The following is a 72,089-nucleotide window of genomic DNA, read 5'->3' on the forward strand; positions in this document are numbered from 1 at the left end:
TTGGTTTCTACATACTGGGTAATATGAGAGGCATTGATCGGATTTATCAACCCCTCCCATGCGATGATTGTAGTCGATAACTACAGTGGGCTTGCACAGTAGTTTTCCTCTTTTGTTCCAGGTCGCTGTCATGTCACAACTGTGCACTGTGCTTAGCATGCATACGGACTTTTTATCCTGCCATTTTATGACGCACATTTTGCCCTTTTGAAATGCGACTAGTTCTCCAGTTTTGACTTTCTCCAACTTCATTTCTTTCGGAAGAAACTTTCTCGTCTGTCTCACTGTTCCTATCATGTCAGTTTTCCTTGTGATAAGAATATCTCCTAGTTGTGGCGAGCAATAAAAATTGTCAACCGCAATGCAGTATCCTTTATCCAAGAGATTTTCAGCAAGTTGTAGAACACTTTCTGTTGCCAATCCAAGTTTTTGGTTGGACGAAAATGTCTCTTTTCCGGTGTAAATTCTATAATTCCATATATAGCCACTTTGCGATTCACATAGTTGGAAACTTTTTATTCCGAACCTTGCTCTCTTGGTTGGAATAAATTGCTTCCAAGAGAGCCTGCCCTTGTATGCAAGAAGGGACTCGTCAATACTCAAGTCTCTGTCGGGAGTGTAAACTGTCATGAACTTCTTTCTCATTGCTTCTGAGATGTCCCAAATTTTTCTCAGCTTCAGGTTGCTCCCACTATCATTTTCGTTCTCAAAGTGTATAAATTTCATTAGCAAACCATATCTCTTCTGAGTCATGACTTTACTGACAAACGGAGTACTTAAAATTGGCCTTTCAGACCACATCTGCTTTTCAACTGGCTTCTGAACGATACCCTGCAGAAGCATAAGAGCAAAAAACAGCCTTATTTCGCACATGTTAGTGTCATGCCATTGAATAGATCTCGAGTTCGGGGTAATATTATTATCCTTCATATATACTTCAGCAAAGGTATTAGTTTTTTGGACAATATCCAAAACAAGAGTATCATCAAAAAACAGATTGAAAATATCTAAAGGATTGTTTGGATCGTCTATGGGAACGTTGATTCCAGGCTTTCCTTCGAACCGAAATCTTGGAGGAGCACGTGGAGGATTTCTCGCATCAAGTCTGCACCAGTCTCTTACATCATTTATATCTTCTTCTTCCGACTCAGAAACGGATGATTCAGATGATTCGCTTTCTGAGCTTGATAAAAGCTCTTCGCTGTCACTCATATTTTACTATGTTTTAATATTGTCACAAGAGAAAATGAAGGTCATGAGGAGAGAGAGCAGTCGATTGGTAATAGGCAACTGAGTAACCGTTTTCGAGATAGTTCCTTATCAGGAAAGCAACGATTTTAGCTAACAATAAAAGAAAGAAAAAAAAAGAATTCCAACTTTTACTGTGGAAGAGGATTAGAGGGGAAAGGAAAAACTTTATCTCTCACTTACTCTTGTTGTGACGTTACGTTTCTTTCAAACTTGCTAGTACAATGAATAGGAATGTATTTTGTACGATACGATACTGATACGATAATTAAATCTGTATTTGAAGAATGGTCTTTTACTTATCTCAACGCAAAGCTAATACATAATAAAAGCTAATAAAGCTGAATATATCCTTAAAAATTATGTTGCCCCCCCCCCCCCCCCGTGAACTTCGTATCTCTGCTTCTGACTATGTGCAAGATTACGAGAAATCTGAGATTAAAGGATGCCGGACCCTTTGTCACCGATGTTCAAATGATGAATTTTTTCAAAGAGTTATTTCTCAATGACAAACGAAAAACTCCTTTACGGTCACTCTTCTTTCACGGACAAATTGTTTTGTTCCCCAGGGTGTCTGCAAGAAAGCGGATTCACATTGTATATCATTTATACGAATGCAGGCACTTCGAACGAGCCAGGGGGGCAGATTTTTCACATTCACTCTCTCTTCCCTATGATAATAACGATTTAATTTTTGGGGGGAACGGAGGGGCGGTATGGACAAAGGTGTAGTTAGGGGGGGGGGGGTCTGAGGAGTTCGTGAACCCCCAAGCCGATTAAAAATTAGAAGAAAAAATTAATGCAGTGAAACTCCTCTAAGACGGCCAGTCGGCGTTCCGCAAAAAAGTGGCCGTGTGTGAGGGACTGAGGGTGACGGGATAAGAAAGTGATCGCAGACAAGTTAGCCGCTGATCGCATATAGAGGCTGACCGTGGAATAGGTGGTAATTTTTGTATTATGTCTATGGAGCATATTGTCCGTTCCGAGGAAAACTGGCCGCAAAGCTAAGTTGGCCGCCTATGAAAATTTCACTGGATCAGAGAAAAAAAAATACACTCTCTTTATGTGTTATATTTAAGATTTCTGTCAACATAGATGCTTTTTGAAGGGTAGTAACTCAACATTTCTCAGGAACAAAATTTTTGTGTTCTCCAAGCCTTTTAAACTGATCCTGCGTAAGCCACTGGGTAGGGGTGACCAGCCCCTCTGTTTCCACCCATGATTTTATTGCTCTGCTATAGGTATTTAATTTTCAATTGCAACATGTAATTATTGAAAGGTTGCATAAAATTTCTAGGATAAGCACAACGTTTAATAAAAATTGGCGATAATTAAAATAAATAGGCAGAATGAATATTAGGGGGGATGGAAAGATCGAAGTGTGGATAAAAGAATCGGCTTTTGGAGTACAAAAGTTGTCTTTTAAGCCTGCTAGCATATGCTAATTTTTTTCAACTTCAATTAATTTCTTCCGGTGCCCCAAGACGCTTAATATTTACCAAAAATCAATTTTTTATGCAAATTTTGAATGAAAAATAAAAAATGAGTTAAATAATCGATTTCACAGGGAAAATAATATAGGCAGAGAATGAAAAATCATTTATTGTTTATTATTAAATGTATAAAATTATTTAGTAGAGTAAAAGTTGGATGGAATGGTGAACATATTCATGCCATACCCAAACAGTTGAAAGATGCATTCGCCTAGTGTCTGAGGCGTCGGAAAGTGCGTGTGGAGACACGACTTCATATCGAATTAGATAAAATCAAGAAGCCATATCAAACATTTTAATACCAAAAAGAATCACTACAACATTTAGAAATGTGTAAATTTTCAAATTAATACAATTAAAAAAGCCATTATATAAGTTCAATTTTTATAAGTCTTATGATTTATTGCTTTGATTTTTTAATTTATACTTCATGGTATTATTCTAAAATTATTATTATTTATAAGTTTATACTTTAATACCTGAATTCTCTGCAATATTTATAAAAAAAATTCAAAATTGATTTGCAATTTTTAATACATTTTCATAAAAGTATGAATTCTTAACTATTTTTGGGGCGTTTTGGCCACCAGAAGATACGAATGGATTTCAATAAAACAAATTATGCAAATTAATATGCCCAAGACAGAACTTTCCCACCCCAGGTCAAAAGGGAATTTCAAAACCATTTTTTTATAAATTTTCATCAAAATGTTAATATTTATCTCTTTTTATGGCGATATGAGTTGATTTCAATAAAAAAAATTAAATGGAAACTAAAAAAAATTTGGGCAAATTAATATGCCCAAGACACAACTTCCCCACCCCAAACCAAAAGTAATTTCGTAAAAAGAAATTTTCCTATACTTTTCGATTCACCCTAATGAATATGCTAAAATCTATCAAGGCCTTTTATGAGAAAATCTGTTTCCCTTTGTTGACGGGAATTATCTGATTTCTGTTTCAATGCTGAGTTCCTGACCTCCCCAACCCAAAGCAGTAGTCGTGATAATCCTCGAAGAAAGCCATTGACAAACAACTCAATTGTTCATTGGTGTTCTTCTATGTATGAGTATTTGTGTTATCAATGTGTAGGAAGGTACAAGTGCCCCCTCCCCCAACTCTTCTTTTCTCGTCTTTTTATTATCAAGATCTTCAAGTGAGGGCAGTCTGAAAGATTAAGAATAGAGAAAGAAAAGGGGCGTATTACATGGCAGTATTAGTGCGTATTAGTGTCCGGTGCAATACAAAAGATATGGGGGAAGGAACTGGTTTTCTCAGACGCAGATGTGCGTTCCTGGCACTTTTGAAACCATTTTCGCTCAACGCATATGTGAGTTGCTGCCTCTTTTGGTACACTAGAGTTTTGACTCACATATGCGTCGCGGCCCCCCGGCTGGTTAAGGATAATGCCAGCTCCGACAAATAAAGGTTCAGAAACAAAACAAACATTACTTATTCATAAAGCCCATTTATTAAACAAAAGATAAAGAACAAAAACGATATCGTATGTATGATAACATTCATAAAAACTACGATTTTTGCTCCCTAGAGCAATTGTAAAAAATATCTCCTTTACGAAAACTTACTATTACATGGTTGGTATGATGGTTAATACATTGTATGTCTCCCATGCGATGTAATGCAGTCCGTACAACGCCTAGGCATGCTGAGTATCAAATTATCGATCTGATCTTGGGGAAGGTCACTCCACTCAGCAAGCAATGCTCTCCGAAGTTACGGTACACATGTAGGAGGTGGTTGGCGGGCTGCAACTCGTCGGCCAAGCATGTCCCACACATGCTCTATCGGATTCAAGTCAGGTGAGAATGCTGGCCATTCCATACGGGTTATATCCTCAGATTCAAGGCATTGGTTTACGATGTTTGCTCGGTGAGGACGGGCGTTGTCATCCATAAACACAAATTCTGCGCCCATGGCACCCCTAAACAAACGTACATGTTGTTCCAGAATGATGTCCCGATAAATTTGGGCTTTCATGGTTCCGGTTTGAACATGCAGATCTGTTCTGGAATCCAGTATAATTCCACCCCAAACGAGCAATGCTGCACCACCGTAACGGTGTCGTTCAATGATGTTGTCTTGGTGGTAACGGGTACCTGGCGTTCTTCATATGAAAGTCCGACGTTAATCAGACTGCAAGATAAACATGGACTCGTCGGAAAACATCACACAAGCCCAATGTGACGATGTCCACATTGCATGTTCTCTACTCCAGGCTAATCGTTGCCGACAGTGAGTTCCCGTGAGTGGAACACATCTGCAGGCCTGCGAGCATATAGACCAATATCTCCCAAACGTCTGTACACGGTTTGCCTTGAAACTGTGGTACCCGTGGCTGTAGATAGCTGACGAGAAAGGTCGGATGCTGTACTCCGTCTGCTTCTTTTGGCAGTTACTGCCAAATACCGGTCTTCATTCGGCGTTGTAACTCGGGGGCGAACTGTACTGTAACGTCTACTGACATTTCCGTTATCTTGCAATAGTTGCCAAAGCCTAGAGATGACACTTTGGGCAATTCCAAGTTCCTCGGATACTTCCATCTGAGTACGCCCACATTCCAGGCGGCCAATAATTCTACCACGTAAAAAATGATCCACATGCGTCCTCTGTATCATAACTATTCGCTTATGGCACTGAGCGCCTTACAGAACTCTTGTGAACAATTTCACTTCTTTGCCACCATTCCTTATATACCCCCCCCCCTCTTACACTCTCGTCATTGTGACGTACTATCGGCGTCATCTGGTGGCTTCCTGCAATTTGCATATCATTCTTGCAGATGTGTGTGTTAATTCTACAGGTGAAATTTTTACTGTAGATTTTGATTTCCGTGTGATTCTGAATTATCCTTAATTTATGGACATGAGTGTATTTCCGGAAGAGAAAAAATTCAACTGCCCCTGTGGGAAATCGAACCCACGTCCTTTCACTTTCCGTATGAACGCTCTAGACCACTAGACTACAGAGGCAACGAATATCTCAATCTTTTGGGTTCGATTCCTTTCGGGCAGTTCAATTTTCTTTCCAAAATGTACATTCGCACAGACAGCTGTTGAAAACCTTTGCTATTGACCAACACTGATTGTGATAGACCATTGTAGACCATTGTGTGAATAGGACAAAAATAGTGAAACTTATTGTACCGGGGTCGTTATAATGTAATAATTGCATAACGTCGTTATGAAGAGCGTCGACTGTAGCAACGAAATACATCACCAGAGGACATTTTCCCATACAGAAAAATTACACACATACAGTTTTTTGCAATTACTTGACCCTGACTTCCTCAGCTCAAGCCTAATGGCACTGCATTTGCATCATAAGCTTTCTGAATACAAGCAGCTTCCCCCAAAAGACTTATTTATTATAATTCAGGGTTTGCAGAGTGATCATCATATAACATACTGCGCAAATTGCAAGGTGTTAAAGCGTGTTTTTTTTTCTTAGGAGTGATGCGTTCAATTTAGTAAAATTCCTCGCAAATGAATTGAATTTGTACTGGGCAGAGAAGCTTAGAACCGAAAGTGATTTGTCTTCGTTTAGACGAGGCTCCCATTTGTGCATCCGTTCATTAGTCCTGAAGCCTGATGTACAGAAGCAGATGTTGATCATGCGCCTTTGCTGTATCTCTATTTCGCCGTGAATAATATCTCTAGTTTACGGACCGAAAGTGCTTCCCTTTTCCCTCCCGATCACCACTCATTAATCCTGCTTTCCTAATTAACTGCGAGATGCTATCTGTTCCGTGATATACGCTCGCAACCAAAGAAAACTTTGTCCGAGAAGTGAAGAGAGGGGCGGGGGCAACCCCCCCCCCTTTACACGATATTTCCTAGAAAAGCTGCGGGTGAACGGTGGAAATCCCCCTCCGATATATTCCATACCGATATACGTTTACGATCCTATCTTCTACTAAGAGAATTAGCTGCTCATTAAGGTGGTGCAAAAGTGCATTAATCCTGGCATCTATTTTGAACGTATTAGTCCGGTTTTTTTAGATAAAAGAATAAGGAATTCTCTTCTATTCTGGCTCCCTGTTCTCTTAGAACCAATTCATGGATTCTTTGGAAATCCGTGAATTGGTTTTCCTAGAAATCGAATTATGATTTATATTGTTTTTGATGAGAACCATGGGTGCTTAACGTTTTTAGCTATATACAGTAATTCTACCACTTGCGGGCCAGAGATTTCTATGTATGGGGAGTGACGATATATGATCTGTTATTTTTACGAGGCATTGCAATAATTTTCGTCGACCCAACTTTTCCATAAAATGTTCCGTTTTTTTCCTTATTTTAAACGAGGAATTGCTTTTTTAAGCAAGAATTAATGTTATTTTTCATGGCTTTGACATTTTTCGCTTCAATTCAAAATTTTACTTGCCTTTGAAATTTACTTTTTTGGCTGTGATTGGCCAGTTTACTTCCCTCTGACAAATTTCTCGGCTTAAATTGGTGAGCTTACTCGATTGGTGAGTTACTTTTTCACTCTTTTTGGCAACTTTTTTGACTGCAATTGGTGACGTTAGTTGCATTTAACTCTTTTTTGTGATAATTGACAATTTTTCTTGCATTTGACAATTTTTTAATAATAACTGGCGATATAGCCGAGGATGATGTCACTCTCCGCTATCCATAGGAAGGTTACCAGATGGTGGCAGTGTCAGCATTTCTGACCTTTGTCCTGTGCCAAGTCCGACCGTCCATGTACGGTCCCATTCAGTGCACAAGGAAAGGTTGAGATACCCGTTGCCTTTGTAGTCTAGTGGTGTTGGGCGCCCACCCGACAAGTGAGAGAACGTGGGTTCGATTCCCCGCAAGGGTAGTTGAATTTTCTCTAATTTTAATTTTCTAAACACCTTCGCATCAGCCAGCTGTTAAAAACCTTCGTAACTGGTGATATCCCGATTTTTACCGTTCTTTTTATGAAGAAAATATGGTCAGCGAAGGTGTTATGTGTGTGTGTGTTCATGTCTTTTTACTGGGACACTTTTCGCTGGCCGTATGGAACCTATTCGGGACCCACATGTTGTGCAATGTTGCTTTTTTTTACGACATTTCCTAAAAAAGCTGCTGGTGAAAAGTGAAAATCCCTCCTTATATTTCATACCGATATAGGTTTACAGTATATCCTGAAATCTATTTTTAACATGTTTTTCTAAATAGAAAAATAAGGAGCTCTCTTCCAATCTGGTGATTTCTGTTCTTGGAAAAAATTCAAGGATTCCTTGGGATATCCGTGAATTTGTTGTATGATTTACTTTGGTTTTGATAGGAATCGGGAGGTGCATAACTCCTGCTTGTCCGCGGGACAGAAATCTGTGTACAGTAGAACCTCTGGATCACTGGAACCTCGTTTATAAGACGCTTCGGTCACAACTGGTTCCTATATGTTACTGTGTGTAAAAGTAATACAACAGTGGTTATGCATAATCACCAACCGTGTCGATAAAGAAAGTTTGATTAAATTTCACTACATTCATCACTTTTACCGGTGATTTTGCATAATTCTTTGAAATAAAGTTGGAAAGTCTGATAAAAAATATAGAAAAATGTATAACTTTTATTCTCTTCATTAAGCCAATTAATCATTTTTACCCTTACATGATACGTGTATTACACATATTTTGCAACAAGAATTGAATTAAATTGAATAAATGAATGTTCACACACATAACCACAACAATATTAGTTATGTTGGTTTTCTTCACACGTGTAAACATGTGCAAACAAAACCAACATCACCATTCGGAATAAGCATTCTGGACCATAATTACGTTCAGTTAATCAAGTAAACTTTAATTGATGGATTATTATATTTACCAATACGAGCTTGGGATTATACATAATCAACGTTGAATATGATAAATTCTCGATTTATGAACAAAAATTCATAAATTAGAGTTTGTAAAAAAGATTAGATTTGACTGAATTTATTGTCCGCTATATTGATTGAGCTATATATGTATTGAGAGTGTCAACTAACGGGGAGTGAAATACATTGAAGCCCTATTCCATGGGACCGGGGATCAGAAAAGTGTCCGTTAACGGGGGTGCCCGTTAAGGGAGGTTCCACTGTATATGGGTTGACTGACCGTGTGATCTGTAATTTTACGTGTGATTCTCCAGTGATTTTCGCCGTCCCACCTTTTCAATATATTTTCCCCCCGTATCTTCAACGAGGCTTACTTGAACTTTTGAAAACAAGAATTAAGATAATTTTCACGGCATAAATTAATGGTGTTGGAAATTTTTTAAATTACAATTGGCGACATTACTTTCCTTTAACAATTTCTAGCTGAAATTGACAATTTGCCTCTGAAATTATTTTCCCGGCTGATATTGGGAAATTTATATGCAAGTCCGGTTTTTCTAGATAAGAGAATAAGGAGCACTCTTCCAATCTGGCGATTACTGTTCTTGGAACCAAATATCACGGATATTTTGGATATTCGTGAATTGATTGCATGATTTACATGGTATTAGTCTATATATGTAATATATGTATATATAACTAAAAAACTAGCTTTGGAAGTCGAAAAAGGATGTAAATAAATTCTTTCAGGTTACAAAAAAACCGTTTTCGACTTCCAAAGTTTGTTTTCGCAAAAATGTCGGGGGAACTGATGGTAAATTTACGCCTATTAGGCCTACCATCATTAGAAACATTTTTGCAGTTTGGAGCAATGTGGGGGTTCCCCCTTGAGAACGACCTCCTCACTGATCCCTATTTTTCCAAAAAAAAATTTCAATTTCTTCTAATTTTTGACGTCTTCCCATTTCCTTTAATTTTATATATAGAATACATATATATTTCAACGGCTATATTTATACTTCACGGGCGAAACTAACTTCGTTAACTGTGAAACTTTTCGACTGTGTAAAATGTCATTCCTCACCTCATTATGATAGAAGTAATCTTTTTTTCCCCCTTCAAATTCATTATTTATCTAATTTTAACCTCAAATATAAGTATTGTATATATCTAAATTTTATTCGGGATGACAAAAATATCAAAACTTATATTCATTACTAAAAATTTGAAGAAAAAAAAATGCTGACGCACTGCTTTTCATCAGCGCTACAAATATAAATCATGAGATATTGTGATATCATTCATTTGATTTTTACAAGGTGGAACCCGACATTAAGAGCAAGTTACTTACCAATCACAACGCTACTGCACATTTGTCTCTGTCACATCGTAATCACATCAGACGCATCTTACTCTTTTTTTTTTCTACCCTCCTTTTTTCATCTATTTCTTATGTGTTTTTTCTTACCAGAATGCATGTATGTATCACTATGCGTATTAAAGGTCAGAATCTGGAGCATCAGCTAACAACCCATTTGAAGCAATTACAAGAAAATCCCATTAAGCAAGGATAGGACTCCTTGATATATATATGTGTGTAAGTATGTATGTTATATTTCTTTTTTTTTTATTATTCTTTTATGTGGAGCAACGAAAATGGACAGATTCCATTAATTTTCTCGTGGAACGTTCGCGGCGGATTCTTTAGTAGACTGACGAATTTATCAACTTAAAGAGTTTTCATCATTTCATGATTTTTCTTTAATAAATAGGACGTTGAGGAGAAATAAATGAAAAAAATAGGGATATATTTAGTGAGTTAATCCTCTACCAGATACGCTCGGCCTTTTATGAACGCCACAATATATCATAAGCGGCTTTGATCAATAATTTACTATACTTGTTTCTTTAAGCTACTAATAGTCCGAGCACCAAACCCACATAAAAGGAGCGGGGGATGCCGATACGAAATGAAAATCCCGAGCTGATGGCTTTTCTAAGTAAAGACCTATCCATTCATCAATGATCGGATTGGTATTGTTGTTTAAAATTTTCCTAGCGCCTTTTGCATTATGTTCTTTCGGATGAATTACTCATGTTCATTGTGAGATAAGCGTGGTGAAATATTAGCGTTCGTGTGAAGCTCAGTTTCGCATTATGTGTTTTTACCAATGGTAATCAAGATATATTTCTCTGGGTTTTAAGGGCTATTCGCAAAAGCGATTTGACAGTATTACTCATAAGAATGTATGTGCATTCATAAACATAGGGTGTACAACTGTACAAATAGAGGAACTGAAGTTCATCTATACTGAGCTGTCTAAAATTATACAAATGCAGTCGAATCCTGTTATATAAACTCGAAGAAACTGAAGAAAGCACTTCTTTATAACAAAATTTCGTTATAAAGAATTTTCCGTTTTATGAATTTATCTGAGGAAAAAAGATATTTATATTTGCCTCTCCTAGATATTAAAGGAGAATCATAAATAGCTTAGAGTAACTGAAATCAATTAGGCTTTAATTTTGTTTTTGCGTAAATTTACATTTTCAGGCAAATAATCCATAATTTTTTGCACAAGTATTGTGAAACAGAGAAAACAACAAAGTCCTACTCTTTCTTTTACAACTTAAATGCGCATCAACTCCGGACATATCGCTATGCAACAATTTACTACCGATAGAGTAGAGTCGAAAATGAAGACTCCCTCTATCGGTTGCTGCATTTGGTTCGGAAAGGAAAAACACGTAATCCATATTCTTCATCGGAATCAAACCCGCGAACCTGATGGTAGCCTTCATAGTCGTAGACGATGGAGGAAGTAGGTCTCACGCCAGCATGTGTCATATCTTATTTGTAGCCGTTTCGATGTTTAAAAAAAACTTTTATTGGAGGAAATAAAGACATTAAAACTTGTTCATACAACTGCAGAAAATAAAAAATATATATTCCTCGAATGCTGAAGAACCATTGATAAGGAAGAGCTATCATCACTTGGGAATTGGAGTGCATTATACTATATTCGAAAGTTATTTTCACGAAGACATTCACGTGCGGATGAAACTTCTTCAGGACTCTTCATGAATATAGGACTGTTTTGAGCGTCCTGTAGTGTCTCAAACATGCACGACAGTTCGAGCTTCCTTTCGAAAATGTCTCCCCACGGAGAGCAGGCAGCAACACGACATTTACATAACACCAAAATGTCGCCTTTTGCCATCTTAACTTCAAGATGTTGAAATCAGTTGCAGCACCAGTATCACACGAGAGAAGCATAACTCTCGCATAACGAGTAAAGCACGACTTACCCCTATTACTGCTTTTTATCCGTGCATGCACCTCGTGCACATTGCTGTACGGAATTTCTGAAGAATCAGTCACCTTACTACTGCACCACTCGTAGGTAAGCGCCCGAGTGGTGCAGTGGTGATAAACTAAGTATTGGGTCCCAGAACATCAAATGGGTATGAAAGAAAACGAGAAGTTTCCGTATATAAAAAGTAAACTATAATTAACCTAAAGTTCCCTAATTCATTTCTTAGCAGAAGTTAAATGAGCTAGTGTTACTATATACTACCTTACCGTAACATTCACCGCGCAAGTGTATCATCTAAGGAATTTTTAAACCAATTTGTATACGCTGGCGTGACTACAACGTATTTATGTTGTAAGAGTTATGCTTCTCTCGTGTGATACTGGTGCTGCATCTGATTTCAACATCTTGGAGTTAAGATGGACGACATTTTGGTGTTATGTAAATGTCGTGTTGAAGATCTGCCTGCTCCCAGTGGGGAGACTTTTTCGAAATTAAGCTGGAACTGTCGTGGATGTTTGAGAGATTGTAGGACGCTCAAAACAGTCCTATATTCATGAAGGGTCCTGAAGAAGTTTCATCCGCACGTGAATCTCTTCGTGAAAATAACTTTCGAATACAGAATTATGCACTCCAGTTTCCAAGTGAAGTGCATAAATGGTAACCACTTCCTTATCAATGGTAACCACTTCTTTATCAATGGTAACCACTTCCTTATCAATGGTAACCACTTCCTTATCAATGGTAACCACTTCCTTATCAATGGTAACCACTTCCTTATCAATGGTAACCACTTCCTTATCAATGGTAACCACTTCCTTATCAATGGTTCTTAAGTATTCGAGGAATATTTTTATTTTTATTTTCTGCAGACAGTGTATGAACAAGTTTTAATGTCTTTATCTCCTCCAATAAACGTGTTTTACACATGCTCACCGAGAGACTCACTTCCTCCATCATTTGAAAACAAGTTTAATTGATTTTCACCTCAATTAAATACAGAACTATATTTCACGTACTATCTTTGGATAAATTCACTGAAAAAAATTATAAACAACATATTTCAGTGAAATCGAAAAATGAGAAACAAAACCCCCTCATTTTAAATGTAAATTCATTCAAGAGTCCAAGACAACAACACCTTTGTTTGGTAAGTTGAAATTTAGAGCAAGTAAAAAAAAAAAAGAATTTAAATCTCCTTTTATCTTGTATGCATTCTCACAAGCTATATTCATTAATTCTTTACGACATACGCAAATAATGTGTATGAAAAATTCAGCTCTCTCGAATATTATCTCGTTTGTTTTTATTTCTCTCTATGTACTGCCGAACATAAAATAAAAGTTGAAAAGCTACTGAATAAAATAGCATAAATACACACCGTAAATTTTCATTTCAAACGAATAAGAACATTTTTTTTTTCATACGTGTAAAAAACATTTTACTTCAAAAAAAAAAAATTCTTTTTTTGGCAATATATATTTTTTCTCATAACATTTTAATACTCAATATGCGTACAATAACATCCAGAAACATTTTTTTCACGTTTTTCGAAGTATTTTTTTTTTTCTGTTATGATGCATTCTGTTAATGACTTTTTTTCCTGCGAGAAAATCTAAAGAATTTCTGCTTTTTTTTTTTTTTTCAATGAAGAAGTAAATTAAAATATGGAAAAAGTCATGGAATATGTTAAAAAAAATTATTTACATGAATTTTTTTTCCCTCATTCCGACGTTATCTGTGTTAATCCTGTGGAATTCCCAGCTGTTAATCAGAGTAATGAGAATTCAACTTTATAATCAGGGATATTTTTTCTTGAGATTTATACCTACGATTATTTTCTCGTTTGGGAAGAAGAAATTTAAATATTATTAGTGAAACTTTGATGTTATAAGTTTTAAAATTACAGCGAGTTCGTCATGAAAACACTAGTTATTATTGCCTGATTTACTGCAAAGTGACGATAATGTGCCTACGGCTGTGTTTCTAATGATAAGGTGAGTCGTGATAAGTGACATTATTAATGATAAGACAGTCATTGAAGTAAAAGTTGTTGTTTTTTTGTTTGTTTAGGTTGCGCCAACTTTACTTGAATTACACTAATGTCATCTTCACTATAGGTGAGAATAAACACGCGATTTTTTTTCAAGGATTATCATTTTTGATTCATTGTTATTTTTGGATGTAGATCTCTATTTTTCCATTTTTTTTTCACGGGGTGCTGCAATCTGTCTTCGGTATTCAGAATAAAAGTGGTAGATACTTGAAATTTCATGGTTTTTATGTCAGAATTGTGTTGAAAATCTCTTCTCTCTCTGTGGAGAGGCTTGATTAACCTTTTATTTGACAGTCATGCTCACAAAAGCAATATGAGTTTCTTATGTTTTTCAAGTGAAGGCATTTAATATTTTCAGCTCGTTTCGGCTTAGATGCTTCTAAGAAAGAAACAAAAATTTGGTTTTTACTTGTGAGATGTTCATGAAGTTTCTATAATTACCAGTAGAATGACTCAATGATACGCGTGTCTCCTATTTCTTGAGAAGCCAGGAAACAACGATTTTTGGGCATTTCATTTTGGAGGAAAGTGTGGAGATATATTTCTATGCATTCTTCAACAATGATAGAAAAGTGAGTTGGCACACAAGAAATGTCATTTTTATACAATTCAAATCTATGTAAATGATATAAATACAGTATGTTCCCTATATAAAATGCAACATCCTATACCTTTTTTTAAATATTGCCAATAGTTTTTTGTCAAATAATATCACATTTAGGGCATTTGCTTAACAAAACCCCTCAAAAAATTTTCTCTCCTGGATATTTCAATACTTGCCTATTAACCCTTTAAGCGACATTGACGAAATAGAAACCTCTTATTTTAGAATCGACAAACCCAGATATTTTGTATAGTTGAGTTATGAATGAAAAATTTTTCCCTATTCCGTTTGCACTTACTGAGAATCGGAAGCCTATTTCATTAAAAATGATGTGACATTTTCAAGAAGGATTTAGGGATTTCTAATTGGTGGTTATAAAGGGTTGAAGGATTAAATGACGCGCGAGAGTAGCTCATAACCGTTCGGAGCAAAAAACCAAGTACCGCCTGCGGGGATCGAGAATGATGTTTTCTATTACTATTTGAATGCAAACAATTAAATAAACAATATACTCGCGTACATTGCAAGCACTTATTTCAAATATATTATGACTAGCAAAATCACTTATGAACTACAATGTTTAATTGTAGTTCAATGCAAAATTTGAAACCAATTTTATGAAAATCAATTTTTCTATTATTAGATTCAATTCATTCCCAGAGACGATTGCACTGGAATAAATATTGAAACGGATGCAAATATACAACAAAGTCATGAGAATGCAATCGAAAACATTTCACCCTCTTCCGAAGGAAAGTTTCGAATATCTGTTTACTCATTTCGAAATGCGAAATTAATTCACTACGTTTGCTTTACGACCTCGGAAAAGACATTATGCGAAATTATTCCTATTCCGGAGAGAAGTCTTAACTTTCAAGACGTTCCAAAACTCAAAATTACCAATTTCGTCTGTTCGGCTGGTATTTTATGGGGTGATAAACGACACGCTTACATCGCATATTCGTTGTGATTTTTAAAGAAATGCGGTTATTGCGAATGGGTCGCATGTATGTCTGTCTGTATGTTCGTGCTCTGTGGCAACGAGGGATCATTTATCGGTATATGGAATGTGACCTTTGTTTAAACATAAATCAACGAGACGTACTTTCAATGATACGTGAATAGCAACACATATTTAATTATTTACTACATGAAATTCCGATCGTTACGAGTAGTAAAGCGATTTTTGTACACATGTTAAATGGCGTTTTCAGAAAAGAGCTTGGTGCTTGTAATTCGAGCTCGTCATTCGAGCCAACGGTTCGTACGACCAAAAATTGCACACACACAAGTTAAGATCTCAGTGACATACAGGATGTTTCAGAATGGATTCCTTAGCTGATGAATGATATAACTTTTAAAAGATGATAGATAGGACGATGTAAAAAAAGTATTTTGTTCAATGGACAGACCTGGAATTTTAGATACGTCAGTTTGTAAAATTAGTTACAACTTTAGATAACAGATGACATGATGTCCGCCAAACCAGTGCTTCCAAGCTCTTTTCAACGTGACCCTGTTTTGACAAGAATTTTTTTGGTGACTTCTCCCTCGCTTTTTTTGTGACTTCCCCCAACTTATTCACCTTCCGGCCAGTGGGGTCGTGACATACAGTTTGGGAACCACTGCTTCAAACCATGAGTTATATTGTCTTTGGCAAGCATAGATCAAATCCCATTGCAACGGATTCTAAATGGTCGCCTTGCCTAGCAATGAGAAAAGTGGAGAGTGGAGTTTAACCCTTAGAGCGGCAATCCCAAGATATCTCGTCAAACTTGATCGATTTTATTTGGGTTACCCCCAAAATATCTCTGGTTCGTAGTTTGAAGAGTAAATGCAACTTTTCCGCAAAGCCTGTACTGAAAACAACGTGTATGCCTCACAGATTAACTGTTCCAGCTAATACAGTGATTGGGAACTGTCACGTCAGCTGTTAGTTAAAATTGTAATTCTAACCTTGCAAACCAGTGTGTTGAAAATTCTAGACCTTCCCATGAAACGCCCCACGTGTTCCAAGTTAGGTATTCTCTCATTTCTGAAACTGCCAGTAACATGCATGGTAAACCACAATTGGGACAACCATCAGCATTCTCCGACAGTATATTCCCCGCCCTATTTAGCGTTTAACATGTGTGTGATTGGAATTTTCTCTATATACCTCACATAACCCTCACATTTGCAAGATGGGGGTTAATTTGACCCAACAGAGAGATTTTTTTCCCAAACATTTAATTAATTCTTTTTTTTTGTGAAATTTTTGTGCGTTTGTCCATAATTCTAGAAATTTTACCTTGTTTGTTGAGTATTTTGGTGGTTGCTTTTTTTTTTAATATTATTTTTGGAACACCATTTCTACGCAGCACCAGTTACTCCAGTGCTCTCAATGTACCAACATTTATCTTTTTTCATCCCTCTCTTAATATAGGAAGTTGAAGTGAACTTCACAGGGTGGCAGGTTCAGACTGAAGCAACGGGGGTGCTAGGTACTTTCGAGTAAAATTTGTTTGCTGGAACACGATCTGGGAAGTCATTTTCGTGAAACACCAAACGGAACTCAAAATACCTGGAACATGTTTGTTCTTTATGGCAGAATGCAGAATTTCAAGTCCCTGATAATTTTCAAGCTGAAGGAACTGAATCAGCAGCTAAATCGATAAGTCCAGTAGAGGGGGAACGTCCTGGGACGTTCACTCGGAAAGTGAAAATTACGTGGGTTCGATTCCCCGTAAGGGTAGTTGAGTTTTCTCTTTCCAAAAGATATCTTCGCATTAGCCAGCTGTTAAAACTTCCGTAGTAAAAAAATAGTAATATTAAAAAAAAACTATAGCATATATAAATATAGCATATGCGTACGTCATCTATACGTGTTTTTAACAGTTTAATCTTATAAAAACATTCAAATCATCATCCATAGATGACGAGAGCGTTTTATGGGTTAGATTAAATAACATTTTCTCAAGCACTGAAATATCTGAATACTTTTTCAACATGAGTTTCACGAGACTAATGTAATCAGAATCATTATGTTTTATTCTTTCCCCCCCCCACTCCATTATTTTGTCCTTTGAATCAACATAATCGAATCGAAAAAAAAAAAAAAAAAACTTTTCAAGTTCTTTTCCGATACTTCTTCAATTTATGACATCGAGGAGGAAAAGAAAAACCATGCATTTGGTTTTGGCTGTTTTCTCTTAGATGGTGGAATGTCGGGAAAAGATGTTCAATAAAAATAACATATAAAAGACTTCCTCCCACTATACTCCCGCTTAATGAAATATTCCCCGGCAAACTAATCCAACCAAACTTTTCCAAGAAATAGAGTGATTTTCTTTAGTTTTTAATGTCTCGGCTTCTCTCTCATTTCCCACACGCACACACACACGAGAGGCAAATTTTTATAAATTGCGCTAGTTTTGGTTGTTATAAAAGCGTTTTCGTTCCCCCACACCCTCCTCAAACCTTTTCACCCTTAAAAGTGTTTTTAGTGGAAGACCAGTTAACGACGTAATTACAGGCGTCGAGTTTTATAGCTTAACACTCGACGTGACGATTTGTCGTACGATTAGCTCTATACACACACACACATATAACTGAGACAGAGAGCACAAAACTAAATGACCCCGCAATTTTTACGCGGTCTTTTATTTTTGCCTTCGTTCGAGTGAGAAAGGGAGTCATCCGCTCCTTGTGCATTTATTAGGTGTCTGGTATTTTAGAAACATGATTCCCTTCCTTTAGCGAAAAATACAAACAAAATATTTACTACTTCCTTTTTTTTTATGAATAATGCAATAACTAATCTCCACCAAGGCTCCAATTTGATTATATTTTATTCGTCAGTTGTTTCAGGTTTTTATGAGTTTGCGTTCGTTTATGTAAGAGAGAGAGAGTTTTTGTCTTTTCTCCCCTTTGCCGCAAATTAAATTAGGAAAAATTGCCGAAAGTGTTGGGAATGAGATGAGATTTGACACTCATTTTTTTCTCTCGTAATCTAATAAATCGTGTTCATGACTAGGATCTCACTCGCGAGAACAAAAATCAAAAACAAAATCATATCCAAGCTTGACATTCGATACTTTGACGCGTGTAAAATGCGTTAACGTATAAACGTTGGATAATTGTGTTCCCGTGGCGTTGTATATTTTTAATGAGATTGCCCTACTTTGTTCTTTCGATTACTTGATCAACTCGTGGAAGCCTCAATTAGATGTTACTTGAGTAGAGACTTTAATTCGCTACGACAGCGTGTTATCATTTGTTTCCGTCAAATAACCTTTACGTTTAACTTGCTCACAGCAAAATTGTTAACTAAAACTATAATCCTCGAGAATATTAGAATACTTAATAACGAAGTTCATTATGCATCCGGATATTTCCCATTAAATCTTAAATTAATAATGTTATATCCCACGCAATACCATCTGAAACTTTTAAAACCAGTCTTTCCATCGTAATATATCTATCATATTGACTAGGGTAAAAATGTGTTTTCCCATAGATGTCTGTGATAAAATAACAATATGCATGCATTTGCTTGAGAATAGCTGCGTGTTTTAATATTACACCAACAAAAGATTCGCCAAATATAACGAATCATTTTTTCTTATATTTCTTATAAGATCAGTATTAACACTGCAAAAAAAAAGAAGAAATAGGAATGATAAATAAAATGAAATGACGGAAGTATGTGTGATGTAAGAATATGGATGGATAACTGATTTATCTCTAATTCACAAGGCATTTTCGCACGCGATGTCTTGAATAAAATGCGTAGTTGGCATTGGATAGATAGGATTATAAACATGGTTAATATTTTCTTTCAGAACATGCGTTCAAGGAAATAGTTCACTCGAGGAATGGTATTCCTTTATTTTTAATAATTCATATGACTAGTTTGACTGTAATTGGATACAGAAACTATGTTTCGAAATGCAGTTTACAGTTTAAGGTCCAATCACCTATATTTATGAATATATTTTCAATTACACTATGTAACAAAAGAAAAAAAGTTGTCTTTGTTCCAGGTTAAAAGTTATGATTTCTGTGTTTTTCTTAGCCGGAATGATCATGAAAATGATGATTGCTTCCCCCTCAAACTTTGTTTTTGTGATGAGGAGATCGATATCTGTGAATTGGTCATTTACCATTGTCTGATAACCTGAGTAAAAAATTTAAAATTACAAAAAAAGAACATTTTGCACTGATAATAATTTTCAAACTGTAAATAACTATTAGAGTATAAGTCATGTATCTAGACATTTTTACCAGAAAATTAAATTTGAGTCTAAATTTTAAATGTTAAAAAACGTTTTGACTTTTTCGATGTTTATTCCCATAAACCTTCACGTTTTATACTTCCCAAAAATAATTGTCATGATATTTTCGATGTGTTCGCTATTACATAAATGCTCTAACCCAAGAATTCTTAAATTGAATTTTTCGAGATGAGCGTATACTATGTATATGGATACTATGTATAATTTGGAAAACATTGAATATTCTATTTTGTTACAGATTTTTTGTTTTTCCCACAATCTCAAAATGGTTTTTGTTCAAGCGATTACCTAAGAACACGGTAAAAATGCGAACAGATATGTCCCAGGCTTCTTTATGGGTTTTTTGACTTTTTTGGGAAGTTATTCGTATTCCACATCCTTTACTATAATCAACAGTACATATGACACATCACATCCTTACGCTTATCTCGGAAAATTCTAAGAAAGTGTGCGTGCTTACGCAAAAGAGCACCTTCACCAAAGAATTCTCGACTTGAAGAATCTTTTTAAGAGATAACACATTGAAAATATCTTGGCAAATATTTCTGGGTGCAAAAAAAGGGTAATATGAAACACATATGAGAAAAAGTCTTATTTATTTAATTAAGAAGTTATTTTCAGTGCGAAAAGTTTTTTTTCTGTCGTTTTCAATATTTCAGTCCCTCAATAATGCAATGGTAAAGGACTAATTCACGAATATCGATCCTCGCACTACAAAAGCAAAGCAAAAAAAGTGGTTGTGTTCATTATTTTTAGTCGTAAACCATTGGGAAATGCGGTCTGCTAACGAAGAACAAAAATCCTGTTGCATAGTGTTATTGAGCAATAGCCATTTTTCATCTAATTAATGTGTTCGATAAAATGATTTTCCTCTATATTCTTGTGTGCGCTTGGTATGGTATTTAATCGAAATAATTCAAAATTAAAATAATGAAAGTGATTGAAATACTCAGTACATGAAATTATGGTAACAGTCCATTTGAGCGATGGAACCATTAAACTGATCGATAATTTGTCCTCCAAAAAATTCATACCAAAAATTTTCAAACCAATAAAATCACACACGCATCGCCAAATTACCAATATAAAACAATTTAATTATAAGGTCTCACACAAACTTAACTGTGACATCTTATAAATAATACTACCACGAGTGTGGCTAACAATTTTTTGCCTAAACCACCACATATAAAACAAGTTCAATTAACACCAGATGTATTATAATCTATTACCAATCACACAGCATATTAAAACACCACCACAAAAAACCCCATAAATAGTTATACCCATAAAAAACCGCTTATTCAACATCTTATTACCAATAACACCATCTTTTCGACAGCTTATCACCAATAGAACCTTGTATCTGGCATCATATTACTAATAACACCACGTATTTAACAGTTTATTACCATTAATACCGCGTATTTAACAGTGTAACAGGCAAGCTGTTAACAAGGATGTACAGTAATACTTTTTATTCACGAGACACGTGAGATTTAAGTTGTATCGAGAGACGAAGGCATTCTCGAGGAGTTCGATTTTAACCTTCATGACGTAGGGTTGTGAGTTTCGCATGTTAATGCAGAGTGAAGGAATGTTCCATGTTCGCCGCTTCGTATACACCTCACCAACCGTAAAAACAGTTTATTACCATTAACACACCGCGTATTTAACAGTTTATTACCATTAACACACCGCGTATTCAACAGTTTATTACCATTAACACACCGCGTATTTAACAGTTTATTACCATTAACACACCGCGTATTCAACAGTTTATTACCATTAACACACCGCGTATTTAACAGTTTATTACCATTAACACACCGCGTATTTAACAGTTTATTACCATTAACACACCGCGTATTTAACAGTTTATTACCATTAACGCCGGGTATGTGGCGTTATATTACCATATAGCAATGGTATTGGTAATACCCATATTACCAATAGCAATGCTTTGCAGAAAATTCGAAATTAACAATGCTTTGTAACAGCTACAACAGTAACAATGTTTTTTTAACAAGTTCAAGAATAATAATATTTTTTTAAACTTGCTTTGTAACAAGTTCAACAATAAAAATGTTTTGTAAAAAATTCAAAAACAACTTCAGCAGTAACAACGTTTTGCCCCAAATTTATAATTCAGCATTGCTTTGTAAAAAATGTAAACGTCAACAATGCACTGTAACAACTTTTAAACATGAACAATGCTTTGTCAATACTTAACAATATGAAAATTCTTTGTAAAAAATGCAGAATTAACAATGCTTTGTGAAATATACAAAATTAAAATGGTTTGTAACAATTCCAGCAATGAGAAGACTTCCAAACGACTTCAACAATAACAATGTTTTGTATTTCTTCAAAAATAACGTCCCTATATGTATATATGTAAAAACTTTAATCAAAATTACAAAATAATTCACTAAAAAATATAATAATTCTAAATTACTATCACATTTTATTCAATCAAAAATGAATTGAAGAAAAAAAAATATATATTCAATGTTTTTGTCACATGCGAATAAATCTCACTTGCTTTTGATGACGAAAAAAACAATTAATTATATAATTAAATTAAAAAATTCAAAGAATATAAAATATAATTACCCATTTTACGCAATAATCAACGATTTATTTCCAACTAAAAAACGATCAAATGTGACGTTATTTCATTAAATCATGGCGTTTCAATGATAGCATAATGATCAAACGAAATGAAATAAGTAAGTTTAAGAACCATTCGTGTTGGATAGAAGGGGAGTGGGAACAAAAACGAGAAGTGAAAAATGAGAAATGAAAAACTGAACGTAAAAAAAAAGAGCATGTTTCTTATTTTCTTTCATAAAGAAGAGAAACTCATAAATTTTGTGCTTTTCTCTTCCCTCTCGGAGGCGGTACTTTTACCGTTTCTTTTCATATTTTTCTTTATTACGTGTCGAAATCGGGTTTACCCAAGAGACAAAAATTATTATACTCGATATTTCTGTGCCTGTCACACAGTATTTTGTTCCGTTCTTTATTTATTTATTCTTTTCTTGTGAAGAAAAAATTTTTTTGGTTCTGACGGAAAGTGACGATGAAACGACGATGTGTTATAAAACAACCTAACATTTTGTATGGTTTTTTTTCTCATTTCCAAAAAGAAAGAACAATCCTCTGTGAAGTTTTGTAGCAAATATTTTATTACTTTTCATAGAAAGTGAAAAATAAAGAAAGAAGTATATGTATAAGGTGCCAGTGTTCATTAATATACGTACTTTCTATATGCATTATAACAGGAGTGTTCAACTTCCGACTAGCTGGTCAAATCAACACCACCTGTAGAACAAAACCTCCGCACGAAGCTCGTGACGTCACTGAAGGCGGTCATTTCACCTATTGCCATTGGATATAGCAGGCCGACGCATGCGATATCTTTTTTGCAGTATATCCAATGGCAATAAGAGAAACGTCCTTCTTCATTGACGTCACAAGCTTCGTGCGGAGGCCTTGTTCTATAGGTGGTGTTGGTCAAAGGCGGCCCGACAAGGGGTAGAACTCCTTAATACACAGGCTGGCGCATGCGGCATTGTGGTCCTTTTTGTAGCACTGCTTACTATCATCGCGTTGTAGGGTCCTTTCAACGCTCCTATATATTAGTTAAATTTATTGTTTTTAGGTGTTTTTATCGATTTTTTTCGTGAAATAACTTCAGAAATGCCTTGTTGTTCGGCTCCAAAGTGTTCCAATTCCGACAAAAAAGGTTTTATAGAATGTTTAGATTTCCGGCGGAAAAAGAACGACGCGAGAAGTGGATCGTGAACTCCAGGAGAGACGATTTCATACCAGGAAACGGAGCTCGCCTGTGTGAAGTGAGTTAAATTTAATTATTCTGTGTGAATTTTATTTTTTCAAAATCGTATTTGTGATAATGATTTTAAATGAGAACTATATGAAAAAATAAATCGTTTGTGGGTAGCAGACGATATTTGGCGCCATTGCTCACGTGTTGTTTTTAGATATAAAAGTTATGGTGATTTTCAATCATTTTCCCGGTTTTTTGTTCCGTTTGATTTAAGAGAAAAGATGCATAGGTACATAATTTTGACCAAGAGAACTAAATTAAATTCAAATTATTTATGAATTTATCGTGGAATGCTCACTTTCTCGGCTCTTAGTTTGGCGATTTATCGCTACTACGACGAATTACTGTTATAGTGAATTTTAACTTATTTTGGTATGTTTTGAGGCAAAATTTCATGTGATATTTCTGTGGAAAATAGAAATGTTTTAATTTTGGCATTTTCAACTAAGAGAACAAGGTGATTTCAAATCAGTTGGAAATCGGTTCTTCAATCATCCTTGCTTGCTGTAGTAAGCTCTGCTGGTTTGGCGACTTATCGCTTGCAGATTGGGAGTAATTAGCTAAAATTGTATCTTCACTGAAAATCAAATTTAATGGGATTAAAAATTAATGTGATAGACGTCGTATTTCAATTGATTTCATTTTCTGTCCCCCATAATTCTTTTAACAGACTACAAAATTGTGATTGGTATCATTAGTTTGTGTTACTGGACTGGTGAGCACTCCCTCTTTCCTGCAAGGCACATGCAGTGACTACTTTGCAAATTAATTACAAAGAATTAATTTAATCTTACTATTTTAAAATTAATTGCATGTTCAGCTTAAATCATTATCTTGCTTGGAAAAAGGTTTTTAAATTTTTTCACTCGCACTACATGCATGAGTTTTGAAACAAATACCTCATGGATTAAATTTTGCCCATGCAAAAACTGGTTTTTTCTTCTTTCTCAAGAATAATACATTCCAATTTCTTTGGGGTTTCAAGAAAGTATGATGGAAAGTAATTTTTTCAAATTCGGAATTTAAAATTTCTATTTTTTTTTAATTTTAGACATTTTTATAATTTTTCTTAAATTTAAACATTTTTATAATTTTTCTTAAATTTAAACATTTTTAAAATTTTCAATGAATCTCAAAAATTCTATCTATATCCCTATAATAGCTTAGTAAGTGTGAAAAATTGCATAACAATGTCAAATCATTCGCCAGTAATCACTTTGAGAAAAACGCATTTGTGAAGTATTGTGAATTAATTGTTGTAATGTGAAGCAGAAATGTTGAAATTTTTTTCTCAGACCCAACACCATACAGACACATGAAAATAACTTCAATGTTCAATAACGTACTGTTCTTTTATATTGCTATCTTACTTTTATTTATCCCTTTAATGCTTTGAAAAGCCTGCCGCTTCAAACACTTGATGCTCAGCAAATTAAAAAAAGCCATAGATTAAAAAACTGATGAGGTAAAAATTGAATTGAATTTATTTTGCAGTCTGTTATCTATTTAATATGTTCTGAGAGTAATATTTGAGGCAAATTAGCAATTACTATGAGAAAGATAAAAAAATAGAAATTGACATTATAACCGTCAAAACGCATTATAAATGTTAATATTTTTTTACATTGACATTGGCATGAACACATTTTCTGGTAAGTGTGATACAAAAGATGCGTAACAATTACTTTTTTAAATGAGTATTAAGCTCAACAATGTGTGCATAATTTTCAGTAGAAGAAGTTTCGTCAACTGTCACCACCATATCTCATTGCATAGATATGCAATTGCGAAACACGTTATAATGATAGCAAGAAAAACCTTTTTGAAAATCAGTTTTTTTTTCATTCACTACCTATATACTTATTTCTGATGTCCGTTATCACAATACACAAATTCACAACAAATCACACAAAACACTGCCCGTCAATATAAATTTTGTGCTGCCTCCATTGTTTTAAGTGGTATTATTATAATTATTTATTCATCTGTGGAATTTTCCCCATTTCATGAAAATGGTTTTAAGTTCATTGACCAGATTGTAAGCACACTGATAATACTTGTATATACTAAAGATAAAGATATGAACTGTTGCATCCTATCTTTCAAGTATGTGGAATACATCTCCATTGATATTTTTCCTTTATCACACAACCACCTCGGTTATGTTCCAAAAACTCTGTTCATCAATACCATTTAGATGTCCTGCTAATTTGATTAATTAAAGGATAATTTCGTTGAACAAGAAACAAAGAACCATGCATGAAAAAAATTATGGAAGTAATAATAAACTGGTAATGTGTAAAACAAAAGTACACAAAAGTACAAAATGATATACAAATACAAATACAACGCCACAACAGGCAAATTGCCCAACGAGGTGGCTGACTTAAGAACATCATGGATCCCCGAGCCCCTACCTACTACTGCTACACCACACATGCAACCCCACCCCGCGGAACCCCCCAACGAATCGGTACATGCTGGAATGTGCGTGTACGTGTAGTGCAACCTGACGTAAAGTTTGTTTCTGTGTAATGCTTGTTATGTGTAGTGCTGTCATCTGCCCCCAGTTTTTTACTAACTATGAGTGAAGTGTTATGGTTGAATGATTTACTGTTGTAGGACTGTTGCTCTCTGTGGCGAGACTTTTTAACGGGGAGATCGGCTCGCATTTGCGCCTTGAAGTTGGGAACCACAGAAAACCAACTTCAGCCGACCACCACTGTGGGGTTCGAACCCGGATCCTCGCATCACGAGTCCGGCATTATAACCACTCGACCACCACAGCGGCCATACGAAATATAAAATGTAAACAAACAAAAAAAATGTAAGTCAGGGTTTGACAAATCAAGAGGGAAAAAAAATTAATGCCAGTCAAACTTCTTCAGGAGCCAAGGGTGATCTTAATCTCAAATAAAATGGTAATGAATAATGTTTTTTTTTTTTCAACTTTCTATATCTTTTTCCTACTTTAGGAGACACATGCTGTCTTGAAATTAAAAGACTCAAATTTAATTATCACATGATTTACTTTATAAAATCTGTAATGGCATTTCATCGCCATGGCGCCCTGGTGGTATTTGTCAAGTCCTGCTACAAGTAACTGTTTTTCCTTTAACTAAATGAAGAAAAAGACTCATGAGCAAGTATTGTGAATGGCAGGGATTAGTAGGGAGTGTTTTTATAGGGATTACAGATTTCAGTCAGATCGTCCATCTCAAGCTCTTTTTCACAAATTCATAGAAAAGCTCTATATTACACAGCTCACTCAATACGCATCTAGGCAATTTCGTAAGCGGAAGGTTCAAATCTACACTGTTTTGTTAGTGAATGAGCACCAGAAATTTGCCACTGGACTTATCCTTTTGATGAGATTTCTTCTAGCCCAGCTTCGTGGCAGAGTACGGAAGACTGCGTGAGGTCCAAATCTATGCAACGTTTGTTAGTGATAAAGTAAAGGTGCTTGCATCCTTTTAGACTAGGTTTCTTCTTAGATCCTGTTAGGATATCAATAGGCTATTTACTATGTTTACTGGAAATTCAGATGCGTTATTTTAGAGCAGATTCAGACATCCCCATAATTGTAATTGAAGAAAATACTTTAAGGATAGGTATTAAGAATTCCATGAGTGTCCAGTATTTAGAGATTAATTATGATGGTTAATGAAGATTTTAATTCCTATTCTGAGAAATTGGGGCAGAATTTTTCATCTTTGAGAAACAGATGTGTATCCCTTAAAAGGAATTTTGACTGTTTTGGACGTTAATATTTGTACCATATTAATCACTTAAAAATATGTATGTTATGCTGTTTTATCATTCTTATGTGCGATGCAATATGCACTTACCTGACATTACTTTGAATTAAGGTATAAAAAAAAGCTGTGTGGTAATTTTTCGTTTTTGTCCCTTTTTAAATTAGGTACATTTTGAAGAAAATCAGTATGAGTTGAAAAGGCAAGATGGCTGCAAGAAGTTAAAGCAAACTGCTGTGCCGACCTTGTTCCAGGTTCCTAATCCACCGAAACTTCTTACTCCTCAACGGAAGAAGAATATAGGCCTTCCAAAAGTTCTGAGTGATGATTATGTATGTGATATTCTCAAATAACCTTATTTTCTCAATTGTCATTATAAAGCCAGAAAATACTGAAAGCCAGAAAATCGTCTTTGCTTATTTGTTTACTTTTTAGATGAGGAGAGAAAGCTTGGTTCGGAGGATACTAGCTACAGACAAATATATTTATTAAAAGGAATCAATGTGTGTATTTTATTGGTGATTATTGGAGCCCGGATTATATGCAAATGCATGTGCATATGCATTTGCATATTTTGGCCTTTTTTAGCATTAATGCATATAAATGCATAAAATCAAAGAATTTCCAGTATAAGTGCATATTTTTGAAGGTTTACTTAAGCTCACTCAATTTTTTTTTATAATTTTCCAAATAAATATTGTTCATAATATTTTCATAACATCGATTTTTTTTTCCCGGCATGTGAAAAACATTTAGTGAATTAATACATATTTATAAAGTATTTTACGACTACTAACTGTTTTATTGTAAGGCTATTTCTAGAGATGTGTCAAAATGTTAATTTTGTTTTTAGAAATAGTGTCGAAATTCTTTTATTACTGCTATTTTCGTTATTGAGCAGCTACAACAAACTGAAAACTAAAAAAATGCCTGAATAAAAAATATGTAGAAGTTATTTGCATATGCTGTATACATATATATGAGGGGATATTTTTTGGTAAAAATGAAATACATATGCACTACTAGAAAACATGTATTTTAAAAACACATTCGTTTTTTTTTTGCATGGTGTATTTTTTAATGCATATTTTCTCTTTTTTTTATACATATTTCGGAATTTTTGACTTTTTCAAGATTTCTAATGCATATTCTGGGGGTGTTTAATGCATATTTTGGAATTTTCAGTGCACATTTTATATTTTAAGTGCATATTTTTGCATTTTTAAGTGCATATTTGCATATTTTTAGAGCATATTTTGCCACTTTTTTAGTGCATATAATCCGGGCTCTAGTGATTATCTATCCTAATGTGGTGATGTTTTTATACATTTATTAGGATTTTAAGATTAGCTTATTACTGGCCCATGGCTGCAACTGGGGGGGGGGGGTATGTGGGTCTGGTGCCCCAGGCGCTGGACCAGAAGGGGTGCAGAATTCACCCTTTAACTGTTTCTACATGCAAGGGGGGTACCAAAATTCTGGCTTGCCCGGGGGACAAAGTATTTTGTTGCGCCCCTGTATTCACCTATTACTAGGGTCAAAGATAACGAAATATGGGTATTTACCATGTACGCGTAGACTATTTTTTTTGCTATAATTGTAATTTTCAGTAGAGTTTTTATCTTGGCTCTCTTAAAGTATTGCTTTTGAATATATATATATATATATTCAATTATTTTTTTTATAGATTAATTGCTGTTGGGTCACGCAGTTTCAAGAAAAACTATATTTCTGTTATTTAAGCATATTTTTTTTGTAATTCCCAAAGTTTACTGGTACTCTAAAGCAGCGTAATAATTGATTACTTAGTGTAGAAAAATATGTGAAATTGTGAATGATATTTGTAAAATCTTGCTTTCATCAGTTATGTACATTATGTTTGAATATTTTTTTAATAAATAAATTTCTTCACTCATTGAGCTCGTCAATTTACATTATTGAACCTGTGTGTGCTATTCAGAATTTGTAATTTACTGAAGAAAATTCTGATAAAATAAATGCTCCTAAAATATTTAAGAATTTCTTTTACTAAATTTCCAATATCTAGAGGCAGTAGTTGATCAAATCCTTAACTTCACACAATCATTTAATATCCAGAAGAAATTTTCTTAATGCAATCTAAATTGACTATATGTATTTTTGTATGCCACTTTTATCCTGAAATTAAGGATCGGGGTAAGGGATATATAGGAATATTTTCACTGAAAAAAAGTGAAGAATTTTTTTTTTTGCTATATACTTTTGTGTTTAAGATTAATTACTTGATCGTCATCACACGAACTGTTACGAATTCAACCTGTTGTTTACCAATAATTTCGTGATTAATCATAATTTCGTGAAACGTGGTTTATTTCCCATATTAAATCCGTTCCTGGAAATTCCTCGTTTCTCCTACAAATTGAATTTTCCATACGCTTTTGCCAAGCATTTTTAGCGCGCGGGGAATTCTGTTAGGTTGCTATGCCAGATTTACCGACGCGATTTTTTTCCCCTCTGTTTGGCGGTCATTTCCGAAGCGACGATTTCGTGCAGCAACCCTTCGGCGAGGACCAGAATGCCTGATGGTTCCGCTCGTATATGAAGGCGTCTTAACAAGGGGGATTGCATCCGGCTCACGGAAGGTTCCACGGTAGAAAAGTATCAATATATGCACAGCACGGTAAATGTAAGCTGGCCATATTTCGTCCATAAAAGTACTGGAAATCGTTATCGATACGGGACATCACTAATGATAGCAAAAAAAATTGTCAAATGCTAGTCAATTTGCGAAATTTCTGCCAAAAAGTTTTCAAAAACAGGTAAAAAATTGTCAATTTCAGAAAAAAGGAATCATTTTTGAAGGTAATCAAAGTTGCTAATTAGCCAAAAAATTGTCAAATTCAAGTTACCAATTACTGCCGTAAAATTGTCAAAAGCAAGTGAAGTTGGCAATTACAGACAAAAAACTCACAATAGACTGCCACCAGATGGCACCAGCACGGTTGTCGGCTTGAGCTAGGTCTGACAATCCGTGTAGTGCCCCGTTCAGCTCACATGAACTTGAAGTGTGTGTGTGGGGGGGGGGGGGGGAGGTTCATTGCTTTTGTAGCGTAGTCGCCTAGCACGCTGATCCGACATGTGAGAGGACGTGGGTTCGATTCCCCGCAGTAGTCCAGTCAAAAGAAGATAAAAACAGCCTTAACTCTGGCAAAATCGCAACAGAAGCTTTGTAACTTGTTTATTTATTAGAAATCATTATTGAGCAACATATCACAAATTAGACAAAAACGGATCACAGGAACGTTTCAAAAACTGGATTTGTAAAACCTGTTTACATGAGTAAGATTAGGGATACCAAAACCGCTTTTTCCCTCCATGGGGAAAAAAATAAAAACATAGATTTACACCCCATTGGTGGATATCCGCGGTTTTTTGCTCCTTTCCTACTATTCTTCGTGATTTTTCCCTATTTTCAGGAAAAAGGAAACCAATTTTTTCTTATTGCCAAGAAGAAAAAAAGAAACCTATTTTTTCGAGTTGAAGAAAGTGAATTTTCCTTATTAAATAATGAAAAACCACTTTTTTGTGTCAGGTTTTTTTTTAAATATTGAGAATATCTTGTGAATTTATCTGAGCGCATTTATAATAACTAATTTCCTGCATAAAATGGACAGTACTAATGTTTGTGTGATTTGTGAACGAAGATCAGACAATGAAGCAGACGTAAAGTTTCGCAAAATGAAGGAGATGGTATAAATGAAGCCAGCCGGAACCGCAAGAGTCATGTAGTTGCAACTGCTGGAATAAGTGTTCATGTTTTGTGTTAGCAGCCATGTACCGATAAAAAAAAGAGCATTGAAGTTATAAAACGGAAGACTGGCCAAGAAAAATACTAAGGGAAAAGTGTTCGCTTACTGTATTCACTACAGAACGAGTTTTTTTTTGTACAATTTTTAATACTTCAAAAGCCTAGGTCGTCTTATATGTACGAACTAATATCTAAATAAAAAATTCTACTCAAACTAAATTATTAACTCAGCTCCGTTTGGGGGATTCTTGTGCACCCACTGCACCCCCAGATCTAATGTCAATATGTCTGGCCCAGGGCCCTGAATCGACAAGGGCCTCCAAAAGCATTGAAAACTTTTACGAATTCTGAAATTGTCTTTGATAAATTCTACATGCGCAAACGAATATTTTAATAAAAAATGTCATTAAACGAGGAAAAAAGAGGAAAATGGGAATTAATTTAAGAAATAGCTTCAGAACTAATGATAATTATGACTGTTTAAAATTAAGAATTCGAATTTCATTAAAACTTCACTATTGATAGAAAAAAAATTATAATTAGGCAGTAAAATAATTTAAAAATGATGAATAAAATAATCGAAAACTAATGAGAAAAATAGCTCCAGATTTAATAGCATTCAGAATTTATGAAACACATAATTTCAGAATTCGTAAAAGTTTTCAATGCTTTTGGAGGCCCCTGTCGATTCAGGGCCCTGGGCCAGACATATTGACATTAGATCTGGGGGTGCAGTGGGTGCACAAGAATCCCCCAAACGGAGCTGAGTTAATAATTTAGTTTGAGTAGAATTTTTTATTTAGATATTAGTTCGTACATATAAGACGACCTAGGCTTTTGAAGTATTAAAAATTGTACAAAAAAAACTCGTTCTGTAGTGAATACAGTAAGCGAACACTTTTCCCTTAGTATTTTTCTTGGCCAGTCTTCCGTTTTATAACTTCAATGCTCTTTTTTTTATCGGTACATGGCTGCTAACACAAAACATGAACACTTACTCCAGCAGTTGCAACTACATGACTCTTAGGCCCTCCTCACACGGGGAAACTAAAATCGAGCTCGAGTTGCTTCAACTTGAGAGTTGAGTTGACTAGAACGAGTTGAGTTGCCCGTTCTCCCTCACACGGCGCTACTAAAAGCCCGGGAAACTGAGTAAAAACAGCACAGTCTGTAGTTTCCCTTCTTATCTTCCGGTACTATCTTGTTAACCGGGTTAGGAAAAATCGAAACAAATAAATAAGAAAAATAATTTCTATTATACGTGAAATTGCTAAAGAGAATTTCAGCTCACAGGTAAATACAAAATTTCATTATTTAAATTGATATCATATTGAAATGACAGTAAAATGGTAAAAATTAGATGATTTTTTAGTATAATTTGATGTTTCATTCGGAAAAAAAAATTCGCAATAAAATGTCTGTTTTTCCTCTATAAATGTGCCTTTCAGTACCTATATATGTTGGATTTAATATATTTTTATTGTTTATTAGTTAAAATATTGTCATGCAGAATTTTAAGTAGTTTCATGAGATGAAACGACGAAAGCTGGTTCCCAGAGGCAAAAAAATAAACTATAGGCAAAACTAGAGACAAACAACACATGAATTGTTGTTTATGTTTCAGGGAATGATTTTCCCCGAATACTCCCACACACAGATGTGCGTGTACGTGACCTAGATTACAGACATTCCAAGCAAGGGGGAAAATCAGGGACCATCCCTATGGAACACGTGCTTGTTTAGGTACATGTAAAAGTAGACATTATTTTGAAATTTTCTGCAGGTTCTTATCCAGGGCCGTCTTAAGAGCGACATGGGGGGCTCCCAGCCATGTATTTTTTTTCTGAGATCCTACTTGGCAAATTCATTTGGTTATTCCTGAAATTTTTTACCAGATATAATTTCTGTGACGCTCCATCTTCTTTTGAAATCGCCCCAGCGGGGGAGTGCCCGGGTGGGCCCATGTGTTTACTACAGACCCGTCATCTAGGGGGATCAGGGGGGCTATTGCCCCCCCCCGGCTTTCAAAAACACACTATAAATAGTATATATACGTACATACAGTGAGTATATGTTCTTTGCCCCCCCCCCCCGAAAAAAGTTGAAATGACTGTCCTGGTTTACCATTTCATTCAGTGGCATCAGAGCCAGGGGTGCAAGCTCAAGCACCCACGGTAATTTGTGGCATGGATCCGAGTAGTCCAGAATTGATTAAGAAATTAAACTTTCCGATATAAAACTAAAGACGAGCACCCACAGTTTCGAAACAATTCCGACGCCCCTGATTTCATTATAATTTCAAAATAATATCAGTTTAAATAAAGAAATCGTGTATTTACCTGTGAACTGAAATTCTGAAGAAATTTCATTATACTCTTTCAACTGATAATTTATTATATATATTACTCTGGATTGTTTTTCAATATGAGTCCAAACTCGCATGACGAAAATATGAAGGAATGCCAAAGGCAGTTTCTCTAGTTTCTTCAACAAAAGTTGGCGGCGACTAGCATTTCAGTCGCCAAGTGACTGAGTCGCGTTCGATATTTCGTCGCCAAGACGCTAATTTCCTCGTGTGAGGGCGTCTAGAGCGATATACGTACTGGTCTTCGGGAGACGGTTTCTCTTATCAGTTGCCGAACTTTAGTTTCCCCGTGTGAGGAGGGTCTTACGGTTCCGGCTGGCTTCATTTATACCATCTCCTTCATTTTGCGAAACTTTACGTCTACTTCATTGTCTAATCTTCGTTCACAAATCCCACAAACATCAGTACTGTCCATTTTATGCAGGAAATTAGCTCAGAAGAAACTCTCAAAAATATTGAAAAAAATCTGACACAAAAAAAAAGGTTTTTCATTTTGTCATAGGGGAAAAACCGTTTTTTTTACTCGCGATAGGGAAAAATTGGTTTATTTTTTCTTGTCACTAGGGAAATCCACAAAGGATTATGGGAAAGGAGCAAAAAAACCACGATAATCCACCAATAGGTGTAAATCTTTCTTTTTATTTTTTGGGTGGGAAATGGAAGGGGGAAAAAAAGTTTTGATGTATCCCTAGTCTGTGCTCACGTAAAAAAGATTTTAAAATCCAGTTTTAGGAATGTTCTCGTGGTCCGATTTTGTATGATTTCAGATATGTTGTTCAGTAATGATTTATGTTTAAGAAACAATTTACAATGCTTCTGTTTCAATTTTGCCCGGGTTCATCTAAAAATTGCCTGGAATACAGAGGCAGTTGAATTTTCTTTCCTGAAATAATATTTTCATCAACCAGCTGCTGAAATCTTCGTACGGATTGCGGAGGAGGACATCATCTTTGAATATAGGGATTAGTCATCTTATTTTCCAGATTCTGCTGAAGATAAATATAACAATACACAGAAGAAAAATGGATGAAATCCCACTTCTAAGAATCGCATACAATTCTTCTGATAAGAAAAATGCTTGATAAATGTCATATAGCACTCGATAAACCAAATACCAAAAATATTGTCTTTATTCTGGGTAATCGGAAGAATTAAAGGGAATTCTGTTAACGATCAGCTGGTGTTCTGGGAAACGATTTTACTTTACGAAAATTAGCGTCTGCTTAGTAATATTTTATTTTTACACACACATATATATATATACAAAATAAGTTCATTAACTCTAAACTAAAAAGCCTCATACCAAGTCTTGCGCTAATTATTTTCTTGATGTAATTAAGACCTTGGAGGTGCGAACACAGAAAGCAATCTGCCTACGCTTGTGCGAGCAAAAGCGCAGATGGAACATGGCAGTGAAGGGGGGGAAAAAATGTTGAAATAAATTAGTAAAGGAAAAAAAAAATTGAATAAAGGAAAGATCTTTGATGCTGTACTCTTTTCTTCACTTAAACTCACATTAATGAAGCGGCAAACTGCGGTGAGGATCGACGACGGCTCAATAACTCCAATCGGAGGAAAATGACCGTGAAACAACTCTAAATATGGATAAAGTGAACATTATGCGTGTGTGTGTGTGGGCGGGAGAGGATGGGGCTTGCGAGGTGTATGGGAAGATATTGCCACGAAATCACATTTGCATTATCTTAATTACTTAGACACCTACGCAAGGCTGCTTCGCGAACGAGTATTAAAAAATAAATAAATTCAGAAATCCTTCCTTGTCAGTTACTTGGTATTCTTTCTTAGGTGAAAAATTTCTCGATATATGTTGGATGGAACGATATCGATTATTTTGAACAAGAAAATTTTTAAAATCCTATTTAAAAAAAAAAAAAATACTTCCGATTTTAATTAAGTGAATTAAAGGAGATTAAATGATTAAATTTTGTAAAGGCTCTCAAGTTTCGACACAGAATTTTATTTATTTTATTGTATAGCAAATTAGAATTTGTTTCAAGATATTCTTTTGGATGTAAAATTAGATTCATTCACCCGTTACCTTAGAATTCTGTCGTTAAAATCAGGATGTTTCTATGTTGCTACAAGAATTGGGCACCAGCTGTCCTTAGACTTTGATCCAATGTACACCTGCAGAATACTCTTAAAAAGAAGAGAATCTATATGTATTATTGATCTTTTTTTCTTCTAACTTGTTTGATTTTTTTTCTTTTGGTCATTATGCATCAAAAGCTGCATTCTTAGACAAGCATTTCTCACAAATATTTATATTGTGAACAAATTTCAGACCAATATAATCAGTGATTTATTGAATGCTGCAGACATAATATCGATGGAAAAACCGAAAGATTGGTGCAATACCTCCCTTTCAAAAAAATGCGGAAGCATAAGTCTATGCTGGAGAAAAATATGAAGGTCGGATAATAATATGAAAAAAGGGATAAATATGACATATAATATAACGAAATTGTGAAAAAAGTGAAACAAGAAAGAAAGGAGAGATCAAAGAAGAACGAAAAAGGATATTGATAGATAAAAGATTGAAATAAAAACTAAGTAGACTAGAAAAAAGTAGTTGAAAGGAGGAAAAAATAGATGTTAAAGATGAGAAATAAAGAGATCAGATGTACATAGGTAAAATGTAAAGGGGAGTACATAAAAAAACTGCAGGAAAAATAATACAGGAAGACAGAATTGAATTTAAAAAAAGAAATGTCAAGAGAGCCCGAAATATCAAAAGACGAATGTGAAGAAATTGTAGAATGAAAAAAAACAGGAAAAAACAGAAAGGAGGAACTGGAAGAATAAATAATCAAAAAAAAAGAAAGAAAGGAAAAAATAGAAAACATATTTAAAATTAATGACCTAAGAAAACGAATGAAATGATAAAAGAAATAATAAGTAAATGGGATAAGTGACATAAGAAACAGGAAACAAACAGAACGAAAAACAAGGCGAAAGTATGTAAATAAGAAAAAAAGAAAACAAGGAGAGGAAAAAAGAAAAGTTACGACCTACTGAGGAGGGGGATGAGAAGAAGAAGAGAAAATACACAGGGAAGAAAAGAAGGGAGTGTATAAAAATAAGAAAATTTATAAAAAGGAATCACAAATGACAAGAAATTAGAGGAAAGAAGAAAATAAACCGAAGGAAAAAAGATGAATAAAATGAAAGAAAGAAAGGAGGAAAGGAAAAGAAAGAAAAAATAATAATGAAATAACGGATGAAATAAAATAATGAAAAGAGGAAAAGATGAAAAAAATAATATGCCTGTTGAATTATCAAATTATGTGCCACAAAGTAAAGATTTCTCAATTGGAATGTTTATATTAGAAAATAGTAAAGAAAATTCAAATGAGAAAAGAAGAACGTGAAGAAATGAAAGAGCGAAAAGAACAGAAAAAAGAGTGAGAAGAATAGAAAAAATATAGAAATGGAAAAGGCCAAATAATTGAAAGAAAAATCAAATGAAACAAATACAGAAAACTAAAAAAAATGAACGAAGGGATAAACTTATGAGAAAACAGGGGAAAAAGAAAAGAGAAAATAAAAATTATTTAAAAAACAGAAAAAACGAAAAAACAGAAATAAGGGAAAAACAGAAAGAAAAAAAAGGATGACGTAATGAAAAAAAAAGAATGGGAGAATAGTATTTAGTTCTAGAGCTAGAGGCGATAGATAAATAAATAAAATAAATAAATACAAAAGAGAAATAAAGAAATGGGGTGGGGGGAGGGTTGAATTGAGATTTATGCACGCTAAACGGACACCGGTATACATAAGATAATATAGGCACAAAACATATATAGTTAAAGATATACAAATGCGACTTTTTATAAGTTTAACAAAATCGCAAACCTGACATTACTTGGTATTCAATAAATAGATTAAATCGGGAAGAGTGGGGTGAGTAATATCGAAAAGGTGATCGCGTAGGGGTGATTGGCATCGGGCAGGTACGAAATAAATGTAAAATGTCCGTGGTCACAGAAAGAGAGCAGCGGCGGTTGAAACGGCTGAAACCCAAAACAAATTACAGGAGCCTGTAAAACGGCCAATGTGTATGTTTTGTTGTTAGAATTGTTGAGGTACGGCTCTGGACAAAAGTGGAGATCAAGATATGCATAGGAAGCGTTAGAATTTCTGATGACAGTTTTTTGGGTAAATTTATTCACAAAAGTGCCAATCTCGGATTCCGAGAACACTCCTAAAGGAGAAAGAGTGCGGTTTCGTTCCGTGTTACGACATTAAATTGCAAGGAATTTCGACAGAAAGTTTGTTTCCCTAGCCTTGTTTGGTGTAGAGACGCCATTTTATATAAAGTTTAAGTACATGATATTCTGTGAGTCATTTATCCAACCATTTGAGATCACATCTAAACATACTCAAAGCCGCTGGGAGCCTTCCGGACTCCATGTAGATTATATGGGAAGCGATGGAGATCGGGATATTATAACTTTCTTTAATGCAATAGAGTTAAAGAGGATGGAAAACCTTGATTTTGTCTCTGAAATTTTGTAAATGTCAATATGAGGAAAAATACTAAAAGGGCGCGGTAGCCCAGGTCGGTAAGATACTCGCCTAAAGTACCAAAGGATGTTTAGAGGTATCGCGAGTTCGATACCCGGTTCGTCCTTGTCAGAAAACTTTCCTGACACATGGGTACAAAAAAAATGGCGACATGACCGCAGCAAAAATTGCTACCGCAGGGAGTCCTCCATCGAGGGGTTAGCGCACCCACCTCTCCACGAGTATAAAAAACAAGCCTGCCGTTCGGAATCGGCAATAAATTGTAGGTCCCGGTCTAATTAGCCCTCGTGTGCAGAAAATGACCGTGGTGCGACAAAAATGAGAAATGAGAAAATACTAAAATTTATAGATGAGCAGTTTGTAAAAGGAGCGTGCCTGGCAATGTGGCTCGCGAAGAACCTGTTGAAGTGAAAATTAATCCGAAAATACTTGTATTAGTTAATCAGTTGCATTTCGTCACCCAGAAAAAAACATCTATAAGTGACGGGAGTCTTAACCCCTTTCTAAAAACTACGATTTTGGATTTCAATAGGTTTACCTGAAGAAGATCTATGAACAAATGTCTCAAGTTTGTTGATCAGCTTCTGCAGTCGACTCCTGGAGTCTGCGAGCAGCAGCTTTCTTTCCAGTGATCCCGCACCTAAAATACATACCGGGAATTATCCAATTATCTTGCCGACTTTCCCAGAATCCTGGGGCTCCGGGTTCCCGTAAGAGGCTTATATTTCTAACTAGAAGAGCCACGTCTGATTTTCCTGTGGGGAGGGGGTAAGGGCGAGCGGACTAATTGCTTGCTAACCATGATTATTTTAAATTTCGTAAAATAACTTCCGGCTGTCTGTTTGCTATTTTAATGCCAACCATACGTTTTCAGGCTATTGAAACTGCCGTTGTCTTCGAAAGAAACAGACATTCATGAACACATATAGGTTACTCGTTAATACAAGGATGACGTCACTCTCCGCTATCATACGAAGGTTTTAACAACTGGATGGTGCGAAGATATATTTTGGAAAGAGAGAAAATTAAACTGCCCCTGCGGGGAATCAAACTCACGTCCTTTCACTTTCCGGGTGAACGCCATAGACCACTAGACTACAGAGGCACCGAATCTCTCAATCTTTCCTTGGAGCTCGTATACACTGAAAGGGACCGTACATGGACGGCCAGACCAGACTCAGGCCAAGCTCACAACTGCAGACGCTGCCACCAGATGGCGACTTACACAAGGGTGACGTCACTCTCCGCTATCATACGAAGGTTTTAACAACTGGATGTTGCGAAGATATATGGCTGGTGGCAGCGTCAGCAGTTGTGAGCTTGGCCTGAGTCTGGTCTGGCCGTCCATGTACGGTCCCTTTCAGTGTATACGAGCTCCAAGGAAAGATTGAGAGATTCGGTTCCTCTGTAGTCTAGTGGTCTAGGGCGTTCACCCGGAAAGTGAAAGGACGTGGGTTCGATTCCCCGCAGGGGCAGTTGAATTTTCTCTCTTTCCAAAATATATCTTCGCAACATCCAGTTGTTAAAACCTTCGTACTCGTTAATAATTGTTGTATCCTTCGTGTGTAATGTTACTCCCGGAGGTGTTACATTCCTAGACATTCTAGAGCAGTGGTTCACGGTGCTCCGTGTGCACTTCCCAGGGGCTCCGCGGTGACTCATAGAAAATAAATATGTAAATTTGGCAGATAAATAAAAAAAAGACACCTACGGAGTTCCGCCATAAAAATTGTATACAGAAAAGGCTCCTCGAGTCAAATAGAGCTCCGATGGAAAAATTATGAACTGATCCGCGAGTCAAAAAAAATTGAGAACCGCTGGCGCAGATCGTAATCAAACACGATTCATTGAGAGGGAATGACATTTAAATTAATTTTACAAAATTCATAAATTATTAATAATAATTAGCGCGGGATCCACCTGCTGACACTTCATCGTGGCTCGAAACATATTGAACAGACATAAATTTCTGTCATACTTTTAAAGCTTTTCATCATCTCTTTTATCAAATATACGTTGCAATTCGATAACTTTGATCATTTTTCCAATTTTTTATTGCTGTTTTTGTTTAATTAATGCAAATTAATAGAAGTAAAGGAATCAAGTACTGGAATTCCATGATCCCGCCCACAAGGGTGGGGCTGACAGGCAGGACCGTCTTAGGAGCATCATGGGTCCCCGAGCCAAGTGATTTTGTTGGAGAACCTACCTGAAAAATTCTCGAAAAATTCAACTACGTCTCGTTTTTCTGAGTCACCTCTTCTCTTGAGGCCCTTCGGGCACGGCCCGGGGTGGGGAAGCATGCGTTAAGACGGCACTACATAAGGTTCACACCAGACGTCCTCTTTTTTTAGTTTTGAATCTGGTGACCCTACCTGAAGACCACATAATCAGTATTTTCACTTATTTGTTCGATCATCCATATTGCTCGAATGCTTTTAATGCCCGAATGTTTTTAATCTTTTTTGCTTGCTCTCTTTCTTTCTCTCACGAGTTGCCTGAAATTTCGAGATTAGATGGCAGCACCAACGGTATATAAATCAAGCCTCCATCGAGATATTACTGGAGAGAGTATGACATCAGCGGTCTCCGCCTTGGCAGTGCTGAGAACTAAGGCGACTGTAGAATGATAGGGTCCTTATATAGTGGCTATACTGAGAACTGTTCCCCAACATCTTTCGTGGTAACATCTAGTGAATCGGTGAAAACAAACACGATTCCCCGTTATTTTCTTATGGCATAAATAGGAGTATAAAACAATAAATGAAAAAATAATTTCAGCATCGATGAGATAATTCCAAAATTAATGAAAGAATTAATGAATAATAAAATTTATAAAGATAATTCCAGAATGAAACAAAGAGATAATGCCAAAATTAATGAAAAATATATAATTCCAAAATTAATGAAAAATATATAATTCCAAAATTAATGAAAAAGGGATCAGAATTGATGAGATATAATTTTATCTTTTTTCACCTTTATATGAGTTCTTTATCCTTTTTTTAAATCTTTAAAACCTAATACTTAGAGACCGAACTGTGCAATTCTATGGGCGAATTGCCAGGCGGGAACTTTATTTTCACCGAGTCACGTGAGTTCCTTGCATTTGATGTCGCTGCAGTCGCGGCGGCTGGATGCTCCCTCCAGTGATATAAGCTCGATGCAAGCCTAGGAATCTCTGTCTCGTCTGCTTCTCTCCAGGTTACTTGTTTTGAGCGTCTCTTTGTTTCCTGAAAAAATTACTGAACTGGCAGTTCGAACCTTCAGCTCTGTTTGTGAGCTTAGCTTGTGGGGAACCGGACAAACCGTCTGTCGTCTGCTCATTAAGAGGCTCTTCGTTTTGGACGTCTCCTTATGCTCAAATAAAATAACCGAACTTTCAGTTTGAATTTCCAGTTCAGTTTATGAGCTTTGTTTGTAAGGAACTGAGCGGAATAAAGAATATCGTTTTTTAATTAGAACTTCATCATCACCACATGAGTCGCTTTTAAATTTGAGATAAGATGGCAGCACATTACTATAAAGTAGAGTGTGGAAAAATTCACTTTTTACGATCTTACCTGTCCCTGCTTCTATGGAGATCCTTTGTTTTGAACAAAGGTCTCCTTGGGTCTTGAAAAAATTACTGAACTGGAAGTTTGATCTTTCAGGTCAGTTTATAAGGAGCAAAGCTGAATGAAGAATTTAGTTTTTTATACCTGCGCTTCGTCATCACCACATAAGGCACTTCCGATTTTCCAAAGTACCAACAATATTTTAAAAATGAATGTCTTAAAGTGTTCTAGAGCAGCGGTTCTCAATCGGTGCTCCGTGTGCACTTCCCAGGGGCTCCGCGGCCACTCGAGAATAATAAAATAAATTAATAAATCCGATAAACAAACAAAAAAGAGCCCTAAAGGGTACCGCCATATAAATGATATAATAAAAAGGGCTCTTCGAGTTAAACAGGGCTCCGCCAGAGAAATTATTCACTGAAAAGGGCTCCGCGAGTCAGAAAAGGTTGAGAACCGCTGTTCTAGAGGATTACATATCATATCTGTGGCTCCTACTTTTTCCCTTCCCTGTTTCATCATCCCTTCCAAGGGGAAATATTACCTACTTTAGGAAGCTATGTTTTAGATCTGCTCATAATTTAGATGTAATCCAAGGCAGGGCCGCAATCAGATGCTTTTTCAACTGGGGCAAGCACGCATTTTGGCGCCTCTTTCTAATGTTGAAAGAGAGGTTACAGGGCTAAATTTTCTCCTGCTCTGGTCTGGCGCCTGAGGCAAAAAGACCCACATTTCCCGCAAGCTGCGGCCCTGATCCAATGTAACGCATATCTATGACAGATGATTTGCTTGAAGTACTGCTCAATATTCCACCAACTTCTGTTGAAGTAAACCGGACATTTTCTGTAGCATATATTTTTGTTACTAAACTGCGCACGGATCTAAGTCATGGCAGTGCGAATAATTTGTGTTTTTCGAATCATTATTTTGCCAACAGTAAAAACTTGTAAGGTCTTCTTCGATAGATATGTAAAATAATTGTATTTTGTCAAAATATTGATCGCGTTCTCTCTCATATAATATTATATCTAACTAAAATCATGAACAACGATTGTTTCATTCTTTATATTTGAAATCATTGTTATGCCACGCAAATTTATCTAATTATTAAACACTAACTATGCATATAAATACTATGCATAATTTTTTTTTCGTGCTTCTCGCTTCTTTGGTGAAAAACAAAAGACTGACATTGAATCGTCACGTTTCCCGTTATCCCGGGATTGAAGAAAACCCAGGAAATGTTAAGCCCTGGCCAGTAGCACAATATCAAAATAAAAGCCAGGACATTCACGGTCCTGTTGAAAATCGAGACACCAGAATCTTCCAATGAAAGTTCTACAAGAAAATAATTGATGAAGATGATAAATGAAATGATGAATAAATGAAAGGGTACGAGAAGAAAGAGAAGAAAATACAAGCGGATTTGAATAAAAAATAAAATGCAAGCGGATAAAACAAAGAAAATACATGAAAAAAGAACACAAGTTAAAAGAAAAAGGTAGAAAAGAAAATAAACGTAAAGAAATATGAAAGGAAAAGGAGACCGAGAGAGACGAAGGAAAGGAATAGAAAAAAAAATTATCAAATATATAACGTGATTACTTCTGAATTATCAAATTATGTCCTACAAAGTAAAGTTTTCTTGTTCTTAAATTGATCAACGTGTTGTATTCCATGTATCAGATTATACATATATCGTTATTTTTTTATGCATTGCTTTATTTTCCGAGTAAAACCATTCTTAATGGACACACCTCAGATGCGGTAACCCCTCTTTTAAGGCCGAATAATAATTTTCCTTTGCGTAATAAAAATATGCATTTCAAACCCTTATTTCACGGTCACTCTCCATTTTTTGTCACCGGTGACCACAAAAGAGAGGTTTTACAGCATTTAGTCTTTGCTTTTTAACCATTCCTGCTTTAGATCTCCCTTTTACTGTTCATACATATACAGTATATATATTTGCATTTCGCACATTATTAGTATTTTTTATCTTTCTTGAATGCTGCGGTAGCGAAACCGGCTTTCGAATCTCCGGATATGTATAAAACCACTTAAACAAGTTCGACAAATGTTTGTAAGAATACTTCCGAAATTCCAAGTTACTTCCACATCAAACGCTGTTGACTGTAAAATCTGGAAAGTAACTCTGTATTAAAAGACATAAGCTTAAGTATAAAAACAACTATAGTTGTCTGGAAAGACATTCCCAACTCAGACAGAGAAAGTATATAACGCTGGAAAATTTCCTTGCGCAACAACATCTGAGAATTTGCACACACACACACTCGCGAGATATGTACAAGGTTCCGGGAACTACTGCTCTTTATTCAGCACCACGTCGTTTGATATGCCGACTGCATACCCAGAGACGCTAGTAGTTCTTGTATATAAACCAGAGGAACTACAAATCTCTACAAAACACCAAAAACTAATGCTAGAAAACTGGGACAAGAAATGCGTCGTTTCTACTCTACTTTATATTCTCGAAAAGGATAGGAGAAAGATAGACAAATAAATCTTTTCAAATACAGTGTCTGCAATTTGAATTTGCATTCGCAGGAGATAAAAAGACAATTTTTTTCCTCGGAAAAACGACATCAGAAGCATATATTAGAGACAGAGGATATCGTGCAGGTGAAATTATGTTTGAATGACAAACATGATACATGGAATTTTCATGAAAATAATCTTTGGGAATTATGATATACCAATATATTCATTTTCAAAACTTTGAGCCAAAAACAAAAAAAAAATGTTATTAAATTGTGAATTCTGAGCAACAGTCGATACTTTTTGTACCGAAGAAACACTCCCAGAGTAACAACTAATTTTTCTTTCATATCCGAAATGTTTACTGCAATATGAAGACATATTTTACATCTGTAGTATACAGGGTGCCCCGTATATATCCTAATTTGGTCTTCAATCTCATCAACGTTTATCGTAAAGACATAATTACAATTAAAAAAATTTCAAACTATGCTCAAAAATCACTGTTTGCTAGTTCCGACAGTTAAAGTACAGTGTGTCACATTAAAAATATCTAAATTTTCATAAGGTCCACCCATCCCCCCCCGTACTTTCATAAAGAGGGTACGGGGGCAGAAAGTTTGGGCATGTTTTCTTGCACTAATGTATCCTAGACCCAAATTAGTGGTTCTTAAAAACTGCCAGTGGATCCTAGCAGAGCTCCAGGGGATACGTGAGCTCGAACGCGAAAAAAATTAACATTGTTTTTACATCATTATGAGGTGAATATTACTTGGAAAAGGGGGGCCCGCAACCTTCGTATCTTATTGAAAAGTGGAGTTTGCTTGTGTCGTTCGTCTTAGGGGTCATTCAAGCATTTCTGCAGTATCGATGAGGGTAGAGGGGGTTTCGAAATTTCTGACTTTTGACGCCAAGTAGGGTCGACCGATGCTTACGTCATCAAGCACCCATTATAAAAATATGAAACATTCTTTATGGTATCTTTACTAGGAACTAGGAACCCGTAAAACGAGAAAAAAAAATCCCTGTTTTGTGGGCACCTGAACTAACATCCCCCATTGATAAAGTCCTCAAAATACCTCCTTCTCTAGTAGACCTCTCAGATGACAACAGACATCCTCCCATGTCCTGCCTCATTTAAGAGGGGGTGGGGATGTCGGTATACGGTTTTGTGACTAGTCAGAGCGTCACATGCGTTTTCTTTGAGTAATTTGCTGGAAACCCATACATAAGCAGATACATCCTCTTCGAGGAGGGAAGAGGTGATTCACCGATTATGTACATGGTGATCGGACGGGGTTTTCAATTTCTGCCCTGCTGACCTATGTATATTCTATATTCTTAAGGGTAATCACAATCAGAGGCGTATGCAGCATGGAGGGAGGACAAAAGTCTAAGGGCACTTATCCCTTAAGGCTAAGAACTCGAAATTTCTTAGAGAAATTTTGAGTTCTTAGCATTGGAATTAGCATAAATCAACTATATTAACATATAAAGGTATTTTCTTCCAATATTTAAATTAAAATACATACATTTTTTCATCAAGAATAAATTTTGGATCGTCTGGCATAAAGGGCCGATATGCTGCCAGTAAGGGACCAATAAGGGATCCCTATATGTATTAGGAGATTGGCAATAGAGCTAACGAAATTTTACTGACAAGATGGGGTGGGGTCAAAAAAAGGCTAAATATCTGCTGACGTGATAGTTTAATAGGGTACTTTATTGGAAAAGGGTTCGTGAAACACAAAATGTTAAGAAAAGAAAAGGAAGTTTTGGCACTTTTTAGTGTTTTAACTTCAAATGACAAAACTGCGAAACAAGTGTTAAACACTTTTTAAGAGCTTCAATAAATGAAAACCAATATGTACAAAAACGTTCACACAGTCGGAAGTACGTTGCGAACACCCTCAAGCAGAATTAGACGAAATGAGAATGGGCAGGTAGGTCTTGCTACGAATACCCCTGAACAACCTCATTCTTTATAATTAAATCTTCAGTAAATCCTTGATCCGATCGACGAAGGATGAAAAAATCCTTCAAGTGTGTGTGTTGAAGAAGTTATTTGATAATATCAAACATACATGGTGGAAGGAGAGAAATATATAGGGTTCATAGCAAAAACGGGGATATGACATTTTACAGGCGAATCATGATCCTAGAGGTATACTTCCAAGCAAAAAAAGTTGCAAAATAGCGTGTGGTATTCAGATATGTCATTGATATTTCAAGGGTTTGTATAGTTATTAAAATTTAAAAAAAAATTAACTTTTTATACATTCTCCGTGTGCCTCAAAACCCAGTTAGAACGTTGATGACCTGCCTCTCCTGGTGCCAACCAAAAAAGTTCTACGCGCGTTTCTAAATGCGATATTCATAGAGATATTCGAATTCGAAAAACGGAGGAAATTTACTAAAGAACAGCGTTGAATGCGAGTAAAACGGTTTTTCTGCATTAGAGTACTACAAATTATTTGGAAACTTTTTCTAATTGGAAATATACCTCTAGAATCAACGGTTCACCAGCAAAATGTCATACCCCTTGTTTGCTACGCATCCTGTCGATAGATCCCGTTTCGATGGATGCATTGATCACTATAGTCGCGAAATACCAAAATCAACGGACTAAAGAGGGCCTTATTGAAGCCAAAAATGCATATGCTATAGCATTTCGCAACGAACCATAAGCGAAATTTTTCAAATTGTTATCAATATCAAGATGTATTCCCGTTCGAACTTTCAGCCGTTTGATGTCACAGTCTATGCAGATTATTTTTTTTAAATGCACTATTTGAATATGCACAGTAATATTTTTTATACTATTCTCCAAAACGAAGCCTAGTTAATGTCTGCTTCTTAAAACCTACTTAAATATTCTTATACATCTTTTTTTAGTACTTACTTTCTGCGATAGAAAATCATTTTCATTTAATAATAAGAATAGCTTTTTCTTTTTTACAGAATGCATTTTTCAAATACATTTTTAAGCGAATTATTTTTCACGAATATACACATTCAATGTTCATTTCATTATTCCATTCTTCATTTTAAAGACGAATACTGTCTTTGATAAAGCTAAGCGTAAAATCTATTATGCAAAATATGCTACGAAAACTTTTAAAAGTTCTAACATCTTAAAGCCGTATTTTCTTTTCAAAATTTCAGTGAATTTCCTTACCTTTGACGGAAAAAAAGGGATTTATTTATTTATATTTTCTCCATTTTTCTAATACCATTCCGTTTTAATTTTTTTCCCTTATTTTTTTTATTTTTACGGGAAAAGCGTAAAAACAAAGTACATCGTGAAATAGAAAGAGAAGGGGGAAAAAATAAATAAGAAAGAAAGAAAACAAAAGAAATGAATAGATACCTGAAGAATGAGTAGAGAGTTGCCTCAAGCTCTCCTTTGGGATGTCTTTTAGGGGGGAGGGGGGGATTCGTATCCTCCACTACAACTCCTTCTCTTCTGAACTTCTTATGTTCTGTGCAAGAAAGAGATAAGAAATAAAAACATATAAGGAAGATACAAAACTCTCACAACCGTGCGAGCAAAAAGTAGAATGCACTCAGAAGAATAAGTAGTAAAAAAATATATATTGTAAGAAAAAGAACGTACGAGAAAGGAAAGAGGGGGGCTCAAGAGCGCTTCCCTGGAGAACATTTGTCTAAAAAGGAAAGGTATAAAAAAATAAAACGCGATTTTTTTTTTCTTTTTTTCGATTCTTATGCATCCGTAAGTTTTAAAATAAGTTACGTTTGCATAGCACCCGCATATAACCGCGATGAATGCTGCTGCTTGCACACGCTCTTACGCATGCACAATGACATCTCTGCGATATGCACTTAAATGAGAACAGAAAAAAAAAGAAAGAATGAAACTTGAAAAATTGTGAAATCGAAGGTAAAATATCTGTTTTGCATTGAATATTGGATTTCGAATGCAAAATAGACGTTTTCGTCTTCCTCCTGGAATAAAAAAAATAAATAATAAATAGAATATATGCCTGTCATAGAAACGTTATTCTTCTGTAGCGACGACCCATTCCGGAAAGATATGTGTCTTTTGTGTGTTTCTATTTTTTTGCATATATATATATATGTGTGTGTATGTACGTACATATTTATTGCAGGGATATAACATGTTTGACTATGGTATTGACGTAAACCCCAGGTGCTTCAGAAAGCATGGATCACAGACTGAAAGGGAGATCCGAGAGAGAAAGAGACAGACGTGTATCTTATGTTAGAAGGGAAAACATGCTTCTAGTGAGAGTGTTGCTGATTTCCGATATCGATTGATCGTGCCGAGGGAAATTGTCGATATTTATACACAGTGGTGTGTAATACATTACTAGACACTGGAAATGTTCTCAGTTACTCTTTTGATACGTCCAGATCCCAAATACAAAGCATCATTTACGTGATATTTTCAATTATTCGGATTGGTTTTTGATTAGATAACATTAATTATAACATTGTCCGTAAAATAATTTCAAAAATAAATACTCTCCCTAAATAATTGATCTGGGTATTGATTATATAAATATTAAAATTCCGTGTTCTAGATGCTAATATTTTAGTGAATTTTGAAATTTTCTACCCCATTTTTCGTTTGTCGTATAGAAAGCCGCTTTGTGAACTTACCGCATCTCATTAACTTCGAGTTAAAGTCATATGATCTCGATTATTGATAATCATTGATGGGTATCGATCGTGAAATTCCTTAAATTAATGTATTAAAATCAACACCGTGAAATAGATTATTATTCTCATCGTTTACGGGCTGTTTTGAGAAATTTCTCATCAATTTTTGCATACAAGGCGAGAAGCATTTCCCATTGTTGTATTGCTCAAGACTACCAACCTTCTTTTTTTTTATTTTTGACATCTATATATTCCTCAAGTTAACCATGAGGTGCTAATAGGGCGTTGTAGTATATGCGAGTGTCGGCATTATCCCTTCCGATGTAAACAGAAGTATAATGGTGACAGACATTAGTTACGGACAGTTTGAAAGGAAAGAGAACAACGATCATTTTTCGAACACACATCATACACATCTCTGACTACTTGGAAAAATTATCACTAGAGAACGAATGTTCATCCACCAGCAATTGTGAGAATATACGCAGGCAAAAAAAAAACACCACTAAAATGCTTAAAAGGGTCACTAGAAAAGCATTTATAGTGATGGAAAAAAAAGTAATTTGACTAAAAATAAAGATTGTAAGATTTCGAAAACTAGCTGAAAAGCTGGCTGTGCTAACTTTGTCCATTGTTACAAAACAATAGTTTATAATAACTGCATTATTAGTCAATAAGTTGCTATGGCAATGGCGTAAGTGTTTGCTGTTCCTCAAAATTAGCAGATTCAATGGAACCAACTAAACAAATTAGCGAAAAATAATGCTCGCTAGAATCAAAGAATAATTATATCACATGCATGAAGCCTTCATATGGATTTGTTTCAAGAACATACATTACTTACATCATAAGGACATATTTCTCAAAAATTTGATATGTAGATCAAAGTAGAAACAACATGTTCCCAGGGTTCGAACACTAACGACTCTTCCCCTCCACTTGTGGGATTATGGGTAAACTGCTCAGACAGTCAGACGATGGCAGCACCTTCAGGACACGCGACACGCATAACTCTGACATCATTAGCATTTTAGAGCCACACGCAGTTCCTTCCACCAATTGGATAGAAATCAGTAAGAAATTTAATAGAGGAATGTTTTTGGGGTGTATGTATGGTTGAGCAGACGCAGTCAGCTATCTACAACGCATAAACATGACATGATGTGAGAAATAAAACTTAAAAAAGCATGTGGAGAAATAAAACTTCCAATTCACTCTCTGAGCTTTTCTTATAAATACGTCGTGTTCATTTTTGAAACAAAAAGATTCATGTGTAACGCCATCCAGTAGAAGCAAATATGCATTACGCGAGTTACTCTAACTGCAGTTGTTGATTGTAATTCTGTTTGATGTTGAACTCATACAACCACGATGTAAATCCGACGGCATGCTAATTGCTATCTGAAAAGTACTGCATGTATATATAATAGAGATGTCTAATAGAGAGTCTATGTTACTTCTATGCATGACAAGACCAAATTTTATATCCTTTAGGCAATTACGCGTATTTGATTTTTAAACGGTGCTGGGAGGGGGGGGGGGGGTTCTCTGATAATAAAAAAATACAGGGTGTCCCATATATTCGTAAATAGTTTTCAACTTCATAAAAATGGAAAGAATTGGTATATTCAAATGCGGCTTGATAAAAGCATTATTTTGCGCGGATTTTTTTTTTGGGGGTTAGAAAGTAAATTAGTTAAAATATTTATCAATAGAGAGCGCTGCACGAAAGCAACTCCCAGAACTTATTGACCCGAAACTCTTTTTTTTAGGTCCTACACATTATGAAGCCCCCCCAGCGAGTGATTGTGACTGAAGAAAAAACAATTTCACCAATATTACTTTATGCACCAATGCCAACATAAATTAGAAACCTTATGAAGTGCCAGAAACGGAAATATTCAGAAATGAGCGTTAGTTGTACACCGTTTCTTTCTTTCTCTCAACCGAGCACAACTGTAGTCTATCGCCATGGGCAATTTACTATCTAGTGAGGTGTGCCGGAAGTGTAAGTGCGTGTACATAGCATTCTGAGTGCATATCTAGTGTTGTCTATCTATCGCATATCTAGATTTAATTTTTTGAATATGTTTATTGACACGTTTCAAAAGAAATACGATAAAAATGTTGGGGTAAATCGAGAAGCTATCCATACTTAGAATGAGACAACCATAAATACATTTTATGGTCATTGGTATAATATTTTATCATGTACTAGCTATACTACCCGGCGTTGCCCGGGTTTTCTTCAATGAGGATTTTTGGATCATGCGATATCTCCCTCTTTCTTTGAGGGACATGCAAACCGTGTCTAAGTTAACCAATATGGCGACTTCATGAAATAAACAAATCTAGATTTAAAGAAACATAGAAACGAATATATATATTTTTTCCTTTTTTTAAGGGGCGCTAGGTATTTCGATCCCCCCCCCCCTTGAACTTTGAGTTATCCATCTGCCTGTTTCAGCTTTCAAAACTGCTTAATTGAAACTGTGGAATTTCGTCGATGTACATTACGGTCCCATAATTAATTTTAAAGCATCCTAAAATATGAATTTATGCAGTTTGAATATGAAAAGACAATACGGAGACATTAATTTTCATGCTTGAGAAGATGTAAATAAAAAGTTGAAATCAATGTTATTGCATGAATGTCCAAATCGAAAGTAGGTCCAGCTAATTACTTAATATTTAATCTCCCGGGCTTCGTATATCTCTAATTGAACTCGATATTTCAGAAATCTAGAATTCAATACAATTTTTAAAAGTATTGATGTGACAGAAAACTCTACAAAATTTCAGCATTTCTACAGTAAAATTGGCAATTTTAACACTGATTTCTATGAGGATCGCCCTTTTCTTGACTCTCAAAGCGATGCTGATGATGATTATGACGTCTATTCAAAAAGCCTCATTACTGAGAGTATATTGAAAATGTGGCAAACCGTTATAAAGGCATAAACTATTATACATATACTAACAGGATTAAAGAAGTGACAAACCGTTGTAAAGGCATATACACGTCTGAAACGCATTGCTAGGGAACCACGGTAACCAAAGTAAACGTTCGGAAAGTGATTGTTGAGGCCCAAAAACCATTGTTGCCGGACAGTTTTTTGCCCATTTGGGGCATTTGCCCTGGTCTGACGAAATTTTAAAGTAGCCTATCGTTCAAGTCGGGTCCCATTTGGTATATATGCAAAATTTGGTGACGATCGATCTAAAATTGTAGATTTGTATAGAGAACACACACACACAGAAAATCAATTTTATATATATAGATATGTATTGTTTCTATGTTTTTCTATTTATGTATTGTTCTAGTTTGCTGTTATTTTGAAATATATGACATCCATATTTGTTATGAGCAACTTTTTCTCAGTCACCTCGTGGGGCATTTTGCCAGTTGGAGCGTTGTATTTGTATTTGTGTCAGATTTTTCAGTGCTGCCATTCGTATGGTTCAGAAGTGAAATGAGTGAAGTGTAATGATTTAATACTTCTACCGTTTATTGGTCTGTTACTCACTGTGGCGAGATTTTTCAACAGAGATATCGGCTCGCATTCGCTCTTCGATGTGGGGAACCACAGAAATCCAACTTCAGCCCGCCTCCTACGAGGCGACAGTGGAGTTCCAATGCGGGATCTCGTGATGTGAGTCCGTCAGCGTGCCCACACACAACCACTTCATATTCGATTGTACACCCTTCATATTATTAGATTCTGCTTCGCATACGTACTTCCAGAGAATTGCTTTCGTGCAACGTCCTCTCATGAAAAAAATATAAACTAAACAATTTTGTACAAAAAATAAAAATAAATAAACCCCCCCCCCCCTCGTGAGAAGGATTTTTTTCCCAAACAGCACATTCGAACATAAAAATTCCTTCAATACTTCGAATATAACAATTCCTTCAATATTTCGAACATAACAATTCCTTCAATACTTCGAACATAAAAATTCCTTCAATACTTCGAATATAACAATTCCTTCAATACTTCGAATATAACAATTCCTTCAATATTTCGAATACAACAATTCCTTCAATACTTCGAATATAACAATTCCTTCAATACTTCGAACATAAAAATTCCTTCAATACTTCGAACATAAAAATTCCTTCAATACTTCGAATATAACAATTCCTTCATTACTTCGAATATAACAATTCCTTCAATACTTCGAATATAACAATTCCTTCAATATTTCGAATACAACAATTCCTTCAATACTTCGAACATAAAAATTCCTTCAATACTTCGAATATAACAATTCCAAAGTTTAAAACTACTTACGAATTTATGAGACGCCTGGTATCCGAGTTGGAGATTTTTAATAAGAACATTTTTTTCAGCAGTTAATGCTCAAAATATTCACGTTCTAAGGTCAATAAAATTATAGAGCAATTCATAAAATGAATTTAAAATGGGCATCTATGGCAATAAAAAAAGAAAGAAAAGAGTAATTTCTGCAAAATAACTTCATTCATGACACTTCACCTTTAATTCTGGGCTATAATTACCACTAGAGCCCGGATTACATTTCGACCTTTTCCAGCATTAATGCATATAAATGCATAAAACAAAAGAATTTTCATGATAAATGCATATTTGTGAAGATTCATTGAAACTTTTGAGTTTTTAAATTTTTCAACAGTTTCTCAGATGAATATATAATAGTTTCATAACATCGGGTTTTCCCCCCCGTAGATAGGGTTGTTTTTTTCTCCATACATGAACTGTTTCAGCGTTAGTGTCAAAAATATTCAATTCTTTTAGAAATAGCCCCGAAATTCTTTTTTTACTGGTATTTCGATACTGAACAGACTAACTAGAAATTGAAAATGCTTAAGTAAAAAATATTTAGAACTTATTTGCATATGCAGTATATGCATATGTGAGGATCTGCTTTTTTTTTGCACAGTGATTTTTTTAACGCATATTTCCCATTTTTGGTACATATATTGAAATTTTTAACTTTTTTCAAATACAAACACAAAGGCCAAACAGGCAAACTGCCTAACGAGGTGGCTGATAAAATATATGGATGTGTATAAAGATAGTATATATTTTGACATTTTAAGTGCATATTTTAGAATTATTAGTGCATGTTTCAGAATTATTAGTGCATGTTTCAGAATTATTAGTGCATGTTTCAGAATTATTAGTGCATGTTTCAGAATTATTAGTGCATGTTTCAGAATTATTAGTGCATGTTTCAGAATTATTAGTTGCATATTTTAGAATTATTAGTGCATATTTTATCCTGTTTAAGTGCATATTTGCATATTTTAGCCTTTTTAAGTGCATATTTGCATATTTTAGCCTTTTTAAGTGCACATTTGCATATTTTAGCCTCGTTAAGTTGAAGAGATCTCGTCAACGGCATAAGTCCAGTGCAAAGTTCTGGCGTTCATTCATTCAGCCTTGTTAAGTGCATATTTGCATATTTTAGAGCATATTTTAGCCGTGTTAAGGGCATATTTGCATATTTTTAGAGCATATTTGCATATTTTTAGAGCATATTTGCATATTTTTAGAGCATATTTGATTATTTTTAGAGCATATTTCATTATTTTTAGAGCATATTTCATTATTTTTAGAGCATATTTCATTATTTTTAGAGCATATTTGATTATTTTTAGAGCATAGTTTTTGTCACTTTTTAAATGCATATAATCCGAACTCTAATTATCACTATTGGTACAAGACTGCTCCAGTACTCCTATCACTACGACAATATACAGACTGAAGGTATAATAACGAACTGGCAAATACAAAAAAATATCGTAAAATGCATAATAATGCGCTTTGTAATAGAATGGACAGTACCTAAAATAAAAAGAGGAAAATCATACCGTTCTTTGTTTAAAAAAATATCCCTAAAGTGTAACTAATTTATATGCGAAATGGGGGAGGGGGCGAGGAAATAAAGGATATAAGGGATATATTTCACTGACATAAATCCAGTTGACTTCACGAAACTTCTAGTTACTCCTTGCAGATAGAAAACATGGATATATAGCTCGGAAATATCAAAGACAGAAACGGATTCCTCAATGCATCGTGAAGATATTTTTCATGAACAACAAAATATTTCATGAAATAGCTTCACTGGTATCCTAAAAATAAAATAATAATAAAAAGTAGATAGTGGGAGAGAGAGATATATATCGTAACACCGCAATCCATTCCGGGGCTCGCTTTTATATAAAACTCGCTTTGCCGAAGAAGCTACACCATTAACCGAATGGGGTGTTTTCAGTTTAAGGTTATGCAGCTTCGTGTATTCTTGACGGTCTGGGGTAGGGTTGAAAGCAGTACACACACAGTGAAAGAGTTTGATGTAGTACTAAAGCTGCAGAAAGATCCTCTCTCTCTTACTCTTTTCCTTTTCAATTCTATTCCTTCCGATTTTAAGATGAAGGAAAGGATTTAAACTTGGGGTATATCGGATTATTCTCCTATTTTTATTTTTACTCTATTTATTTGACTTAGAACTAAGAATAAGGGAACATGGAGAAGATACACGTAAGATTTCTCGCGCAAGAACTCAATTACGGATCGAAGAAAGTATTTCTGGGTTTTTATTTAGACTTCCGCTTTTTTGGTCAAATTCCGTCTACGAAATTTTCGTATTTCTAAGATGCTGTTTCGATTTGACATCAGAAAAAAAAAATCAATTATGAGATTTCAGATCGTATTCTATTACAGTGGAAACTCCCATAAGGGACGCTCTTCGTTAGCGTGACACTTTTTTTTAATAACGTCGACGGGTCTCAATATATTTTATCACCCATTAAGGGAACGCCAACGGGAACACTTCCCGTTGGCGAACAAAAGTTTCGGTCCCATGTAAGTCCATTACGGAGATGTTGTTTTAATTTTTCTTTATGATTGTTTTATTAACCATTTATCAGCCAAGTTCGGATTTAGATTGTTTTCTTTTTATTTTTGATACTGTGCTTTTTCGGTGTGGACATGAGGCTCGCAGACCGAATTCGCTACGAAAATGCTTTGCGCTACATTTCGGGAAATTCGGAACGCTAATAGATGACATTCGAATCGTCTGTGGTGATACAAATTTCATTATGTCAGTATTGTATACCCACGCTGATTTGTCCTCCGGCTACGTACTAAATCAGACATTCACTTCGTCCATATTCCTCTGCGGAACCTCTAACGAATTGGTACATGTTGGAATGTGGGCGTATGTATAGTGAACCTTCTGTGAAGTTTGTTTCTGTGTAATGCTTGTTATGTGTAGTGCTGCCACCTGTAATCAATTTTTTAAACTATGCGTTTTTTTCTCAACTCATAGAGCGTGAAATGTAATGAATGGATAATTATAACGCTGCAGGCCTGTTGCTCTCTGCGGCGAGACTTTTTAAAGGTAAACTTCGGCCGATCACCAACTTCAGCCGATCACCACTGCGGCGAAGGTGGGGTTTGAACCCGGATCCTCGCGATGCGAGCCCATCACTATCGCCACTCGACCACCTCAGTGGCCCCTTTGGCAACGTCATGAAACGTCACGCGATGGGTGATTCCATTATCTTCTTTCGGTAAAAAAGTTGATATTTTCCGTTGGCGTTTTTTGCGGTATTTTAGCGAGTTTTTTCCCCCTATTTCCCCTCCTTGGAAAATGAACCCTCTCTTCGCACGTCAAGGTCAGAGACCAACTCAGTATCGGCATAAAATACTAACCACGCGATTCAATACACAGAGAACTTATTCCCATAAATATTCGCGGTGGTGTCTATGACGCAGCCTACGCAAATTTTTGAAATGTATCTTTTCTTAGACATAATATTCATTTTTGAATGCGGTACAAGTGTCATTGCAAAGACAAGAATCCGTATTTTGTAGAAATACAAGTTTCAGGTTTCTATTATGTTTAAAACTGGGATAATCAAAAAAGTAAAAGTGGGTGTTCCATATTACCCGAACTTCTCAAGAAGTTCAAGAAAATTTCTGATACTTCGCATATTTAATAAAAATTCTGTTCCAGCGGAATCCAAAAAATTCATTGCAAGCTTGTTTTTTACAAGGATTTCCGAATAGAATATAAATTTTATGTTCAGTCTAAAAGCAACACTTTGACTACCAGGTAGGAGATATGTGGGTGTCATGATTGCACAATGGTTCACATTCATCAGACAATCGTCTCGCTTGTGGGCTGACAAAGGGAATTGAAGCTTTATTGTTGAAGTAGAATGAGGGAGGGGGGGGGGCAATAATGAGCAAACTAAAAAAAGATGAGCTATAATTTTATTTCACCCTTTAACATTTTCTGATTTTTCAATTTTCTTACGTGTTTGTTAGTCTCAGAAAGAATATCATCGTAAAAAATTAGCATCAAATCAAGAGTTTAAGTCACTAAAACGTATGCAATTCCCCCCCCCCCTTTATAATCATTTTCAGATATTCAATTTGAAATTCTCTTTTGTGCCTGATTATTTTCCATACTATATCCCTTTCAGACCCAAGCATTCATTTTTCTTTTAGAATTTCCAAGCTATTTTTGCATTTTGATATTCAAAAAAATGTATTAAAAACGTAAATGTCAGCGAATCTTTATTTTGTCAATTTGTTTTCTACAAATTTTATTTAACTTCTTTGAAAAGTAATATATTTCCCTTTGTTCAAATTTTTTCTCACCCTGGATGATGCAGGGTATATTCATCTTCGCATGCATTTTTTTCCCTAAATTTTATGTATAAGTCACACTTATAAATAATTCTGCTTAACACTAGAAATAATTCTAGAATAAATGAAAGAAATAATTCAAGAATAAATGAAAGAAATAATTCAAGAATAAATGAAAGAAATAATTCAAGAATAAATGAAAGAAATAATTCAAGAAAAAATTAAAGAAATAATTCTAGAATAAATGAAAGAAATAATTCTAGAATAAATGAAAGAAATAATTCTAGAATAAATGAAAGAAATAATTCTAGAATAAATGAAAGAAATAATTCTAGAATAAATGAAAGAAATAATTCTAGAATAATTGAAATAAATAATTCAATCATGAAATAATGGATGAAACAAATAGTTTTTTTGAAAAAAACAAATTTTTGAATTTTTGAAACAAGTAATTTCAGAATTGATGAAAAATAAATTATAGATCAATGAGAGAAATACTTTCGTCATTTTTGATAGAAATTATTTCGGAATCAATAAAAGAGCAATTTTGTATAATTATCGAAAGAAATGATTTCGAAATATATTACAAATACAAATACAAACACAACGCCACAACAGGCAAAATGCCCAACGAGGTGGCTGTTAAAAAGATGCCCATAAAAATATGGTTGTCATATGTTTCAAAAATACAGCAACCCAATTAAAAATGCAATTAACACAAATTACAAACAATATATACACATGATAAAATATTATACAATGCCCATAAAGAATACTTATGGTTGTCTTATTCTAAGAATGGATAGCTTCTCGATTTACCCCAACATGTTTATCGTATTTCTTTTTAAACGTGTCAATTGTGTTACAATTTACTACCTCCGGGGGTAAGCTATTCCATTTATTAACAACCCTATTAGAGAAAAATTCCCTGCGACACCATAACCTTGCATTGTCCCTCACCAATCGATACTGGTGTCCCCTTGTAAAAGCAGTCGATTGGCGGTGTACTAAAAGTTCATGGTCCATCCTATCCATCCCATTGAAAATTTTGAACACTTCGATCATATCTCCTCGACACCTGCGTTCATCCAATGTAAACATATTCAAAAAATGAAGTCTCTCTTCATAACTCAAGCCCTGTGTGCCAATAAGGACACGCGTAGCTCTTCTCTGCACCCCTTCAATCAAGTCTATGTCCCTCTGTAGGTATGGTCTCCAAAACCTTACCGCATACTCCAGTCCAGGACGAACTAAGCCTCGAAAAAGCGGAAGAATGACTTTAGGAGAACGCGAAGAGACCTTTTTGAAAATGAGACCAAGCATTCTATTCGCTTTTTTGACAACCGCTGAACAATGTTCAGAAAACTTAAGTCGCTCGTCAATGAGAATTCCCAAATCGGTGACTCTAGTTGCATCCGGGATAGTGACACCATTCAACTCGTAAGAGAACCGTGGGTTGTTCGAACCAAAATGAGCGACCATGCACTTATCTACGCTAAACGTCATGCTCCATTCATTTGCCCATGCTGCAATCTTGTCTAAGTTGGTCTGGAGCAACTCCCTATCGCTTTCATTCCCGATTACCCCCATTAGCTTCACATCATCTGCGAATTTGCTAGTAATTCCATCGATACCCTGATCGAGTTTGTCGATAAAAAGTGAAAAAAGTATGGGGCCAAGGACACTTCCCTGAGAAACTCCACTTGTGACGTCTGTCCAACCAGAGAATTCCCCGTTCACCATAACTCGTTGCGACCTATCTCTTAACCACGATTCTATCCAATTCAGCAAGTTGCCCCCTATTCCAATCTCGTGTAAACGCTTCAAGAGTTTGCCATGTTGGACCCGATCGAATGCCTTCTGGAAATCAAGGTAAACAACGTCGACATTTTTGCTCTTACCCAAAGCCTTAGTCACGTAATCATAGAAGCAAAGGAGGTTAGTTACACATGACTTCCCCTTCCTGAACCCATGCTGATTATCCGACAATACATTATTCTCGTCTATCCACTTCACAAACTGCCTTTTGATGATAATTTCCAAAATTTTCGAGAGGGAGCTCGTCAAACTCACTGGACGATAATTAGACACCACTTCTCTACTACCCTTCTTAAATATCGGAACAACGTTAGCCAGTTTCCAATCTCTCGGGACGATACCCTCAGCAACACTACTCCTGTATATCTGTGCGACTGGCCCCAACAATTCATTAGCACCTTCCCTGAGAACCCTGGGATAGATATCATCTGGTCCTGGTGCTTTGCTTGCACATACATTTCTTAGAAGATTTAGGACCTCCACGTCTTCTACTTGAATATCGTTGAGGGTTCTATTACCCCATGCAACACCCGTATATCGAATATCATTATCTCCATTAAAAACCGACGCGAAAAAGTCATTGAAAGCACTACACATGCCTACATTGCTCTCTACTTTTGAGCCTCCTATCGAGAGGGGGCCAACTGTCCCCTTACATCCATTATTGACGTATCGAAAAAATGATTTTGGGTCAGAGCCAATGTTATCTGCCAACCTAGATTCAACTTGCTTTTTACTATCCCTTATCGCTTTCTTCAACAGTCTTCTTTTATCAGTAAACAATGAATTAATATATTGTTATAACAATGAGTTATATAACAATGAGAATATATTGTTAAACAATGAGTAAACAATATATTGAAAATAATATATATTTTTTTCAAACTTACCAAAATATATAGTTAAAGAATTACTTCAAGTGATTTCAGATTGAAATTAATCTCAGAATTAATTAATTTAATCAGTAATAATATTTTTTCAGAATTAGTGAAAAGAATTATTTCACAACTAATCCAAATTTATAACTAATAAAAGAAATAATTTCAGAACAAAAATAGTATTTAAATGTTGTTATCCCTGTATAACTCGGGGACACCCATTGCCTCCTTGTACTCAGATGTCACTAAATTATTTGAGTTGGTGACCTTCGGGCTTCGTGGGAAGTTTCAATTTCTCCCGCCCTGTCTAAAAGGTGGGATACTAGCCCTACATAGTTCGTTAACAGTTCGGCATCGCGTTAATAAATCATTTCAATTCCCTTACCTATCTCTATATATTTTTTTTCAATCCATAACTATCTCCTTAAATCACCTTACCTACCCTTTTAAAATCATAAATTTTATTTACTGTCAAGTCTCTTGTTTGAGAAACGAAACGACAATGAAAAAATAAAATACCTTGTAGTGTAAAACGATAAAATAAACTTACAGTAATTTAAAGTAGTATTATCTTTCACCCGATAGAGGGGGAAAAATTCCACAAAAGTGAAATAAAAGTAGTGAGGAGAGAAAAAATTCGAGGTGAAAAATACCAGTAAAAGCGCAAAGTTTCTTGGAAGAAGAACATCTCCGTTGCTTGAAACATATAAGTTTAGTTCACTTCTTTTATTACGTGTCTGCTCAGGGGTCTTATGTTCCTCTTTCCCAATTTCTCTCCTTTTTTTTTTTTATCCCGTCTTCAGATTTTCTTGCTTCTACATTTTATTTGCCAAAAAATAAATAAATAAAAGGGGAAAAAATATGTGGCAGAAAAAACGAACAAGAGTTTACAAAAAAAAAACTGGAATAAACCACGGATGAAGAAGGCAAAAAAGAAAAATCAGGTGAACTAACGCAGGGCAAAAAAATTCTGTAAGATATTTCCGAAAATTTTTGGTATTTTCCAGTTTTATTTGATATAATGTTTGAATATATGCTTGATGTGTTTTCTTTCTCAAAGAGATATAGATATATATATTTGATAACACATATGTGTGAGTTCTGGTTGTGTGTATATTTACGCATTTGATGAAGAACTTTCCAGAATATTTATGTTTGTATAATGTGGAGACGTGCAATGTTTGTCATAACTATGTTGAAATCAAAATTTGATTCGATTGAAAGAGTATCTAGACATGGTAATATTATGATGCAGCGTTTCCCTACACGTTTTTCTATGATAATGCTATGATGCAGTGTTTCCCAAGTTTTTTGCTCTCCCTGGGTTCTTTCAAGAATATTTATACATGCATCCTAGATAACACTTCAAACAATTTCAATGTTGTTGTTGTTTTTTTCTTTTCTTTTCTGGAACCCATTTAGAAGGACGTGAAACTATAAGAATATCTCATTTACTCATCGGTGCAAGGTAACAAGACATACGTAAGATCGGCGTATGCGTGAAAATGAGGGAAAATGCTCTTAAAAATATATACATATAATAACATGAATGTTTATGCATGTGCAAATACCAGAATAAAATATAGGTGTTGGTAATTTTTTCTTGAAACGTAGAAAAATAATGTACTTCATCGAAAATCGCCTATCTATGATAAGCCATATCAATTTTTGAATTTGTATTTTACTCTTGATTGTATTGTTACTCTCTCATTTGTATTTTACTCTCTCGTGTCATGCAAGTGGAAGTTCCCCTGACTTCAATAAGTGTGATTGAGTGTTTGGTCATGTGGACGAGTTTTTGTTTACATGCGAATACATGACACTCCACCCTGTCTGCTGAAGTTGGTTCTCATCTTCCACACAGCATCTCATTTGAAAATCTTCGCCACAGTTAGCACCATACCCACAAGACATCCATATACACTTCATGCCGATTTGTAAGATTGATTATTAAAACACTCATATCACTATATACGCAATGCTATAGATACACACAAATAAATTTCCAACACAACTAACCTATTCCGGTAAAAACTGTTGTAAATTGTCTTAAATATGATAGACCTGGTTTGTGGAATTTTTGAAAACAAAAAAAGCGAGTCCAAGAAAAGAATAGAATACTATCTGTGGCACAAACATATCATTGAAAGACCGGACGCACCCTGCTTCCCAACTCAAGGAGATATCGAAGCGTTCCCGAAAGGTGGGTGTGTATAAGGAATATTATTAAATGAGTACATGTGTGTGTGTATATAAATATATAAATTTGTATAACAGAATAACAAGAAGTCCGGCTACAAGCGTAGATATCAACAAAATAATTATGATGAATCGTGATCTAAAAATCGATGCCTAAATTAATATTGTATTGTCCTTAGCATGTCTGGACTCGGTAACCAAAGTTCCGTTGGTGGCAATCCATCCGCGTGCGTTGGATGTCACGAGTTGTAATCGTGTAGGCCGCACAACGGCAAATCGACGCCCCGTTTGTCACATGGAGGTCCAAGTCAACCAACCACAAACATACCAAATACAACTGGCCATAATAGCTTCTTCAGTGAAAACGTTTTTAACACTACAGTGGTATCTCGGCTAACGAAGATGATTCGTTCCTGAATCACGTTCGTTAACCGAAACGCGATTTTCTGTAGGTTTCAATGCAAAGTTATTTAATTCGTTGCAGGCTCGTTCTCTGCTCAGAACTTAAAAGATAAGTGTTTCATACCAACAAGGAGTGCTATAAAATGAACAGCCTCAAAATTGGATTAATGAGAATTCACAGGAAGATGAGGAACTGAAAATATTTTTATTTTGCACAATGTATGTACACAACCAACCTTTAGCCTACTAAAGCTGGTGTTGTCACAACCCAGTCGAGTTCGTGGGTGCAAACATCATTTGTGTGTGTGTGTGACCATTTGTTGTTTGGCCAATCTTGCACTGAAAACATAACGCCTTTTTTTCTCGATGCATTTACCTGAAATGATTTAAAACATTCAGGAATAGAAAGAGAGGTGTATGTGGAAAGCGATTCTGACGTGTACATGAGTTAATTGGGAAGGAGTGACAGTAATTCTCCGATGACGACTAGAGCTAAAGTTCAGCTCACGGCGTGGCTGTTTCATGTTAGCGCTTGCATCCATATCAACGAAAATAGTCGTTAGCCGAAGCGGAAATATCACGAAAAATATCTTCAGCCGAAAAATTCAAAAACTGAGGCGTTCATTTGCCGAGGTATCACTGTATTTGTAAAAATTGTTTTGATAGCATAAAGCAACTCATCACTAATCTCCTTTACCTTATGGAAAGAAGTGCAGGAAACAGTCAGGAGTGAAGCTAGTGACTTGATTGGTCTAATATGAAAATATTGACTATAATAAATTATTTTACATAGTATTTCCACCAACAAAAAAGTAAACATGATAAATTCTTGAATTTTCATGTTATATAAGTATCGTGTGCTCTCCGCGGAAAAGCGTGTTGTTACTCCAAATGATATACACAGCAGACTTTGCTTATTACAATCAAGATAATGCTACGATTCGGGTATTGTTACCACTTTTACAAAATACGGAACGGGCCAATATCATAACATGGAGAAATGCTCTTATATAGTTATCAGGTCTTCGGTTCCTGCTTATTTTTCCTTCGTTTTCTCCTATAAGTTATCGTTATCAATCTGCATGACCTCGTAGCTGGTCAGCAGATGCCCCCCTTCCATGTTGACAAAGATTTCTGTACTCTGTTCACAATGTCCTAATCGCGGATTAATAGTAATAGTAACCGCAATATATATATTTGACTCGGTTTTTGTACGAGGATAAACATATAAATATTATTTATTTACAAAATAGAGACATTAGGAAAAACATGCGGCTATTGTTACATGCATCATCGACTCTCTCGTCTCCGGCATATCGTGCTACTGCGCAGATGCAGGCGCCAAGCGTGCAGCTCTATTAACTATTTACTATTACTACTCTAGTTACTATATTTGCGGCGATTCACTACAGATTTTACCCCACCGCACCCTGTGAACACGGTGTGAACGATACACAGAATAATAATTAACATAGAGAGAGAAAAACGATGTGACTCCGCTGTTCATACGAAGTACGAAAGCCTGGATAACCAAGCGGAGATCGAGATTAGTTCGGAAAGAAAATTCACATTTCTCTGTGGGGAATCGAACCACCAATCTCTCACTGTCCGGATGAGTGTTCTAACCATTGAATTGCAGAGGTCAGATATTTTCATTCCTTAGATATGCATGAATGCTGAATGGGACTGCATGGGCAGCCTCGTAGCTCAGCTAAAATAGCTCTTACGACGTTAGCCCCCAGATGGCGACATATAGAGAGAAACGGTATCACTCTCCGCTGTTCATACTAACTACATCTCCGCTTGGTTATATAGGCTTTCGTACTTCGTATGATTAAAAGATACAATCACAAGTATGAATTAATGAGCAGATGCAGCGGCGCCATCTCTTGACATATATATTAAACATAATTTGCTATTTGTGAGGCGATTCACTGGAACTTTCTTCCGGCCGACGTCATTCATAGTTCCTCGGTCGGAAGACTTTCACAAAGAATTGGTCTATAGAACGCGCATGCGTACCGTATCTATATCATAAAAAGTATCGTAGTTCATAATACACGTTAAAAAAGTTGAATTGTAACTCTTCAAAAAAACAGGTATTTCAGCTTAAAGGGAATGGAAATGTCTTCAAACACTAGAAGAAAAGGAAATTAAAGAATTGAACATTTTGAAACATAATGTGTAGGGGAAAAAAACGGCGTTGGCATGTTAAATACCACACAATTCTCCACTGAAGAAATGACGTTATTAGTCTCGAAAAAGCTATTTAGTGTTTCAATAGTGGCAATCGTTTGGTGTAATTTTAGTGACAATCGTTGTATTTCAGTTTCCGCACTGTTTTCAAATGGCATTCCCTTTATATTGGAAATATATCTGGTTGAAAACACCTACCAGATGTACATCTACCTGATGAAAGCATATCTGGTAGATGTGTGTTTTGTACTTTCTTTTTTGTGCAGTCACTACTTTTTTCTACTTCGTGTTATTTAAGTTTTTGCATAAATCTTTTAGAAACAAATTTTCTTGGTTCTGAACACAATCACTATATATAGGAGATGTTTTTCTACTTCCACAGTTCTAGATAACAAGATATTTCCCCCCTAACGAGCTTGAAGCGGCTACCGATGGATGAAACCTTCATTTCCAACCAATTCGTTAACGACAGTAAATTTCAATATATCGATATGATCATAGTTAGTGTGTGGTGAAATAGTGTCTTCACATTTCTTTGATGAATAATCCAAACACCGAACACTTTGAATTTTACAAAATGTCGTATATATAACGAAAATACTATAAGTAGGGGAGCTTGTTATGAAGTGTTGATCACGTCTTTATAATAATTGGACGTTGTTATGACTACTACATGTTTCAATTAAGTATGAATCATTTCTTTTCTTGTACCCAGGTAGGCTGTATCACCTCATTATCCGAAGGGTATTTTCCTTGATCTTCCAAGATTTCCATTATAGAGACTGGGATGGAACGAGCACATTCCCGTCGTCGGCAAAACACTGAACCAATAAGGGAGAAATTAATGAAAAACATCTAAACTATATCTAGACACACTTCCCTTTCTTCGTTCTCTTTCATAAACTCTTAAGAGATTCTTAAAGAAGGAAGAACTTACGATCTGTGAGCTAATATTTTTGTGACCTTTCCTGCCCTCACCACCTTTTGTATTTACCGTAACTCGCTTCATTTAGCGCTCTCGAGTTTTCGCTACCCTCAGCTAAATTGTGGTGTGTGTGCAGAACTTCGGTTTGGCCATTAAATTTAATCGTTTCTCCCATCGTTAACGGAACAAGGCTCTCTCACTCTCTCTATTCGATCTATATAAGTATATATATATATATATGGACGGATATATACGTATGTAATGGCGGCTTCAGCACTGATCGATCTCGAACCGTTAGGAAACCACTTTTCCTCCAGATCCTGCTGCGTACGTTAGTTGTTGAGGAGTGTAGGAAAAAGTGGACTGCGAGAGACATACTTTCCTTTATCCCGCACACAAGTACCGTCTTCTTTCATGTGCTTTAATAAAGTGCTTTTCGATTTCTTTCCGAGTGAAATGGAATGTAATACTCAGAATTCTGTAATTGTCTCAAAGAAAGAGAGAGAGAGGGACGGAAAAATATTTCCCCATTTACTGATTTAGAGATTAATCCTCACATCACTGTGCGAATTAGTTTTGTCCCTTTAGTTATATACCTACCTGTACTTTCATTGATTTCTCAGATGCATTTTCAATAAAGATCCTTCTTTGGCGGGCTGTTAATGGAATGCACTTGAGAGGAGAGAGAATCATTTCTGCAACATTAGTCTTAGATTAATTTTTATTGTGAATAAGTGCGTAAATGGGCCACAAGAGATGGAGCAGGAGATATCGAGGTTTAAAAACAAAACTGGAACGTCCGGCATCGCAATCAGTCAAAGATAACTCTTGCATAGTTGCTAAGTTTGGACCCCCCCCCCCTCTCCCGGGAAGAGGGTGGATTTTATTCCAGGGAGAAATTAAGAACTTTTCTTAATTTCTGGTGAGTTTAGATAATCAGTTTCGCTTTTAAATAAGTCATCTCCGCTATCTTCAGTGCCGTTCTGACGGGCTGTGGGATAGGACAGGAAATACCAACCAAGGATCAGGATCACAAGCTCTTCATCATGAAGAGCTATATTGCTTAAGCTGGTGGGAAAGAGTTTAAGGACAACTGAAAAATCACCGTATCTTCAAAACTTGTGCTTTGAGATGAATGATAATTTTGGATAACCACAAGTGAAAATAATATTCTACACAGAAAATAATTTCGATGAATGTTGCACGTTCTTATCGGGAAAAAAAATATGAAATTAAAGTTAACCCGAAAAATTGTTAGAATATTCATATTTTCAAAGAAAGAAATTTTCATTTTTTTTCATGCTGGTGAAACGGTCGAGACTGTTTTGATCAGTCATGCACTGGAAAATCAATTTTTTTTTTCTCTGAAAGTGTAAAGATGCCAAAGAGAACAAATTTATTGGACATTGAAAGGGTGAAAAACTTGCTGTCAGAGTAAACACGATGCCTGGTCATGAAGTGTCGAGAAGAACTAAAAGTGAGAGAGACTGAAGACATTGTTGGTTACAGTTTTACAAATAGGACCGAATAGAACTGTGGACCGAAAGCTTGCAAAGAAGGCTTCTTCCCCCTACCATTCTTCACAAAAGACGATTATTCAGTTTTTACTGGAAAAAAAATATCCTATAATGCAATTCACAAGAAACAAAACTTGCCTTTTACACGTCTAACTGTGCCTGACGTGATAAAAAAATTGAAATGTCTAGTATGCAAAACCGAAATGCAACTCCTCGCCTTATAAAATAGCAAACAACAGTGACGTGAATCCGCCAAATAGCGTGATTTGAGAAGCAATCTAGATTAACTCGATGGTATTAAATATCACTGACCTATGCAATGACAGAACCATATTTTGGAAATATAGGCATATAAGGACAGAATTTCTGTGTGTTTCGGAGGAACTTCACACACACACACACACACTACTTTTAAATAGTTTCACAAAAAAAAAAATTGTGATACATTCCTATGCGATTCTGTTTTGCTTTTGTGTTTTCTACCTCCCCTAGAAGTTTGTATGTCGAGTTTTGAATCACGCTGCATATACAGTCGGGCCTCGATATTTGCTGACTTTATATTCACGGTTTTCGTATTCGAGGTGTCCTTTCCAGCTTTCTAGAAAACATGTTCTAGTACTAATTCTCGTATCAGAAAAGAAATATATACGTGTTAAATACACATTCTCAAAAAAATCTCCTGCAATTTCTTCCCTCGTACGTCTTCAATGTTATTTTCATCTCCACATCTACCAATCAGCTGCTTGAGCGGATATTATGCGAACATTTATGGCTCGCTGTGCACATTATTCAATGATAATTGTCTCCTATCGAAGAAGATACAAATGGAGGAAAAATTTTAACGTCTTAAATGGATGAATTTCACAGATGTCATTAGCGTCATTGCTAGAACTGTGGAAGCTATAAATATGGGAACAGTCATCTCCGTGTTAGCAGAACTTTTTCCACAATGCGTGATCGAGGACACGTAAATTTCTACGGAACCAACCGGAAATGTTATGAAAGACATTGTCACGTTAGTGAAGCAAGTACATGAGAACGATTCAATGATGTGAACTGGACGTAGAAGAAATTGTAAAATTGACAGCATTCCAGAAATCGATAGAAGAGTTATTAATCGAGCTGACTGCTGAGGAAGATGGTAAAGATTAAGCAGTGGAAGAAAAATTCATTATGAGCAAGAGCTTCGTAAGTATTAATATGAAATGGATTGTTTCCATAACAAGAGTCATAGACCATGTATGTCAATTTTTCCCTATGTAGAAAAATTGGAAGAGGAAGACTTATTACCACATTCTTTATTTCTTTCTCTCAAACTGAATACGGTCCAGGCTCTATCAACTTTAACCAATTCCAGCCATTCAAGGAGCAGCAGAAAGTCGGGCGTTATATAATCAATTAAATCAACTGAAATAAAGAAGAAACGGCTAACTTTCAGTACCGTAGTCTTTCAGAAAACATCGCCGAGAATAACTCTGGATGCCTCCTTCCACAACTGTCACACAATTCAGATACAAACGAGTCGTCTAAAAAACAAGATTCTGAATTGTGTTATCCGTGGATTTTCCATATTCACGGTCACCCCCAGAACGTAACCCCCGAGAAAATCGATGGACGACTGTACAAATTTCTGGCCAGTGAGGGGCAGAAATACGACATAGGCGGCAATTAAGCCTGGCAAAAGTTGAGCACCCACATAGAGGAAATGCGAAAAATCCATCTCTCCACATATCGATATACCGCTATGTGTATATGTCCACACAATTCCAATGCATTCCACAAACTTACCGGCTTACCGTAGTAAATTAAACATTATTGTATTTCGTGAAAATCAATTCTATATCATAGTATCCATGGATTATTGTCATCACACACACACACACAATAATCAATCTATAATTTAAAGCTACACGTATCAGGTTTCACGAGATGCACCATAGCCCATAGTACGCGAGATTAAGGGCTTCGCTTCGGTTCCCGAATCAATTACCATCACCTACCTGAAATTTAATGCGAAAATGAGCGCCCAGCTAAAGTAGGAAACTAATTTGTAAAATGAAGCATTTTATAAATATCACTTATCGGCTGATTAATTTCACTTCAGTTTACAGTTATTCGAAAAAGCACGCATTTACCATAAAAGCGGCGCAAATGACTGTAATCGAAAATGAAATGCTATCGCTGTCTCTTGGATAATCAACTGCTGCCCAGATTGCAGAAGGGGGAGGGGGAAAGCAAAAAGTAATTTTCAGATTGATAAACTGTGAAATCTGCAAGTGTTTCAGACATTATATATATAGAAAAAAAGTTAAATTAATGAAGAAGAGAGAGAGTCGATGGTGGAATTGTGGAGTCGTACTGATAAGGGTACTGCCGATAACTGCTAACCAGATGAATCGGGCAGTTTCAGTGATAAACGACCACAGAAAATCGAGGAAAGGGAAGAACGACCTTAATGTGAGTTTGTATAGTGGAGTTAGTGTTAATAAAACTTCATATACTACACAAAGAAGAGTATTTAAGACAATAATTTCTTTCTCAAATTGGTTCCAGTCCATTCACTCTTTATAGAATGATATTTTCTCACTTATCTGGTGGTAGATCCGTTCAGAAAAACCGCTATACCGTTCTTTTAATTTTCATGTACGTGTATATGCCCCAGTGAAAATTGCGGAGGCTGATTGCACATGAAGATTATTATTCATATAACTAATTATCACTTTGAGAGCGAGTTATCATAATATGACTACGGTGAGAAATGTATTCTTTAATAATAAGTGGTTTTTTTGCACGGAGCGCGAAGCAATGAAAGTGGGCATTACTGATAAAATCCCATTACATGTTAGAAGGAACGTGTTTATATTCCAGATCGAACCGATAAATATGAACGCATCAATATACGCTACGTTCATTATTTGTTTCACTGTAAAATTTAGTTTTCTGAAATTTATTCAATTCTTTATTTTTTATGTATATTTTTTTCCTTTTTGTTAGATGAGTGGTATTTTACCACTAGACAGACCTCCTTAGAAGAGATTTCAGGGGTTTCGTAAACTTGGATGACAAAAGCATGAGGGGGAGACTGCTGTACCTAGGGACAAAATTCACATTTTTTTAAAATTTTTCTCAGCCTCCTGGAAACATATTTTCACGCAGTAAAATGCTACGGTTTTGCTCCAAACTTTTGTAAATAAAGGTATACTTTTAAAATGTAAAATTTTGAATACTGAATTTTTTTAAAATTTAAAGGTATAATACTTTCGCCGTTAGGTACAACAACCTGATGTACCTACATACATAACACCAAACATGGCCCCCGCTCTGCTACTACTTCACCAAACACCAACTCTGGCCATATCGCTACATTGCAATTTACTACCATTAGTGAGATGGGTTGGAAGTGAAGGTACTGCCTATCGGTGGTCGCCTCGAGTTCGTTAGGGAAAAAATCTTACCTATATCCTCCCTTGGGTTCGAACCCGGGACGCTGACAACAACCTTCACGACGGCAGACGAGCATCTTACCACCATGCCACTCGGGCACAAACGCTTCAGTTATAAGTCCCCGCTCTGTTCCTTGCGGGATATAAGCGGTGATGTCCCTACAGACACACCCGGATTAATCTGCGGACATAATGCCACAAAATCTTTAATCAATCTTTTCGCCTCTAACAATCACAAGCCCATAGTCACCGACGATTCCGTATCGAAAAAAAACAATATAAAAGCAATTTAAAAACCACTCTTGCAGGGAACTTATAACTTATTTATAACTTTACAATCATGTTATTATATCAATTTTACAGAAAACCAAGAATGACACACTATTTTGTGAGGAAATTCGGAGAAAAAATAAAAATAATGAAGAATTAATAATAAAAAACCAATTTAAAAATATGGTCGCTGTAGCTGCGGACTCAAACGATTGTGTCTGAAGGTATAACATAAGCGGTGTTTTTTTTCTGAGTCGAGATAACACCAGGTAGGTTTATTTCTATGACTTTAAAATCAAAAATAAATCATCAAAGCCTTGATAATTAACTATGACTATGATAAATAATCATTAAACAAGTAGCGGGAAAGAAAAAATATAATAATGATGTTCTATTTGACATTCAGAAAGAACAAAACTGTTATACTGTATTTACCAGGAACTTCATTTAGGGGGGGCAGGGGAGGCCGTTGCCCTCCCCTGGCTTTCGAAAATACACTAAAAATGGTACATATATGTATATATATATATATATATACATACATTGAGTACATGTGCTTTGCCCCCCCCCCCCTGGAAAAAGTTGAAATGACGGCCCTGGTATTTACTTACCCTAATAGCCCGTTTACACGCGTTATTAAGTGATTTAGTGGTTAACTGAATTTTTAGTTGTTGTGTGCCCGCTCGAAAAAGTGTCCACATGTTTAAGTGATTTTGTAAATGCTCATTGGATAACACGAGACCACACCCACTAGTGCATGCGCATCATGCATAGTTAGTGGGGAAAAAAATCAGACTCTATTCTAGTTAACCATTAAATCACTTACCAACTAAACTCGTGTAAACGGCCCTCTTCTCCATACGTTTTTAAGTACTTGAAAACTGACGAATTAATCACTTAACGCTTGTAAACTAGCTTTCAGTCATCCACGAATCGAATTTTCGTGAGCAACTGCCTATCAC

Source organism: Pholcus phalangioides, unplaced genomic scaffold (assembly GCF_987345545.1).
Source record: "Pholcus phalangioides strain wild (caught in Gottingen) unplaced genomic scaffold, Ppha-v1.0 ptg000014l_1, whole genome shotgun sequence".
NCBI classification, from domain to species: Eukaryota; Metazoa; Arthropoda; class Arachnida; order Araneae; family Pholcidae; genus Pholcus; species Pholcus phalangioides.